Source organism: Alexandromys fortis, unplaced genomic scaffold, assembly GCF_014885135.2.
Source record: "Alexandromys fortis isolate MF-2015 unplaced genomic scaffold, M_Fortis_MF-2015_v1.1 scaffold_198, whole genome shotgun sequence".
NCBI classification, from domain to species: Eukaryota; Metazoa; Chordata; class Mammalia; order Rodentia; family Cricetidae; genus Alexandromys; species Alexandromys fortis.
The window spans coordinates 301,269-367,988 of NW_026068111.1; the positions used below are offsets into that span (position 1 = coordinate 301,269).

The window sequence follows — 66,720 nt, forward strand, 5'->3', positions numbered from 1 at the left end:
GATGGGGAGGTGGAGCAGCCAGCAGCAGGCATGGCAGCAGAAGCAGAAAGCTGAGAGCTCACTTCTTCAAGTGCAAGCGTTAAGCAGAGAGAACAAACTGGAAATCATGTGAGTCTTTAAACCACCAAAGTCCACGTCCAGTGGTATATGTTCCCCAACAAGGCCATACCTCCTAAACACCTCCCCCCCAACAGTGCCGCCAGCTGGGGACTAAGTGCTGAAATACATGTGCCTCTGGGAGACATCCCCATTCATTCAGCAAGGGCTAACATAGCTGGGAAGTATTGTTAAGTCTGCCCATTCGATATTTTTTCATTCCTTGCCAATTTCAATCGTAGATGTGATGAATGTTAGTTGTTTTCTCTCTCATGCCCTGCCTGTTCCCACTGAAGCCATTCTTTAATTTCAACAAGTTCTCCTCGTGTCTCCTATTTGTCTGTGACACAGTGAGTTCATTAGATTCACTGACACGAGTGTGGGAGCATGGGCAACCATCAGTGACTACACTACCGAAGAAACTGTATCCCCCACCCCCACTCTGCGCAACCACCGCTGCGTTGAGTCCATGAGGGTGTCTTCCTGTCCAGAAGACATCTCTGGCTACACATCTCTCTGTATTCTGTGCCTAACACTTTTTTACCTGCCCCTTCTGCAACATTTCCTGAGCTTTGAAGGAGGTGATCCAGCTGTCCTGGGACAAGACTTAGTTTTCTACTATCTTTTATTCTCAGCGTTCTGGACAGTGATTAACCCCTTCCCATTGCAAAAGAAGGCTTCCCGGATGAAGACTGGGGATCCCCATAATCTCAGAAAGAGACCTAGAGGTTGGGACTGAAGTGTTGGTGGTAACCCACCTCAATAGTAAACAGGAACTGGGAATTCCCTGTCCTTTTGATTTTTTTTCTGTTTTGAAGATTTATTTAGTCTGTATGTGTGTGCCATGTACTTGCTGGTGACTGTGGAGGCCAGCAGAGGGTGCTGGGTACTCCTGGAACTAGGGTGGTTGTGGGCTGCCCAGTGTGGTTGCTGGGACCCGAGCTCTAGTCCTCTGAAAAATAAGCAAGAGCTCTTAACTGTTCAGCTATCTGCCAAGCCCCTCTCTCCCCGGCCCACTTTTAATCTTTTAAGTGTACGTGACATCCATAGATGATGGTTAAACACGGGGTTGATTTTTAAAAGTAAGATTTATTTTTATTTTATGTATATGGGTGTTTTGCCTACATGTATTTTATTTTACCATGTGCATGAGGTTCAAAGAGGTAACAAGAAGGTGTCGGATTCTCTGGAACTGGAGTTACAGAAGGTTGAGAAGCCACATGGATGCTGGGAAAAGAACTCAGGTCCTCAGGAAAAGCAGCAGTGCTCTTAACTGCCAGTCCACCTCCCCCGCCCCTGATTTAGCTTTCTTTCCTCCCTCTGACATGTCCAACTTGATCACTAGGCCCTTTGGTAGACCATGGAACACCATTCCCAGCCTGCAGTTCACTATTCTGCATTAACAGGTTGGCACCAGTGTCCTGCTGAAGAAATGACCTCTTTCAAGGTTACACTGACACACCTTAGAGACTTTGCACAGCCTGGGAGAGAACATGTGTGTGCATGTGCATGCATGTGTACTTGTGTGTGTGTGTGTGTGTGTGTGTGCAGTCTGTGTGTACATGTGCTCATAGAGGTCCGCAGAGGGCACTGGATCCCCTAGAGGATGCTTTTCCAACCATTGATTACCCACACTTCTTAAATTTTTTTAAAATTTATTTTTTTATAACAATCTTTTCTCATTTTCATATCAATTCCAGTTCCCTCTCCTTCCCCTCATCCCACTCCCCCCATCTTCCATCAACCCCACCCATCCATCCACTCCACTTTGAGGCAGGACCAAGGCCCTCTCCCCAGTATCTAGGGCTCCAAAGAGAATGGGCTCCAAAAAGCCAGTTCAAGCACTAGGGATAAATCCTGGTCCCACTGTCAGTGGCCCCACAGTCTGTCCAAGCCACACAACTGTCATCCACATTCAGGGGCCTAGTTTGGGTCTATGCAGGTCCCCCCCCCCCCATCAGTCCGGAGTCAGTGGTATCCCACTAGGCTCATGTCAGCTGTCTCTGTGGGTTTTCCCATCATGATCTTGACCCCTTTGCTCATATTGCTCCTCCCTCTCTTGGACTGGACTCTGGGAGCTCAACCCAGTGCTAGCTGTGGAATTCTGCATCTGCTTCCATCAGTTGCTGGATGAAGTTTCTATGACAATTAGAGTAGTCATCAATCTGATTATAGGGGAAGATCAGTTCAGGCACGCTCTCCACTATTGCTTAGGGGCTTAGCTGGGGTCATCCTGTGGATTCCTGGAAATTTCCCTAGTGCTAGGTTTCTTGCTAGCCTTGCTAGCCCCATAATGGCTCCCTCAAGATATCTCTTTCCTTGCTCTCCGTCTCTGTCCTTTCCCCTCTCGGCCATCCCATTCCCTCATGTTCTCCTTCCCACTCCCTTCTCCTCTCCCCACCCTAACTTTTTTTTAAGACAGGGTTTCACTATGGAGCCCTGGCTGGCCTAGAACTCTCTATGTAGAGCAGGCTGGCCTCAGACTCATAGGATGTATTTTATACACAATCTTCAACAACTATACCCCTGACCCTGGATGTGCCGAGACTGCCCTCTTGTCCAGGCTGGGGGAACCTTGCCCACTCGCAGGGCAGCTTTTTGTGGATTGGACACATTGGTTTTCCCCCAACCCATCTCATCTTCAGATGCAACTTGAAGCTGCTGTCCCATCAGTACCACCCCCATTCTTTCCTGGCGCCTGTCACAAAGAAAAAAAATCAATTTCTAGACGGGACTTGAGAGCTGATTCGGTGGTTAAGAGCATGTACTGCCTTCCAGAGGACCTGATCTTAATTCCCAGAATCCATGTTAGATGGCTCACACCTGCCTGTTATTCCAACTCTAGGGAGTCCTTCCAGTACCTGTGGGTGTGCCTGTCTATCTTCACGCGTGCGCGCGCGCACGCACACGCGCACGCACGCGCGCGCGCACACACACACACACACACACACACACACACACACACACACACACACAATTCTCAGAATACTGGCGTTTCCTGCTTAGCATTTGCAGACTCACCGCGGGGCTGCCCCAGGTTGGCGCAGATGTTGGTGTTTTTAACTGTACAGTGCTACTGGAACTGCACAGGCCCTGACATCTATGTAGAACACGTTGGTCTCAAATTCGTAAGGGATCTCTCTACTTCTTCCATCTGAGTGCTGGGCTTAAAGGCACAATCTGCCACATATGGCTTATTTTTGGATTAAGATGATTAATTTTATTTCCATGTCTCTTTGCACATGTGTGCAGGTGCCTGTAAAGAGGGCACCAGATCCCCTGGAGGGATCCTAACAGGCAGGTAGGTGCTGGGATCCGAACTCAGGGCCACTGGAAGATCTGTGCAGGCTCTTAACCAGCCTTCCCTCCAGCCCTACTTTGGAATCTTGAGACAGGGTCTTGCTACATAGCTCAGACTGGCCTTGAATTTTTGATCCTTCTGCCTCAGATTCCTGTGTCGGGGGAACCACAGGGTGTGTGCCCCAACTCCTGCCTCCAATGGCTTCTTCTGCCTATCTTTTTGTAGTCTTAGCTGCAGGGGAGCTGAAACAAGCCCAGTTTAAGATTTCAATCACACTCCGCTCTACTCTCTCACAAGCCTGAAATAAACTCTTCTAACACCTTTTGTGATTGGATACGCTGAATTTAAATAGGGCTGCAGCTATAAACAAAAAGAGCAAGCTGTGGATTGATGTGTCTATTTCAGTGAGCCGCAGCCATGTTATTTCTGAACATGGAGCCTAAAATTAATAAAATGACAAGTAGAAAAAGCCCCAAGTTTGGAGATGTGTCCTGCAGTGATGTCTTTAAATAACACTAGCAGGTGTTTATAAAAGACCTGGAAAAAAATGAGTAACGTGCTTTTTTATTTGTTTTTATTTAGAGACAAGTTTGCATTGTAGCCTGGGCTAGTCCCTGCTCACAATGTGGTGGAGGCTGGGATTGAACTCCTGATCCTCTCGCCTTCACCTCCCAAGTGATGGGGCAATAGCTGTGCACCACCATGTCCAGTGTTTGTTTATTTTGGCAAGGACTTTTCCAAGTCACTGTGTACACGCTTAATGGGTAAGAATTTTATTTAGATTTTTGTGACTTGGGCTTTGAACCTGGGTTTTCCATATACTACACAGGAGCTCTGCCATCTCAACAGCCCTTTTATTATTAGTTTTCCTTATTTATTTTTATTCTGAGGATGGCACCTAGGGCCTTATGCATGCCACACGCATTGTCTACCGCCGAGCTACACCCCATCTGTAGTACTAATTTAAAACTGTTTGTTACTCATGTCAATGATATGGATATTTATAAGTACTTCATTTTAATGAAGGACAGAGCTGAGGAATAATGCTCGTATCAGAATCGAAATGAAGATGTCTAGTTCTGCTCTACGTCAGTGGTCTGTCAGCTCGGATTCCCTGGTTTTCACTGAAATAGTTGGGCCTGAGCTCACAAGGATTCCTCACTTTCTGATCCATGTAAATGAGACTATGTAATCTACGTAAGAGTTCATGTCCCTGAATGTTACCATAGAGGTACCCGTCGTATACTCAATTCTGCAAGCTATTATAGAATGGTACCTTTATTGTATGTATTCAGCAACCCACAAAAAGACCACATCTGATGACCTCATTATATAGCATGGCATTTCATTATTTTATAATAGATGTCTAAAGTCATACATTTTAATTTGAAGATCTATTGTAATCTTTAGTAAGGTAAATAGTTCAAAGTGATTACCTGTTATTGAAAAACACTCATTAAGCTGGTATAATTTCACCTATAATGTATGGATCAAGAGATAAAACCTAGATATTCAATGTATTAAGTATTAAGGAGAATGGGCCTACAGCCTTTAACACAGCATACAAACTGGAATCTGTGGCTCATGCTGAAGCCCGAGAGCTACACCCATTTTACTTAAACTTTTGCTTAGTGATGACTATAAACACACTGGTCAGGGCTGGAGAGCTGGCTCGGAGGTTAAGGATGTCCCCTGCTCTTCCAGGGTGTCCTGTGCTGCTCACGACTGCCTGCACCTCCAGCTCTAGGAAACCTAATGCCCTCTTCTGGCCTCTGCGGGCACTGCATCCACATGTCAGACACACTTAAATAAAAAACAAATCCTTAAACTAGGGAGGCAGAAGCAGGCGGATCTCTGTGAGTTCAAGACCAGCCTGGTCTACAAGAGCTAGTTCCAGGACAGGCCCCCAAAACCAAAAATAAATAAATAAATAAATAAAAAAAACACAAACCTTCCAACACCAGACTTGTCTGATGCTCTGTTGAGCTGGAAATTTCCTCATTTGACATTCAGGCTGGCTGACTGGAAAGAAACTGACTTTTCCTTAGCCCTTTCACGGCAGCATCAAGGCCCTCAGCACTGCTGGATCTGATGCTTTGTTGCAGTGTAGCTCAGACTCCAGCCAGGGGTTAGCCTGCCCCAGTGACTTCACCGAGCTCACTTTGCACCACCATGACAAAGGGAGGCTCTGTGACCACGTCACTACTGAACGACCCACAGTACTGGGGGTGAAGTCTGAGGGTACACAGACATGGTAAGGCTGACAGGAGGAACCCCAGAGCAGTGTGTCTGATATATATATTTATTCAGCTATTTAAACAAGTGGTTTGGCTTTACATACCTATCACCTGAAGGTGATTATAGAGCTTTGGAAAAGGTAGATAACGACGATGACAGAGGGGCCAGATAGTTTAGTGGGTGAAGGCATGTGCTGTTGTGGCCTGGCGACCTGAGTCTGATCCCAGGAAACCATGTAAAGGTGGAAGGACAGAACCCACTCCTTCTGACCTGCACGGATATGCTGTGGCACACACAGGCCCCACTCACAGGGCAGCTGCAGACTCTTTATTACTGTAGAGCCCAGATTTCAACACTGTTTCAGTCTAGAGCTCTGTGGCTTTATCACTAAATATGTGGGTCACACAATCTACCACCCAAACACAAACACTAGCAGTTAATAAAAATGTTCAAAACAGAAAGGACGATGTGGCCGAGATCCAAACCTTTGTGAAAGCAAGTGTCAAGCTGGATTTGAAATGGAGGCCAGTTTGCCAGCCTCTCATCTATACCAGCACTAGCCACGGGAAACAATGCAAATCATACACGTCATTTAGAAATCTCCAGTAGCCACATTAACATGGTTGTGGTTTGGATCTAAGTGGCCGCAGAAGTGCATGTGTTAGGTTTGGCTGTGAGCGTTTGGGAACTCATTCTATCATTAGGGCTCCAACCAGCTTGGCCATGCATTCACCACTGGATGCTACTATGGGGAGTTGAGGACTGCCTGGAGGAGGCAGCTTCTGGCTGTGCCCTGGGAAGTCTATCTTGTTGCCTTCTTGTCTCTACCCTCTGCTTCCTGGCAATCGTAAGCTGTGCAGTCTGGTTCACAGGTTCCCGCATGGTATCCTGCCTCACTGCAGTGTGACAGCAAGAGACAGACGACCTCAGAGAGCAGCCTCTGAACCCCTGGGTCAAGGTACCCCTTATAAGCTTTTTGTTTTGTTCTTTTTGTTTTTAAAAACCCTGGCTGTCTTGGAACTCTCTCTGTAGAGCAGGCTGGTCTCAAGGTATCTGCCTACTTCTGCTTCCTGCTGGGATGAAAGGTGTCCCCCCCCCCCACCCCAGTTGTTGTCTTTTTTAAAGGTGTCAGCTATAGCAACGAAAAGCTAACACAGTAAAAATGACTAACACATTTTATTTAACCTAATATAGCCCAACTATTTTAACAGTCAATATATAAAACTATTGAGATACTGTACATTTTTAAAATTAAATCTTTGCAACTGTTGGTTTTTACACTTGTGCGGAGTCCCATCTCTCGTTTTCAGTTGTTATGTGACTACGGCTGTCATGTGGTACTTGTGATCCTGATCTTGGTCCCCGTGCTGTGATTTCTACAACTATCTGTCAAGGCAGTGTTGAGATTTGGTCCTTGAAAAGTAGAAGACAGGACCAAGGCACCCTACAGAGCACAGGACAAGAGGTTCTAGCTACCAAGGAGATAATTTGGTTTTAGTCACTTCTAGCTGGGAAGGCCTGGGATTCTAGGGCACAAACTGTGCTGTAGTTAAGTGAAGCATCCCTGGCCTCTTTAATGAAACTCATGTCAAATGATTATTTGGTGATAGACCACAAAAGGATCAAAGTATGAGCCCAAACTTGTAACCACTGGCCTTCAGCGGAGTTCTAATTAGAGTAAGGGAGCTAGCACCCACACATCAGCACTGAAAGCATCTCTGTGCTGATGCCAAAGGTTTACAAGGAAGAGGACCCAGAGCCTTGAAATGATGCCTGTGAAACGTAGTGACTACGAGCAGGTAATAGCTTGGCGAGTTAACAGAGCCCACTAATGAGCCCAAGCAGTTCTTGGGGAGCTTTCAATGATTTAAGCACAAGTTTCTAAATTAATAAACTCAAGACAAGAACGGACATGTGCTGTTAATGAAACTTAGAAACGAGTGTTTTTAACAAAAAAATTTATTACCAAAATACAATATTTAAGTCAATACATGACAAACTCCTGTAAAGCAAAATAAATTATTCTAATTTTGCACAGTACTTCTGAAGGTAAAGAGATGCCTGGCGGCTTGCTGCACTCTTCTGCACAGGTGGCCTGTTCTACCACAAACAACTCTAGAGTTTTGGCTTTAAGGCTTGCAGCTCGATGTGCAACATAAAATGACCAAGTGCCAATCATCCAGTTTTAATGACACATTTGTTTGAATCATTTGTTGCTTTTTTACACGGTATTCTAGAAGTTTCTCTACTTTGGCTACAGAAGCAAAGCATAGTGTTACACAATACTTATTTCTTTAAAAAAATACACATCTTTACGCCCATGAATGTCAAACTCAAGTTTCTATTAAATATATTTATAGACTATTATTTTGAGCACCTTGCTGTACAATTAAAAAAAAAAGATTAACTGTGAAACTGGGAAACAGAGATGCCTGCTCGTCTCTGTCTAGCCAAGTATGCTGGGGAGGTGTGATGTAAACATGATGCTCACATTTGGTTTGTGAGGACAAAAACAGAATAGGTACAAAGTCACCAATGGTTCCCTCAAAACAGGACTGAAAGGTCCAGGGCGAAAGCTTCAGGTGGTATCGCTGCTCCATGTGGTCTAGTCACAGATAAACTGAATAAGCATATGGCTGACAGGCCAGTGGGGGCAGCTGCCAGGTTCCTATGGTCACAGCAAGGGGTAAGATGAGAAAGTCCTAAAATAATATGATCACAACCATCACCCCTGCATCTCCTGTTTACTTAGTCTGTAAGTGTCTTTAAAGCAATATTCCCCATTCAGTCGCAGAACCACAGCTGGTCAAGGCAGAAGACAGACAGACACAGGGTTCCCAGGCCAAAGAGCACAGAAATAGCCAGCACATTCCTGTGGCCAGTGACTCTGTGTCTCCCCATTGATGACAACCGCACATGCACACTTCTGTTATTATGAAACTTGCTTCTTGGTAGACTGGGTCAAGACTGGCAGCAGCAGGTTAGTACTGTGTGCAGTATACCAGGTACTCTGTCCCTTGTCCAGGCCAGAGAGCTCATAGCAATAGATGACAGTGTGGGGGCTTTGGCTTTGAGCCTTTGGGATAATTTCCCCCATGGGGTAGGGGAAATGCTAAACTCATGCTCACAATTGCGTGACGACCGGGATGTGCCATTTGAAGAGCCACACTGCTGGGATGGTGGAATGTTTGGGGTGATTACTATTTTTTAAGCAATTGTAGAAAATTAAAGCCACAGGAAACTCACTGAAGGCTAATACTATTTAGACTAACAGCACAATGGAAAATTGATCTGTTAGGGTGTGCAACAGCAATGGGTGATAAAAATGGAAACATGGAAATTATTTGCATTTGGCATTAAATATAAATATGAAAACACTTATTTAAATCCAGAGTGAATTTAGGGGAATCTAATTAGTATCACCAAATTCATTTTCTTATTAAAATCCATGTATTGGAAATGAATTAACTTTCACAAATAAATTAAGCTTACCTCAGCCAAGTATGGTGGGATTTGTCTTTAATTCCAGCACTTGGGAAGCCGAGGCAAGTGGATCTCTGAGTTCTGGTCTACATAGTGAATTCCAAATCAGCCAAGGTTACACAGAAAGACCCTATTTTTAAAAAAAAAAAANATTTAAAAAAAAAAAAAAGAAAAAAGAAAAAAGAAAAAAGAAATAAAAAAGGCTATCGAAAATCAAATCAGAGTGGTAATGTTTTAGCCAATTTTCTCTAGTGTCATCAAAATGAGTGGGGGAAAAAGATAAAACGAATCAGAAAGTGTTTCCAATACCAGGCCTCATGCAACAGCTCCCAGTGCCAGATGAAAACTAGGAACTCATTTCCTGGACACTTGAACTTTAGGAACAAAAGCTGTAAATCTTGTCAACCCTTTTCTTTCGGGAGCTGACCCTCGACGCTGGGTGTGTAAAGAACACCGACATTACAGCAATGCAGAATCTCCTTTAATGGAACAGGACCTAAGAGACTGGAACTACAAACACTGCAACACCCTGTTCGCCTCACCCTGAAATTATGACACAAAACATGAGGTCACGTCTGCATGATGGAGACTTTAGCACGAACGGACTCTGAGTTTTCAGTATGTCTTGCATGCTAACAAATGGACTCTTAGAAACACACGAGCCACTTGCCAGATGGTGTTTCTGACAAGACATTGCTTTTGTTGGTTTTCTGTGGCTAGACTGTGAGCCACACCCTCAAGTCTCCAAAATTCTGTTTTTTAGAGTGTATCACTATGTACCACATGCAGACCTGGTACCTGATGAGGGCCAGAGGGTACCAGATAACCCGGAACTAGAATTACAGATGGTTGTGAACTACCATATGGTTACAGAGAATCAAACCCGGATCCTGTAGAACAGCCAGTGCTCTTAACTGCTGAGCCAAGTCTCGAGTCCTTTTTGAAATTATTACTTAACTTTTCAATTTAAATTTTGTTCAGTTTTTTTTTTTTTTTTGAGACAGGGTCTCACTTTGATGCCTTGGCTATCCTGGAACTTGCTATGTAAACCAGGTTAGCCTCAAACTCAGAAGTCCACCTGTGTCTTATTGAAATAGTCTGAAGTCATACTGTATTGTTCTCTGAAATTTAACTACACTAATAAACTTTAAGAAGGGAAAAGCTCAACAGCTGTACTAGTTTTGAGGCATCTGACTTTCAGCTCTTATTCTCCAAGTGACCTCCTTTCTAACCCCATGAGGCCAAGAACTGCTAGCCCAGGCTGGCCTCCAGCCTGCAATCACACCCAGCCTCCCCACAGGTCATTATCCTGGAGCTCAGGTTATTTTTATGGTCGGGTGATTCAATACCATCTTTGTCCTCAGTTGCTGGAGGAGGCTGTCAGGTAACTGTCGCTGCTGGTGGAGGAGGAGTGCGCTCAGTGTTCACACTGCATAGAACCTCTGCCAAGGCACCCATTTCTGTGAACATGAGATTTGGTTGAATCTTGTGGGGAGTCACTGTAAATTTGAAACAATAATTAGCTTCTCAAATGTGATCTGGAATCCCTCTTTTTTAGGGAGTAAAGGACCATACCCTACACTGAGTCCTTGATAAATTCTTACCAACAAGGAAAATGATTTATGAAGCTCATTCCACAGCCTGCTGCCCACTGGAGATAGAAACCACCCTCTCCCTGCTGCCCATTCCATAGCGCTCTGCCCAGTGGAGACCACCCTTTCCCTACCAGAGTTCCGGCCACTATAGAGCTGGCCATTAGGCTCTGCAAGGCCTTCTCAACTCATCTGCTTGCAGATTCTGAACTATGGTAAGCTTTTAATAATAAACACTTGACACTAAGAAGGGGTGAGAGAGGCTCACACAGGGTCACAGCTCTATATCCTCACACCACATGCTCCCCTGTGTCTAGTGAGCTGGAGACAGCACTGAGGTTAACCTGCAGTCCAGAGGGTCCCTCCCACATGCTCCCAGCTAGTTGGCGTTGAGGGCTGTGCTATGGTCCTTGTTCAGGATGATGCTGACAATCTCCCCCTCATGTTCTTTCATGTGATCCAGGAGGCTCTCCTTGCTGGTCGACTCGAAGCCACAGATGCAACAGCAGAAGAGCAGCACACAGTACTCAGTGCCTGGTGTAGCCAGGGTGCAGCTCCTTCCTGAGATGTCAGAGCTACTGCCCGTGGGGCTCAGTTTCTGAAGCTCGCTGGCATCTATGACTTGGCTGGGCAGCTGGGAAGTCAGCTCTGAGGATGACACCGAGTCTTCTGCACTGCCTGTGGTAGGATCAGCTCTCTCTCCACTGCTGGGTTTCCCAGGGGATTTCCCCACAACTCTTATAAAAAACGGAACACAGCAAACTTTCAGTGGGATGTGCTACAGGCTAGGAGATGGACCCCTAGCCATACTTTGTGGCTAGCAATCAAGTGAGGGATGGGATGGTGTACCTGCTGCTTTGTGAGATCGCATCGTTGATGGCCTTGTTAACTTGCTCGTAGTTGTAGTTCTGGTCACTTGCGTGCTTCCACATGTGTGACTTCAAAGAAGGGGGGTGGCTGCACACGTACCCACACAAGGAGCACCTGGAAGACAAGGGGCCAGAGAAATCACAACCATCTCATAGCACTATTGAAAATTCATGATGGTTTTAGGTGAGAGCTACCTTTCCTGGATAAATATGTCTCTTCACAGCAAATGGGGATCATGGCAGAAAACCACAACTGAACACATTTATATCACAGTTTCTGCATCTATGGCCCAGGGAACATCACCAAAGAGAGGGAGAAAAGATTGTTAAGAGCCAGAATATCAGGAAGTCTGCAGTGAAACAGTCTCTCCTAGAAATAACTGTATAAACAAGACTGGAACAAAGGCAATTATCAATGGTCTTGTTAATGTTGAAGGGGACTACTCCACAGCACCCCACGCCTAGACAAAGGACTACAGGCAACTAAAGGCTGCTGAGAGGCTCCCAGGGATGAGTGAGCCTCCTTAAACTGGTTGTCCAATGCAGCGTGGTCAGGCCTAAGCATACATACACAAACAACAAAACAGGCGCAGTAAGTTGTATTTATATATATGAGTGAATATATATACATGTAACAATGATTATCAAAGAAAAGGGGCTATCAACTTGAATAATGGAGGACATAAGAGAAGTGTGAGGGAGGAGAGAAAGTGATATTATACCATTTAAATAAAAAGCGTAAATAAAAAAATAAGTCTTTAGAAACTCACAATGGTTCTAACTGTAAGCCCCTACGTGTTCTCAGCTGAGCCACCACTCACAGAACTTAAATTTTCACTGGTTTTAAGGCACACATTGACTTTACAGGGGTACTAAAAAGGAGTGTAAACAATAAGAAAAAAATCAAGGGAACTGAACTCAGGTTGCCAGGCTTGGCTGCAAGTGCCTTTACCCACTGAGCCATCTCACTGGTCCTGAACACTACTTCTTAACTACCAATCCTCCCACAAAATGTTTAATTTTCATATTCAGTTGAAGAAATGTTTTATTTGGAAACTCATCATGGGAAAGTGGTATGAATGTAATTCACAAAATGATAAACATGGCATGTAACCGCTGTTGAAGAAGAGTAACATCCCACCTGGAGGGAGCAGTGTCTCCCAGACGTTAAGCCTGTCCTCCCCCAGAGGAGACATCGGTTTTCTGATGTTTTCATCGTATCACTTGCTTTATTCCTTGTGTGACATCCATGCACTCCTCCATCCTACCTTCTGCACCACCGTGGCCCACTTCTTTGCCCTTTGCTATCTCTGAGATTCATCCACACGACTGTGCGGAGCTTATTTAGTTTACAGGGTGCCTGCTTCTACTCTGATTTTCTGTGGTTCTTAATTTCTTTGGGAGAAACTACAGATATAAAACTTCTAAGGTAGATGTTAACCTGTACCCAGAGCTATAATCAGCCGTTCTGAGTATTTTCTGACTAAAATTATGTATTTCAATGGGGTGTAACATTTTACCCCAGGGAAATTATTCTACCAACACTGTAGAGCTGCTTTTGTTGTTATATGACATGACATAACAGACACCTAAACAATACATTAATAAAAAACATCAAACAAACATAATATTTATTTTTTTATTAGTTATGTATACAATATTCTGTCTGTGTGTATGCCTGCAGGCCAGAAGAGGGCACCAGACCTCATTACAGATGGTTGTGAGCCACCACGTAGTTGCCAGGAATTGAACTCAGTACCTCTGGAAGAGCAAGCAATGCTCTTAACCACTGAGCCATCTCTCCAGACCTCACCTACCATTCTTACAAGGCATCTATTTCCACCTGCAATTCATGAGAACAAAAAAGGAGAAAACTGTACCTCTACACCTAAGACACAGGACCTCTATGTGGGTCATCTTCTTGGCATCCCTCATCTTTCCTGGAACGTGGAGCATAGCACTTAAAAGACCTTTTTCTTTTTTTTGCAATTTACTTATTTTTATTTTATATGTATGGATATTTTGCCTGCACATATGTGTGTGCACCAAGTGTGTACCTGGTGCCTGTGGAGGTCAGACGAGATCCTCACACCTCCTGGAACAGGAGATATAGACAGTTCTGTGGTGATGGGAATCAAACTTGTCCTCTGTGAGAACAGTCAGTGCTCTTAACCACTGAGCTCTCTCTCCAGCCTTGGGCAGAGAACTTGGACAGCACTTTCAGCATTTATAGTGTCAGGAATGATGACACTTTTTTAGATTAAAAGGTATGTAGGGAGCAAATCACATTATTTTAGATATAAACATACAAATTACTTTTGGAGGTCTGTGAAGAACAAACATATGGAAAGAGTTTGGGGGAGCTGGGCATGGTGGCTCATGTCTTTAATCCCAGAACTCAGGAGGGAGAGGCAGGTGGATCTCTAATGAGCTCGAGGCCAGCCTGGTCTACAGAGCTAATTCCAGGACAGCCAGAGCTACACAGAAAGAAAAAAAAAAACCTGTCTCAGAAAACAAAACAAATAAAACAAAAGAACAATGATAACAAAGATTTTTCGAATAAAACTTTATGCGAAATCTTATAAGCAGAAACGCTCCTTGGTAACTCACAGAGAGCACTTTATTTGCTCAGCTGTACCTGAAGCATCAAAAGCATCCTCTGCTTTCTCAATCTCTGTATAAAGTTCTCCACCCTCTCTACTGAGCAGACACATCTGTAAACTCTTCTAATCTGGCTCATCACTATACTTTACTATGAAGACAGTGAAGGCTGTTCTGTTCCATAATGAAGCCAGGATTTCAGGAACCCTTTCCTAACCACAACAAGTGGCTATTAAGACAGGAGTTCTGGGTGAGGATGATAGGGACAAACTGAAGAGGTTGAACAAGAAACAATGCCCACTTGATTAGAGGAGGACCTTAGCTTCAGGAAGGAGACCTGAATGCCATCCACACATTCTTCTAAGAATGTGTTTGTTTCCTTAGCAGAATCTTTGCATTTTCCATAGCTTTAAAGAAAGGAGGAGGAGGAAGAGAAGGGAAAGGGAGGGAGGAGGGAGAGGAGTAGAAGAAGCAGAAGCAAAAGCAGAAGAAGCAGAAGAGGAGGAGGAGGTGGAGGAGGAGTGGCAAGATGGCTCAGTGTGCTTGCTGAACCCCTGGGACCCACATAAAGTTGGAGGGAAAAAGTCAATTTCACAAAATTGTCCTGATATCTACATGCACACTGACACATGTTCCCACACACAAACTTCTCACTCACACATTCATAATCAATTTTAAATTGAGAATGAATCACAGTTAAGGTTTATTTTTACATTTATTTATTTGAGAGAGAGACAGAGAGGGTGAGAGAGAAATGAGGGAGAGGATTAAGAGGGAGAGAGAGGGAGAAAGGGAGGGAAGGAGGGAGGGTGAGAGAATGTAAATATGCAAGCATGTATGTGTGTGCTATGGCACAGGTGTAAAGAACATCTTGTGGGAGCTGGTTCTCTCCTCCCACATGTGGGTTCTGGGGTCATCAGGATTTGCCCACTGTCATGTCTCTAGTGTGAGCTGCCTCTGCTGACAGCAATGCTTTGGGTAGGAGTAGGAGCACAGACGAGGGGCTCAACGGTTCCAACATGGCTCAAGTTCTTGTAAGCTCTCTGCTTCCTGGTCCACTGAGGTATGAAGAGGCCAACTCCTGTTTCTGTCTTTGTGGTTGAAAGCTGCTCCTATCACCATGGATTCTACCATGCCATCATGCCACCAAATGAGAGCCAGATGGAACTTCTTCCCTAAGTTGGTTCTACCTGGTGTTTCATTTCAGCAAATAGGGAAGTAATGTCACATCACCACCCTGATGTAACTTTCATGATCACATGCTCTGCTGAGTCAGATTGTGAAGCACTGACCCTATTTTAATCTGAACACAATCCCTAAGTTCCCAGAGAAGGGAGAAAGAATGTGTTTACAACAGAGACTAATAGAGCACATCTACTCATCACAGAGGAGGGCGGCAACAGCCTACCTCCATCAGGGACAACATCCCTTGGGAGCAAAGGGTGGAAGTACCCAGGTAGCAGCAGCCTAGGCACATCTGCCCTGGCTTCAGTTGCCACCAATCTATTCTGTTCCTTTAGAGGAGCTGCCTATTGCTGCTGGTAACAGAGCCACGAGCACTTCAACTACGCCTATCTGTCCAGGCAAAATCATCCCCATGACATGAGAAGACAAGCAAACATTCTAACAGTCAGCTGCTGACAACCTGTCAATAAGCCACTGTTGGCTTGTCACCCTGGAATGACAGAACCAACCACTTTCTAAGCTGATAATAATGCCCCGCCCATAACTGCACAAAACATTTTTTCTTGATGCAAGAAAACAATGTTGTCATCAAAGAACGCCAAAGAGGAGACTTAGTGCTTCTCATGTCTTGACTAAAAAACAGGCCAGAATTATTCTACAGGCTTTTCATCACTGCCTCATCATTAGCAAGGCAGTTAATACAGTTCCAGAACCTCAGAGAAGGCAGGTGCTGGTTGGAATAACTACTTCCCTGGTCTGGGCCTTTCCTTGGTTAGGCTCCAAAGTCTGGGGTAACAAAACAGCTGCTGTGAGAGGGCCAGATGAAAACAGGAGAAGCTGAATGTCTTATGAAATATTAGGGCCACTGAGTATGTTTTTAATACACTAAACATTTCAATAGAAATACTGCAACCAAGTTTGTATTATCACACAAAATTCATTTTCTATGCATTTGTTGTTGTTTTTTAGGTAAAAAACCTGCATAGCTCTGGTTGTTCTGGAACTGATTATATAGACCAGACTGGTTTTGAACTCACAGAGATTGGCCTGTCTCTGCCTTCTGTGTGCTGGGATTAAAGGAACACACCACCATGCTAGTCTCTCTTTTTGTTGGATTTATTTATTTTGTTTTATGTGCATGGATGCACCAGTGCATGCTTGGTGTCCACAGAAGTCAGAAGAGGGCCTATGACTCCCTAACAGTTGTGAATCACCATGTATGTGCTGGGGGTGAACCCAGGTCCTTGCGTGAGTGGCCAATGCTCTTAACTGCTGATTCAACTCCCCAGCCCTCATTTTCTATGCTTTAAGAAATAACACCTGGCAAGGCGGTGGTTGGTGGTGCATGACTTTAATCCCAGCACTTGGAAGGCAGAGGCAAGCAGATCTCTGTGAGTTCTAGGATAGCCAAGGAAAGCTATACAGGGAAACCCTGTCTTGAGAAATCAAAGAAAGAAAAAGAAAAGACCTAGAAAAATGGCGATTCAAGTTATGCAATAAGCCTGAGAACCTTTAAAGGTTCCCATCACCGTGGGAAAAAGTTCCTTCAGCTTGTCCCTTCAAACTACCATCACACACACCATTGTTCAGATTAAATTATCAGGTAAATGGTGTTCTTTAAAACTAACCCACATCTCTAAAATGTGAGTTCTCCACTAGGCTAATAGCACTGACTTATGACTCAACATCTATAGATGAAAAGTACATACAAGTCTAACTGTGGTGGTGGTGATGGAATGTGGCTTTCAAGTCATAGAAGACAGTGTGGTCAGCCCTCCACAACCACAGGTGGAAGACATCTGTATTAAATCTACACATGCTCTACCTGTTATCCCCTAAATAATACTCACTCAGCCAGCACTGACACTGTATTAGAAATAATCTATAGTTGATTGACACACACAGGAGCATGTGCATAGGCTGTGTGGAAACACTGTGTCATTTGTTATAAGGGACATGATCTGTAGACTTGGGCACCTGTGGACGTGTTCCAGCTGCGGAGCAGCCAACACAGTGCCAGCTATAAACTGGTTAGGAAGCCTTGGACAAAGGACCCCAGCTGTCTGCTCCTCTCCAGTCTTAACCCTTCCCTGCAGAAGTCCCAGACCTGTCATGTGGAATGTGTCCTTTCCACATTTCTGACCCAGAGTCCCTGAGCACAGGGAAGTGTCTGCTGTCTCACACTAGTGATGTGGTGTGGCCTGGCATGCTGCCTCCAGGGCACAGCACAGGCAGGCAGGTCCACAGGAGCAAGGGTTCAAGCTCTACTTCAAGGACAGATGGGAGAAAGGCACTTCATGTACCCCAGCCTGTTTGCCTGCCTACGACAGATGACAGGAATATGATCCTAGATAAATGAGCACTCATTTAGTACATGGCATGGCCCAGGGTTCTCTAACACACCACTTATCACTGCTAACACTGCCCACAGCCACTGTTATTCCCACTGCCAGAAACCTAGAAGGTTTGGTTTTGTTTTCTTCCCACTGTTGTTCATGGGCTCAGTTATTTATGCTAGTTATTATGCCATATTTACTTCTACAGCATTACTTCTTGGATTCCTGAGAAAAAGCAAAACCACTTTCAGAGTTAAATACATAAAAGTCCCAGATACAAATGAACAAATCTGTCCACAAGAAAACTAGAAATTTCTGTACATCAGATAACAGGGAAGCCCCTGCACAGGACATCAGCAGTGCACAAGCAAAGAACTTTCATGCAGAATAAAGATGAACTCCTGCATACCAGCGACTGTCCATGCTAAACACAGTGCCTCCACCTTAGGTCCAGAAACCCTATTCCTATGTATCAACCAACCAGAAATGGGCTTGTTTCCTATGTGCACCCCAAACAAGTGAAGGAATATTCAAGATGGAATTTTTTATAACAAGGGAGAAAACCTAGTGGCAATCCAAATGTGTATCACTAATAGAATGAGTAAATAATTGCTTCTGGTAGCTCCAGGGATCAAACACAGGGTTTTGTGCACATAGGCAAGTAACCTGCCTCTGAGCTACACCTCCAGCTATGTATTATGGTCTTATAATAGAATGTAATATAGAGATGTAATTTATTAACATCCAAACACACAATAATGAGTAAAAAGGCATAAACGTCTATGCACCATATGGTTCTGTTTCTATTAAGTTCAAAACACACAAAAGTAATTTATGATGCTACCAGTCAAGATGGTGCACGTGAGAAAGGGGTGGGGTACTTAATGACAGGAAGGCAAGAAGGTGTGCTGTCAAAAGCTGAAGAATTTGTGATTACTTACAAGTGTGAATTTGGGATTTATGTAATTTCCAGGATGTATGATAGTTTTAATCAACAAGTCGATTTAAGACATTTAGAAGGGGAGGGGAAGGAAGGAGGGAGAGGGAGAGGAGAGAAAATGGGTGGGGACAGAGAGATAAAAACCTAACCAAAGGAGTCAGAGATGGACACAGTTAAACACATTGGCTGATCTCCCACAAACACTGAGTTCAATTCTCAACACTTAAGTAACAGCTCAAAACCTTCTTTATTTTCAGCCCCAGGGAATCTGACTAACTGTTCTGGCCCCCACAGGCACTGAATACATGTGATGCACAGGCATACACGTAGGCAAAACACCTATACACATCACAAAAAAGGAAGAAAGAAAGGAAAGGAAGAAAAGAAGGAAAGAAAGGAGAAAGGAAGGAAGTAAAGAAGGAAGGGGAACCTAACAATCAAACTTGACCTTGTAAGGTTACTAATTCGAGCAAACTAAAGTTTATAGGAAAATCCAGCAATATTTTTGGACAGGACAGTATATAATTTATCATGTATATTTGACCAGTTCTTTAAAAAGGCACAGAAATACTAACATGCATTTTTCAATAAAAATTATATAGCAAACCAGAGCCATTTTATAAATGAGCACAACTGAGACATATCAGGAACTATGAGAGAGGCTTTACTGAGCATCTACTGTATGTTAGTCAGGGGCTCAGAATTTAGCCCAAACCCTGTTAAGTTGGAGGGGTCAGACTGAAGACCAGGATTAATGCTGACTCAGGCAGAGCACTCACACATAACAGGGTACCTGCCAGATCACACAGATAGGCTGGGATTGATTGGAACCACAACAGAGAAAATCAAAAAGCAAACAAGGAAGATGTTGCCACTGTAGAAAAGCTTTAACACCAGAGGCTGCTCAAATACATGAGGAGCTTCCTGCGCATTGTACAAAGACCAACTAATGTACAAAAAGGCATTCTTGATCTATGAGAATTTACTATGTTTTTCTTAAGAGAGAAAACGAAGTATTAATCAGAAATGTGCACAAGGTGGTGATGTGGGATTCCTCTCTGTATGCTGTGATATGTTTTATCACCATTGGTTAATCAAGAAGCTACTTTGGCCTACAGCAGGGCAGAATATAGTAAAGCAGGAAACTCAAGCAAAGATAGAGGAGAAAAAAGGCAGAGTCAGGGAAATGCTATGTAGCTACTGAAGGAGAAAGAAGCCAGAACCTTATTGGTAGGGTACAACCTCATGGTGATAAACAGATTAATAGAAATGGGTTAATTTAAAATGTAACAGCTAGATAGAAATATGCCTGAGCCATCAGCCAAGCAATGTTGTAATTAATATAGTTTTTGTGTGATTTATTTGGGTCTGTGTGGCTGGGAAATGAAAGCTCAGTCTCCATTTACAAAATGAAGCCCAAATACTGACCATAAGATGCCAGGCAATAAAAGGGAACCAGATTGGTTATGAAGTAATCAGAAAGGACTGCTATGGTCCTTGGGTAAAACTACACACCAAGAAGGTTGTACTTCCCAGCTCAGCAACTCACAGAACTATACCAATGGAAACAAAGTCCTGGCAGAGTATTCTGGTGTAGGAGGTCCTTCTGTATTTGTATTGCTTTCATTGGTTGAATAAAGAAGCTGCCTTGGCCTTTTGATAGGGCAGACCTTAGGTGGGCGGAGTAGACAGAACAGAATGCTGAGAAGAAGGCAATGTGGCAGAAGCCATGATTCTTCTGCCTGAGACGGACATAAGCTAGACTCTTCCCTGGTAAGCCATGACCCGTGGTGCTATACAGATTACTAGATATGGGTTAAAGCAAGATGTGAGAGTTAGCCAATAAGAGGCTAGAGATAATGGGCCAGGCAGCAATTTAATGAATACAATTTCTATGTGGTTATTTTGGGGGCGGGGGGAGGGCTAAGCTAGCCGGGTAGAAGGATGCAGCCCACAGCCTCTTCCTACAACAGTATTCGAGTACATAAACCCATGCAGCAGGACAGGGCATGCACTGAAACAAAGAATTGATGGTTCAAAAGACAGTGGCAAGACCAGAAAGCAAGACTAGGATAGCTGTGACTCTCCTCAAGATGCCAACAGCAGATAATTGTGAGCCTAATCTACTTAGGTGAAACCTTTGCTAAAGAATAGAGCAGAAGTGGCTCAGACTCAGCATTTTGGAATATTGATGTATGTATAATGAGATTCAAATCTAAGCGAACCCACCCATGTTTCATATACACCTTATATGCACATTGAGGGTACTTTTGTACAGTATTTTTTGAGTTCCCATTTTGACTAAGATGTGTAGTATATGAATAATTCTTGTTCCATCATGCTGTTACTCAGTTGAATTGGAGGTCTTGCCCAGTCCTGTGGGTCAGAGCCTATAGCCTGTGTCTGAGACTGTCAGTTTACCACGAACCCTGTGATGGTGAAGATGCCTTTTCTGTTAGGAACACAGCTCACAAACCTTGCAAAGCACCTGGGATATAACATTTGCAATATATTTCTCAAAAAGTGACTGTATGATCTAATTCTAGACCTGAGACATTTCCTGCCCAAATCATGTGTATTTGGTTCACCTACTATTAGAGAATAAAGGCACTGAGATTTAAAGGGAAAGCTTTCTGATGTCAGGAAAGCCAGGCCTATCTCTACCAGGTTGTCATAGGTGTTTCCCTGTGTGATCATGGGTAACCACATGTTCACCCCAAATACCACTCTTCACTTAGAATGTACAGCACTCGAGTGACTATCAGTAATGGATGGCCGTCATGTTTTGGTAAAAATCCTTTACTTTAAAAATAGAGGTATTTTCTATGCAAAGCTGAGTGTCTCCCAGAGCTCCAACACCAGCAGATGCCTGCAGGCCTGAGGATAACAACACACACACACACACACACACACACACACATTGCATGAGAGCACAAGCACACTACATTTTAGAACCACATTAAAAATTAATAACAGCCGTGTTAACCATTGAGCCCAGTCCAAGAACTACATTGTATGAGATAACAGTGTATCAGGTTTTCATTTGCTCTCAGTCTTTTAAGCTGGGTCACTGAATGTTGAACAACGAACAACATGGCAGCAGTAAAGTGTTTTTGAATACACAACAATCAAATATTAATTCTAACATGTAAGGACTTTGAGCTGTTTCTGGCGGCACTTGCCTGTGCTACACTATGCAGCTTAACCAGTCTTCTCTCTGAACACTCCACATGTACACACTGTCTTGAGTAGACGAGGAAGTCAGGAAGTGCCAATGGGTACTCCCTCATGCACCTCAGCTGAGACCCTGAGACTATGAGATGTTCTGAATTGCAGGGCTTTCTACTGTACCCGCAAAACTTTCTGCTAGACACACACAGTTTAGATACAGAAAACAAACTTAATTTTTCTTTTTGAGACATGGTTTCATATAGCATATGCTGGCCTCAAACTCCACATGGAGCTGAGAATGACCTTGAACTTCTGATCCACTTGACTCTAACTTCCAAGAACTGCCACTCTGTCGATGCCACCACACCCAGTTTATGCAACACTAAGGATTGATGACAGGACTTCATGCTTCCAAGGCAAGTACTCTACAAACTGAGCTACATTCCCAGTGCCAGCATAAAATTATCAAATCCATTTATCTTTAGATTATGCTTCACCAGAAAGATTTTTAAGAATTGTTGCTTGAAATACTGACTTGAATTAACATTAAGAAAAAAAAAAAAGAAAAAGAAAAAGGAAGTCCTTCAATGAATTTTGGCTTTGGATCAAGACAGAATTTCTAAAAGCTCCTAAAATGGCCCCAAACATACTTCTGCTACTTTGTATTAGGTATTATATGAAGTAATGTTCTCAGCTTTGACGATTATAAAATCAAAATATTGTTCAACTCCAAAAAATGCTGAAGATGATCTATGTCCTTCAGTTTCCATTGCTCAACCAGGGTGCAATTCTTTATGTCGAATAAATAAGAACATGTATCTCATTAATATTGCTTCTGTCTTTAATAAATGGTAAAATATACAAATACCAAACATCGTTTAACATAAGTTTCCCTGTGATTATCAGTAAATATCTGATTTGTATACCTATTTTATATACCTACATACCTGGAGCTGTGTAAAAATTTCTCAGTGAAGGGGTCATGAGTAGAAAAAGTTAAAACCAGTGTTTAGATTAATGGAGCAGCCTGTTCAGACTCATCAGTATCACGCCTAAAATCTAGAAACAGTTAAATTGTGGAAAAAGCTGTTTTGCTAAGGGTTTGTTAAACTTTCATGAGAACAATGCCTGGTGTGGCTCTGTGATGGGTGGACAAACTCTGAAAACGCTCACACCTTTACTCTAAGTAGCGTTTTACTGTGAGGGTAAAGTTTATTAAACAGCGGTAACTGCTTAGCAGCTGATTCTGTCTAGCCAAGAATACTTTATTTTCTCTAAATGCACATTAGCCAGAATTAGCCTTTGTAATAAAACTTATCAGCCGGGCTGTGGTGGCACACGCCTTTAATCCCAGCACTCGGGAGGCAGAGGCAGGCGGAACTCTGGGAGTTCGAGGCCAGCCTGGTCTACAAGAGCTAGTTCCAGGACGGGCACCAAAGCTACAGAGAAACCCTGTCTCAAAAAACCAAAAAAACAAAACAAAACAAAAAAAACTTATCAAACGACACTGTTCAAGCCACAGTAGCTTAATTTTCAGAAACAAAACTTTTCCAGCGATGTTGACGACCTTCATGCTTTACAACCTTTTGCTGTGATACACAAGTATCTAATCCTTACTTCATGGTAATGGGCTCTAAGAACTGGAAACTGCTATAATTTTTACTCAAGTGAAATGAGAGCATAAAACTGGTGGACATAGATACCTTCCAATAAACCCAACTGCCCCCAAATATCTTCTGAACTAAGACTCATGATTAATGTGTCTTAACAAACTAAAATGAGATTTAAGAAACCAGTTTGTAACTGTTTCTAAGGTTTTTTTAATTTTTTTAAAATTTTTTTTGATTTTAGAGACAGGGTTTCTTTGTAGCTTTGGAGTCTGTCCTGGAACTAGCTCTTTTAGAGCAGGCCTCGAACTCACAAAGATCCACCTGCTTCTGCCTTCCGAGTGCTGGGATTAAAGGATGCACCACCACCGCCCGGCTCCAAAACTATTTCTAAAATAATCATCATTATCATCATCATCATCATCATCATCATCATCATCATCATCATCATCATCATATTATTGCTTTAATATAAGCATTAGAATTCTAGAGTCATCACTTACCTGTATGGCTTATCTGAGTTATGGATTCGTCTGTGGTTTCGGACACCGACATATGTAGTACTTGTGTAATCGCACACATCGCACTTATACTGCTTCTGGGTTGAAGACTTGCTCCCTTCAAGGAGAGAGGGTTAGAGACATGACTTGGTAAGACTCACATGGCAGTATTTACTAACGATTAATTACAATACAACCTACCAACATTTTAATCAAGGCTCTCCCACAGTACAACTGTCAAGCGTTAAGCAGCTCCCCAGACTCTCCTGCACCCAGGTCATCAGCAGGCATGAGAGGAACACCATCTGATCTGCAAACATGGGCAGGTAGGCTGCTTCTGTGTAACCATGTTCCAAGTTCTACAGTAGAATGAACTTGCTCCCGGGGCTGTGCTGACTGTCTAGCAGCTAAATTAACCAAGACAGACTGGGAATTTGAAAGATGTTATTCTAATCAATAACTGGCACCAAGTCTTAAAGAAACATTTATTTGTCAACAGGTTAAAATAATAAAGTATTAGGGCTGGACAGATGGCTCAGAGGTTAAGAGCACTGCCTGCTCTTCCAAAGGTCCTGAGTTCAATTCCCAGCAACCACATGGTGGCTCACAACCATCTGTAATGGGGTCTGGTGAGTCTGGTGCCCTCTTCTGGCCTGCAGGCATACACACAGACAGAATATTGTATACATAATAAATAAATAAAAAATATTAAAAAAATAAAATAAAATAATAAAGTATTATAAAGTGTGGCCAGAGCCTGGAGAGATGGCTCAGTTAAAAGCACTGGCTGGTTTTGCAAGGGACTCAGACTTAGTTCCAATCACCTACTTGGTGGTTCATCCATGACCTGAGTCCTAGGGGATTTTTTTTTTCTTTTTTGTCTGTATAGGCACTGAATTCATGCAGTACACATACATATATGCAGCAAAACAGTGATTCACATAAAGCAAAAATAAGGTGTGGTCACAAATCATACATAGCAAGCTACTTACAGAAAATCTAAAGATTTTACCCTGTGGGTTTACTCAGCTTACTGCTAAATATCAGCCTTCAACTAAACTGAGGAGGAAAACAGCTGCCAATTTTGAAGCACTCTATAATTCAGCAGTCACACCTAATAGGCTGACAAATTTTGGGGGACAAAGGCTATAAATCCACAGCTCCCTCACATGTGGCAAACTTGGATCCTATTACTCGCTCATTCTGCAAATGAGCAGCTCACACACAACATAAGCCACAGACTCCATCGTAAACACTGTCTGCCGTGTTTACAGGTGCCCAGCACATCTTCACTCGGCGTTACTTTTAGACAGCAGGGAAGCATGGAAGCTCAAGGATCAGGGAGAGTGCGAAGAGTGTGTGCTCTTGACAAGAAGCGAGCCATGAAGTGAGCCTAGGTGGGAAGGAGTGCACACAGCATCAAAGTAAAATCACAGAAGAAAAGAAAACCCACGCTACAATTTCAACAAAGAAAATTCTTAAGTTAAATTTAAGCTTTCTAAAATTGAAATTTTCTTTGGCTAATAACTACTGCCAGGCAGAACAAAATGTCCCAATTTCCTGGTATAAATCTATAACATTAATACACTAATCATAATTACAATCTAAGTATTACTCTTAATTGGTAGGTTAAAAACTTGGACTTGATTATAAATGGCATTGTTCCAAATATAGTTTTAAAAAAAAGACCTGAAAAAAATGAAGTGTGAAATATTGGATAATGGCTTTTTGTGAGAAATATTACAGATCAATGACAACTAATAAAACTGACAGATGGAAAAGCCTAATATAGCACAGAATGAGAGTCCGTGCTACTTTAAGCAAATGTTTCCAATAGAATCAAGACTGGATTTAAAGTTTAACAATTTGGGCCTAATTTCTGCTCTGCCACTAGTCTGAGAATGAGCAAACCATGTCACCTCTTGAGGCCTCATTTATCTTTTTGACAATGGGAAGAAGTGGACCTTCCCAAATGGCTTGAATAAGTCTTGTACTCTTTCTGTACATGTCTAGGCACAGTTTCTGCAATGTTGGCATTAAAATCCAGGGTACACAAATGACAGGTCTCTAAGAAAGGACAACTTAAACTTCATAAAGAGACACTGTCTGTAAGTCTGGAATTGCCAGGCCAGGACATTTGCTGATGTCATTCCTACTTGTTCAGTTCTGATTTCCTCAAGGGCACTGATGCCCTTCACTGCACTCCCAGCACCTGGCAAGACAGCCTGCTCAGGATAGGCAGGGCATGCTTTTGCCTGACCAAATGTCTGCAGCACTGTTACATCAGGTCTTTGTATGGAAAGCATACTGAGTCCGTATTATACAACAGCAAAGACTGGGGGTGACAGTCATGTACCTTCCTCTCATCTTGTTTAATAAGCTTACAGAATAATCAAGAGAACTGTAGCAAAGCATGAATCACAAACTGAATTAATCAATTCCCCATCCAGGAGAGTATGCAGGAAGAGATCAGCTATGCCGCTACACTACTATGACAGAATAGCAAATGTAGCTATGTGGGGGTTAAAACTAAAAACATGGGGTGAAGCTTGGTTCAAGACTGCTTGCTCAGCACCACAAAAATAAATAACAAATAAAAAAACAAAACTCCCAAACCAAACCTCAAGATGATAATGGCATACAATTTTAAATCTATGCATCTTTAATCCCAGAAGCAAGCATATTAAGTCACAGATAAAAATGCAGATCAGGGTAAGGTGCATACAATGACTTTGGAGTGGCCACGCTGAAGTCGTCATTGAATCTGGGTAGTTTTAAGCCCTTGCTTTTGCTGATGCTGCTGGAAAGATAGTACCAGCACTGGAGTCAACTGCAGGTGGCGCTACTGAGTCACATGTACTTTATTCCCTCATTAGGATTTACGGGCCAATCATGTCTAATGCTTAATGTCTCCTTTAGAAGGGATATGGAAACATAATGAATTAAAATAAAAAGAGGCATTTAGGGCTATTCTCTAGAACGGAAACGAAACTGTTTTCGCTCAGCCATCCACCTCGAAAGCAGATGCCATGTCATAAACTCCTTTTGTTCAGGATGGTTTTACGGGGATGGCATCTGTTTGACAAGGGGATTGTGGTGCTAGGGTGGTGTCAAAATCAGTTCCTTCAGAAACATTCTGGAATCAGTTATGCTTTCTGGGGTATAATTTAATGAGACATTATGGTAAAACATTTTGCTCTGCAGTTGTTTCTAACTTTAATTCTTAGGAAATCTAAAAAGGAAAGTCACCCCAATATGTTTTATTTCCCATAAACACTATGTACCACACTGGAGACATTTAAAGCACATCAATTTACACGAACCAATGCCAGTAAGCACAGCTTATTACACTCTATCCCTCATTCTCTGGATGTGGCATTCGCCTTTTCATGGAACTCTAATTAAATCTTTTGATTCTAATATTCCTATTACCAGATACTCAGCCGACTAGCACCTAACTAGTACATAAAAAGTTCCTGTTTGTGTTTAAATAATGCAGATGAAGTCTTGGCAGTCATACTCAGAGAAGAGTAAGAGCACAGCAGGAAGCCTCAGTTAAAGTTTGAGGTGGGGGCTGCCATCTGCAAAAGCTTTGCCTCAGCAGGTCATCTGGTGCTGGAGAAGAGGTGTAGGCTTGTTTTCCTGCTGTGGCTTCTCTGGCTCACTCATCCAACCTTCTAAGGGTCTCTGCTGTAGCCTGGCTCTTACAGACCCCTACAAATTTTAACCAGAACATCTATCTACTTGCCTGACTGCAGTCCTTGCACATTTAGTACTTCTGCCCCAGAACTAGATGTAAGTTACTCTGGTCGCTTCTCAGAATGTCCTGAGGAACAAAGGGAAGACTCATTCCCATTCCCAGCACAGAAACAGAATATACTCTGTTCCACGTTTACCTCATAAGCTTGTCAGTGCAGCCTGCATTTAACAAGACACGTGAGGATGATGGTGTGTGTGTAAGCATGATCAAAGTACATTCTAGGCATTTACAAAAACGTCCCAATGAAAACCATCATCCTCTACAGTTAATAAATGCTAATGAAAATGCAAATACCTTCCTGAACACACTTTCCATCAGTGGCATCACGGGAAATTCTTGGCTCGTTTGAAGCTACTGACAAGGTGTTGGGCAGAAAGTGCTGTTCTCTCTCATGATTCCTCAGTTGGCTCTTAAAAAAAAAAAAGCAAGAAAATTAACCCATAACACCCAGCAAATACACCTTTATGGTTACCAGGTGGCTATGCAAGGGGTTGACTGCTTTTGGGACCTTTGGCTTTGGCTGAGAACCTATTACCAACTGGATTTTAGGGCTCTTTCTTTCTTTCTTTCTTTCTTTCTTTCTTTCTTTCTTTCTTTCTTTCTTTCAAAGCAACTTTTTCTTTAAAAAAAAAAAAAAAATCACCGGCCTTCCTGCGGAGTTTCCTCCCTCGTTCTCTCTTTGCTACCAGACCTCTGCCATCATGGGTCGCATGCATGCTCCCGGGAAGGGCCTATCCCAGTCGGCGTTGCCCTACTGCTGCAGCGTCCCCACGTCAGAAGCTGACGTCTGATGACGTGAAGGAACAGATTTACAAACTGGCCAAGAAAGGCCTCCCTCCCTCCCAGATAGGTGTGATCCTGAGGGACTCGCACGGTGTGGCCCAGGTCTGTTTTGTGACTGGTAATAAAATCTTGAGAATCCTTAAATCCAAAGGCCTTGCCCCTGATCTCCCTGAGGATCTCTACCATTTGATTAAGAAGGTAGTCGCTGTCCGAAAGCATCTTGAGAGGAACAGAAAGGATAAGGATGCTAAATTCCGCCTGATTCTGATAGAGAGCAGAATTCACAGGCTGGCTCGTTACTATAAGACAAAGCGGGTCCTCCCACCCAACTGGAAATATGAGTCATCCACAGCCTCTGCTTTAGTGGCGTAAATTCCCTTGTATACACAAGCAATAAAGTCACTTTGAATAAAAAAAAAATCACCACCTGGACCCCATCTATTTGCTCAGTTGCAGCCAAGTCCTTACTAATTTACTACTTGATTTTTAAAAAGTTAATATTTTAAAGTCAGGTCTACAAAAAACCATTTGGCACATGTGAAATCATAGAAAGACAGACACTAGGTGATTGCAATCTCATCAATTGCAAAAAGTCCGTCTCTTTTCATGTTCTCTGAACAGAGCTGTCTTCAAGGGCTGGAGACTAAGGAGCAGACGGTGAGGGGATAACTTGACATGAATGCCTGCAAAGAGAAAGCTTCCCGGCAACCACAGGCCTTGTTAACATCTACCTTCTGACACCAGTTAGATGTGCCCAAGCTAGAAGGACAGTGGCAGCAAAGAAATTCCTGCTATTTCTGGAACTTGCTACCAGGGCCTCTCTGAATGTGCTATTTGGAATTTCATGAGTCCAATTAATCCAAGTTTCAATGAAGCAACTTTTGTTCCTTTTTAAAAAAATTCACCACCTGGACCCCACCTATAGGTAATCTGTGAGACAGAGCCTATGACCCAGTTGGCCCATAAAGATTCGTTTTCAATCCCTGGCACACTGAAGGAGATCTAAGTCATGATCCCAGGATTGGCTGAAGGCTGAAGGTACCTTTCACAAAGGGTAATTAATAAGTAGCATTTTATACTGCCTGCTGGCTCAATACATAAGATAAACATCTGCCTTGAATACCCATTCAATGGCCACGTGTGGGGGAATAACCCTGTAATCTCAGCAGACAGGAGGAAGCCTGAAAAAGACTGCAAGTTCAAGTGCTGCCTGGGACATTCAGCAAGACTTTCACAAAACCAAGGACTGGGGATGTACTTCTGCAGCAGAGTGCATGCCTAGAGGGTGTGAAGCTCTGGCCTGATCCCCAGCAGGTCCCTCAGCTGTCCAGCAACAACAAACATGGCTGCCTCCCAGTAAGTCTCATTGCCCGCTTCCCTTCTGCAGTGACACAAATCACTTTCTGCTGGCTGTGTGGCAGCTGATATTGCCCCTTATGCCAAATGCATGCCTGTCAGTCTACTCTACATTCCTTTAGGTGAAAACCAGCACCTAAAATACACACACACGTGAAAACATGATGAAAGCAACAGGTGCTGAGGTTCCAAAGGAGGTGGGCAGCAGACTAAGTGCGAGTTCTGGATAGCCAACTGTGGAGACTCAGCTTTCAGACCCACCTTCAATGCTAATTTGTTGAAGTTATCTCTGGGCAAATTATCAAATGTCCCTGGAACTCATTTTCCTGATATACAAAATGAAGTGGCTGGACTACATCTACAAAGTCCCTGCCAACCCTCATGCCCGCCGCTCACCTTGTAATGGAAAGACATTTTGCACTGCTTACACTGGTGGATTCTGGTTTTACAGTGGTTGATCATGTGGCTTTCCAAGTCTTTGCTGTTCTCAGCTATGTGCTCACAGATAGGACACTGGTAAGGCTGCCTCTGCCGATGGACACGTAGGTGCTGCTTGATGTAGCCCCTGTTGCCACTTGAGTAGTGGCACAGGCGGCAGCGGTAGGGCCGCTCGGCATCTGGGATGTATTCCACCACGTTGGACCCTAACAAACTCCCATCACTGTTGGGCTGACACTGGGCATTGTCCTGCAACTCTTTCAAAATGTCGTCATCTGACGCATTCTGGTCTGTCCTTTCTCTCAGTTTTTCTATTACAGTAAGAAGGGACATGCTGATGCCTGTCTTAACTTGCCCATCTGACAATTCCTGCCTTCCCTCTGGGAGTGCTACTACAGTGGAACTGCTTTGGTTAAAACTTGCCAATCCATCTGAAGAGTTCTTAAGAGGAGACATGATTTTTTTTGAGTATGCTGTCAATGGACCACTGACCTGCCTTTGTCCAGTATCTGGATCTAAAAGGTTTATGTCCCCATAGTGCCCAAGGCTGGCTCTCGTTAGTTCGGCAGCTCTTATTGGCATGGTGACAAGGGCTTCTGCAGCTAAGGAGTGCAGCCTGAGAGACTCAGAATTCGTCCTTCTCCGTCCTGGTGGGGCATTCTCATCAGCAGCCAGGCCCTTACTTAGCTCACTGTCTTTCTTCTCTGCGCTGCCCCAGCCGATGATCAAGCCCCCAATATCAACAGTACATTTATCAGCATGGTAGATGTCTCCTGCACCTCCACACCCAGTCTGGGCATTGGCAGAGCTCAGGCTCTTCCCCTCTTCCATTTCGGTATTCATTAGGAAATGTTTTGGCGGGAGGGTTTCTTCTGCACTTGGCAAACGTTCCACAATGACATTCACGTGCCCTTTTTTGTTTGGGCTGCTGCTAATGATTTTCTGTGCTGATGAGAGCAAACTATCAGCAAACAGGTTCTCCTCAGAATCAGACATCATCTCCAACATCTCCTCCTCATTAGAGTCAAGGGTGACTGACTGGCTCAGGTGTACTCCTTCCTCTGTGCTCTCCTCTAAAGGAGATGAAGAAGACAGTGGTTCGGAGCTGCAAATCTGTACTTGTACAGATGGCCCATTGTGGATGCTCAGTTCGCTGTCCCCAATAGCAATGAAGACTGCATCGACCCCACCAGGTGCAGCGGACACCGAAGAAGCGAGAAGGCCAAGGGGTTCATTTTCATTCTCAAAGATTGGATAGGAGCAGTTAACTTCCCCTGCATGTTTCCAAGCATGTGTCTTCAACATCCGCTGCTGGCCGCAGGTGTAACTACAAAACAAGCACCGGTACATGCCATACTGCTCGTACGCATACCACTTCCTCTTGCCCATCTCTGCCGCGGCTGCACTTTGGACAGCATGGGTCTGTGGACTACCCATGCTCACTGGGATGTCCACCATGGTTTCATTCTTTCTTTCTGTGACTCCCAGGCAGGAGGAGCTGGACTGGGCTTGGCTACTGGCACTGTTTTCATGTTCATTCACTACATGAGCTTCGAGTTCCTCCTGGCTTCTGGAGGTGACGTGGCACTCTGAGCACATTAGCATCACATCGTTCTGCTGCCCGTGCTGTTTGATGTGCTCTTTCAACACAGAGAAGGATGAGGACAGGAACTTACAAAGGCTACACTGGTAGGACATAGCCTTCCCATCAATGGAGGCAAGAGAGTCTGCAGTGGAATTTGCTTGTGACATCTCGGATTTCCTAATCTTAGCAGCAGGGGACTTGGTTGTTTTAGCTGGAATCTCACAATGCTCTAGGGTTTCAAGACAGCGTGGTGTGACACTAGGGCGTGGGCGCTTTTTCCCAATCAGAAGACATTTTTGAGACTTTTCATGCCCCACTATCTTGCTTAACTTCTGGATGACATGGACCAAAGGATCTGCTTTGGCTTTTCTTTGTTCGTCAACTTCCGAGGCAGGACTGAGGACTCCTTCAGCAGTTAACACAGCCTCCTGTTCTTCAATCTCTGGCACCAACATGGCAATGCTGGTTCTTTCTTCCATATCTAGAGACAGTGCACAGCAGAGAGCACAGGTTATAGGATAATCACACGCATATAATGCAGAAAACCAACGTCACCTCTGGTGTCTAATTGAAATGCTTAAATATCCTCTAAGTTGGGAGTCCCCATCAATGCACCTGACTGTCCCCATACCAGACTTAAACAGTTCAGAATTCCACTTTGAAATGTAATCTCCTAGAGCAGTGGTTCTCAACCTTCCTAATGCTGCAATCTTTTAACAGTTCCTCATGTTGTGGTGATCTCCCAAGCATAAAATTATTTTTGTTGCTACTTCATAATTGTAATTTTGCTACTGTCATGATTTTGTAAATATTCTTGTAGATAGAGGTTTGCCAAAGGGGCCATGACCCACAGGCAAAGAAGTACTGTCCTAGAGACAGTTGAAGGAGACCTCGAGTTCCTTGGGAATAAGTTTATCCTGCATCCCCGCACTGCTCTGTCTCTCCCCTAAAATTCTAGAACTAGGGAGACACGGATTCTTTGTTTAAAGAAACAGCCATCCCCAGGGCCTTCGGAGTCACTGCAAGCTACTGGGAAGCATCGGTTGGTGAAGCCAACATGATTTGATACAACTCTGGATAAACTATTTCTTATGCCAAATTTTAACTGTAGATAAGAAAATCACACTTCTCTGCTCAAATCTTTGAAATTCTGAAAATATATTCATTTTAATCTACTAGAAAGGCCACTGAATTTTGGGAAGTACTACGCAAATGAAACTAAATAAGAGCAATGATCCACTTCCCCCTTTTCCTTCGACTTATGGTACACCAGATAAACCACAAACTATGCTGTGGCTTTTTAGAGGTCACATCAGTGGTCAACTGTTCCTCATTCCCAGACATATTTCTCCTTCCTGAACAGGGAAGGGGGTCAGAGAAGGAAAATGCTGCCACTCCAGTTCCGGGTCAGTTCTAGAAAGGTCAGTTAAAGGGTTATGGTAGGCTTGAATAATGCAGCAAGGCCTGGAACTTTGTAAGCACAACATACCCCGAAATCACCCTCCTTCTAGGCCTCTGAATATTCTTTATTCTGGCAGCCTCTCACTTCAGACATTTCCTTTGACTTAAAGTGAGATTATTTTGTTGACTTGGATCACATTTTTAAGTTTAGGCTCTTTTCCAGCAACAAGTTTTGTTTTTCCACATTTTAGGTACATTCTGGAACCTTACTCACAACATTCAATAAATGCCAGCAAGATTTTCAGTGCCACAAGCTATAGACCACAAACTAGGCACCATTCTTAAACTCCAGGAACAGGCTTCACACTCTTTTCGTCATACAGCTGTATCCTGCATATAAGGGCCCTTTAGCTCTAAGCCAGGATCACACCTCACCCATCAGACAGACTCCTCAGTGCTCCCCACCTGAACCTTGGGTCTGCTCCTCCCAGTTTTTGGCCACATTGTATGGCCTTTCCTCTATCTCCCACTCTTTCTTTCTTTCTTTCTCTTTCTTTTTTTTAATATATCCCACTCTTTCCAACATAAGCATTCTTTTCCATGCTGGATAAAAACACAAGTGTTTTATTTTAAAAGCTAACATCAGCTTTTCTTCTTCTAGGGTTGGCCTATAACAGCCACCTAATGGAGGGGCATATTCCAGAGCTGTAACATAGCCATTCCAGCTCTGAAAATACCCCTTCGGAACATTTGTGTCTTTTTGTTATCCTCAGAAAGAACAAGTCTTTTTAGATTACTACACCAAACTTCCAGCCGCTACAGAAGAGACTGATAAAGGACAATGCAGTTGTTCTTCAGGAAAAAACAAAAAACCCCTTCTGTGGTTTCTGCAAAACATCTCACTGTCTTAAGATTCCAGTTTTAGGGACTGGAGAGAGATGGCTCAATGGAGAAAGTGCTTGCTGCATGCATGAGGGCCTGAGTCTGGATTCCCAGTACCCATGTAAAAGCTGGGTACTGGACAGGGTGGCACACACCTATAATCCCAGAGCTGTTACAAGAAACCTTGTTTCAGCAGGGTGGGGGTAGGAGGATGATATGGAAATCAAGAGAGGAAGACACTTGACACTGACCTCTGACCTCCACTCAAGTAGGTATTATGCATAGACCACCCCAAACAAAACAAGAATCCAGTGATTTTGGTTAAAGGGAGCTGTGACTCTTCATGTGCATGCTGATTTCCCAAGGGGCCACAACTGAGGGATTCTTGGTGTCATTCAGTTCAACTGTTAAAGGTATATTAGTTACATAATAAAAGTAACAAAATCCGCACACATTTCCAGTTTCAGGGTCTGATCCAACTCTGTACTACTGTAAAGCCAAGGTCTCCCTTCCCAAGTGTGTAACAGTCATACAGGCTAACTGATAACCAAGAAAACAGTTGACGTTTGCTCCGACCTCACACCCAGTGTGAGGGGACTCCTGATTTCTCCCTTCTACTGAATGATCCAATAGGAGACAGAGCAGTGCAAATTGTTTCCAATGGATAGTTAGTTCAGTGTGTTCCTTAGAAAGTGAAATCAAGAGGAGGAGTTCATCAAAGCTCAAGAAAAAGACTAATACAAAAGAATTTGACACAGCACTCACTTTTAAAGCTGTGTGTGCTCAGGCATTAAGAGCTAATGGCAACTTGCAGCAGATGCTCCAATTTCCCCAGAACGTTTATGTAAGTATCTCATTTTAGAGGCTGCATACATTTCGGGATAAGTACAGTAAGGCAGCTATCAAACTGATATGACAACATAAAACGCATCAAGAAACACCAGAAAAAGCCAGTTTATGTCTGCAGGCAAAACCAACAAGCAAGCAGAAACTCATTAAAAGAAAAGTCTGTTAAATAAAAGGTCACAAACAGCCCCGAGTAAAGTACACAGGAGAGGAGGTCACTAAAACCAACTCTTCAATTTCCGTAATTTTTTCTTAGACCATTCATGCAGTCCATGCGTATTATACACATAGTACATGTAAATATGTAGATATTTATTTGTATATTATATATGTCAACTAAGTTAAACTTCATTTGACTTAAGAGAAGAGTCAGCATACAGCCCCAAATCACAGCATGTGACTCAAATCACAGCACAGAACACAATGGATCATCTGAACACCACCCTTGGACTTAAGAGACAGATGTAAACAATTCAAAGAAATGATCACGGGGGATGGAAGTAGGCTGGGACTAGGGAGATGTGATAGGGTAAGTCAACAGATTCTGTCAGTGAAGGTGGGATGATTACCTGTTCATTAAACTCTTTGTACTCGTCCAAATGCCTAAAGGTTTTCATTACAGAAACAACCAAAAAATCAAAACACAACCCTGCCCAGAAAAAAGCAAAACCACAATCATGTGCAAGGTTCAAAGCAACTAGGTAGGACAGCAGCATTTACGCCCACTCAGTTACTCACAGATGGATAAAGACCAAGCACCGACTTTCCAATACTGTAGTAATAGCAAGGCTAAGCACACAATGGCCAAGTCCTGAGAGACTGACAGGCTCCGCTGGGGAGAGAACAGGCAGTTTCTTGAAGAGGAAGGATATCCACCAGATCCCAGCATCTAGGAGCATGGCACATATTGCTCTCTGTGCCCTCCTTTCTATGGGACTTTCTATCCCAGGAGGGATTTTATCACTATGCTCCCTGGTCCTCTGCCTGGGTGGGTACTGCCAATGGAGAGACATGAGGATCAGAAGCACAGTCAATGTCCTGGTTCCCTACTTCGAGGTCACCCTGGATTGGCTGCTTCTTAACAGAAGGCCAGTTCTTCCCAGCCAGCTGCTCTCCACAAATCTGGTTCTAGGTTTGGTACTGCCTTTCTCCTGATGCTGCTGCTTCCATTAACTCTACCATTCCTGTGGCCTGCCTAGAGGAGCCCAATACCCAGATTAATATTATCTTTGGAAATATAAATACGGCTTCCCTGAGTTACCCTGATGTGAGTTTGCTGTTGTCTGTTCTCTACTGTTAACAACAGGGTAAGAATAACAAGAAAGGCTGAGAGATGAGGAAGCATGCTCTAACACGAACATCTTCTTACAAGTAGGAAGAAGCACTCTCCCTGAGGCAGGGACCTGAGGAAGGTTCACTAGGACCCAAGTCTAGAGACAGCCAAGTGGGAGCTTTTTCCTTTGGAATCACTAGCTACACCATTAGATCAAAAGATCATGTCAGGCAAGTAAACAAACTACTCTCCCAAAGCAGAGAAGCTCTACAGTCTTCCCATCAAGCCTCTGGGATCTGACCTTGACAACAGTAATCCACAGGAAAAAGCTGGTAATTAGTGTCTTTCCCAAGAAAAGTGAACAAATCCAGTTGTCTTTATTTTCTTATAATTTGCTATTTGCTGTATTTGTGTATCTAATTAGTTCCTTTTAGTTATAGCAGTATGATTACAATTCATGTGGGCTTGGAGGAAGGCTGTAATTCTGGTATATGTGAAGACAGAACAAGATGAAGTAAAGAACAGTCTCTTTTACACTAAGGATCTTTTTTTCTCCAGCTAGGCAAATAAACAAACAAAAACCCCAAGCTCGAAACAATAGAAGTGATGGCCAACGAACCTCACAGTCTTTCAGATTCTCAGATATTTAAAATACCTCTTTGACATTTGTTTCAACCAAAAGAAGGTAGGGTCCCTCCCTCCTCTGAAGTGCCCTCAGCTGTGTGACTCTGGGCAAGTTACTGTTTTAGAGTTTTCTGATGTTAAATGTGACAGTAAAGCCGGGTAACTGTTAGAGCACGGAATGACAAACTATCTGTTAAAAGTAACCTAAAGGCTACTTATACTTTAGACCTCCCTAATGTTGGCTATACTTTATTTAAATTTTTTCAGCTCAATGGAATAATAGCTACTAAGAGAAAACCAAAGTATAACTACAAGGACATGGGTTTCATAGTCTTGAGTTTCTGAGCTGGCACCTAGCCTGAGACAATATTCTGCTTAGCTGCTACAACTAATACACAGGCCCGATAAACATCAAGCAGTAGTCAGCTCAGTGTAACTTATGAAACACCCAAGGCCAAGCACAGTGTTGGAGACCACTGTCTTTGAGCTGAGAACTCAAGGTCGGGCCTTCATCCATTTCCTGTAACATTCTGAAAATTCCTGGTACCCAGCCCCTGCTTTGGAGCTGGGTATATAAAGCAACACACTTGAGACTCACAGATGGGAGGCTGAGGGACTGGAAACCATGCCAATTTCCATTCTCAAGGTGAACAAGGCACCCACTCGGGGAAGGGAAACAGCTCCCTGTACTAGATCCCCAGAATTCTTTGGGTCTAGTTATGAAGATGACACGGTTTATAAATAAGGCAACTCAGGGAGGTGGAAGTGACTTACCCAAGGTTACATGGCTGTTAGTGGCAGAGCCAGTGTATTTCCAATCAATTCCTGAAATTAAGGCGGTCTCCTGGCTCAATCTTCACAATCCAGCTGCGGTCAGGAAGGAAAGTAAACAGAATCAAGCAATTCTCTTTCTTTGTGAAACAAAGAACTTATTTTGGCGGTGAAGAAACTTCCAATACTTAACATTGAAAGGAAATTTCAGAAGGCTGTTCATGCAATGTAATTACGTGAGACCAATTTACATAATTCACTTAACAAGTAGAGGATTCTGCAGAAGCTAAAACGAATGAGTCTGGAAACTCTTGTGTATTTTAAGCCTCCTCCGCCCCCCCCCCCACCTTGGAAGTAATTTACTCCGCAAACTAGTGGTTTTACTGACATAATTTTCTAACCAATACGCAATAATAAATGACATATTGCTATTGTAACTTTAACCGAAATTACAGCCTAAGGCGTGATTATGTAAACTAGTCAAACACAGTGGGCAGAAGGGTAGCATGACCAGAGATGACGGAGTGGCTTGACCTATATATCTGCCAGTGCAGTTTCCTGCCCTGGTCCTCCATTTCTTTGCTACCGTTTCCGATAGCTGCTTTAAGTTAAAGTATGCTTCTTCGGTTCGAAGTAGAAAGTAACTTAGCAATTATAGTTAAGTAAAATTAGTTCACTGCTAGGGCGTCCTCTTAATTTCCAGCGAGTTGCCGGGGTAAAGAAAAGGGCCGGGCCGTTTCTTTTAATCAATAAAGCAATCCATACACTGAATCAGACTTCAGTACAGTGGAAAGTACAAATTCAGAAAACGTGATAAATCCAGTAATTGCCTTGAGCGATGCAGACTGATAGCAAATTCCAGTCCACTGCAGGAACCTAAAAAGGCCGCCCTGGGGTTGGGGGGCTGCCTGGGCCTAATTAATCACCCAGGCCTCGCACTCCAAACAAACGATCGGGATTGCCCCTGGTCTGGAAGGGTGGACGTTCTCCCCAGCGGTCTCAGCGCTCTCTGGGAATATCATCCCAGAGGATGTGTGAGTGTGGGAGGCCAAGATTTCTATCTTTTGCACTCGTTTTTTTCCTATATCACGCAGTGGGCAAAGGGCCGGGGATTACAGAAATTTAAGCTCCATCCAGGCTGGGCGAAGCGGTTTCACGTCTCAGGAAGCAAAAGCCGCCTCAGCGGGGCCTGAGGAGCAGCGGGCCCCCACCCCCAGGGCCCGGCGGGCCCGGGGGGTCTCCACAGGCCCGGCAGAGGGACGACAGTGCACACGGGGCCCCGGCGCTCCGGTACGTGGCAGCGCCGCGGGCGTCACCGGCGAGGAGGAAGCGGGCGTCACCGGCGAGGCCGCACATGGCCCGCGGCGCTCAAGCGGAGGGGCGGCCCGGGGCTCGGTACCTGCGGTCAGGCGGCGGGCTGCTGCTTCTGCGAGCCTCCTTTGGCCGGCCGGGACCCTGCCGTGCCCTCGCCCTCGTCCTCGCCCGCCTCGCTCCTGACTCTTTTCCCTCTCTTTTCCCCGACTTGCCCCCTCCTCGGCCGTGGCTCCAAGATGGCGGCGCCGAGACGGATCACGTGAGTGGCGGGCGGGTCAGGTGAGCCGGGAGGCGCGCGGCTGGAGGCGGGGCCACGGAGGGGGCAGAGCCGTCACCGGCCACGCCCTCCAGCGGCCCGGGTGTATTCCTGTCAGCCCTAGCGTAGGTGGGTAGTGTAGAACTCAATGAACATGCACTTTGGCCTCAGCCTGCTGGGGCATTCTTCATCCCCTCATCTACGCCATCTTTCTTTTCACCCTGTGTGTGTGAATCTGGTTGGACTATTCTTTTAAAACAATGTATGGGGGCTGGAGAGATGGCTCAGTGGTTAAGAGCTCCTGTAGAGGACCTGGGTTTGGTTCCCAACACCCATACGATGGCTAAGAACTATGTCTGACTCCAGTTCCAGGGGACCTGAAGCTCTTACTGTCTTCTGACCTGTACAGACACCAGACACATACATGGTACGGACAGACATGTAGGTAAACCATTCAGGCACACAAAATAAAGCTAAATATTTTTAATTATTATTTACATATTTATTTGTGTTTGTGGAGTCTTTTGCTAGCCAGAGGACAACTTTTGGGAGTCTGTTCTTTCCTTCCATAATATGGGTCCTGAGATCAAACTCAGGCCTTCTGGCTTGGCAGCTCAAGCACCTTTGCCACTGAACCATATATCCTGCCCTGAGTACCGAGGATCGAACCCAGGGCCTTGCACACACTAGGTAAGGGCTCTGATCTGTATCTCCTATCCCTCCTCTTCTTTGAGTTTTTGAGACAGATGGTTTGGTCTGGCTTCTTATTCCTTATGTAGCCCAGGCAGATCTTGAAGTTGTGATCCTCCTGCCTCAGTCCTCCAGGGTAGCCAGGAGTGTAGCTGTGCCCCCACCGTGTCAGGCTCTGCTTGGAACTATTGTCTTTGAGGCTGTGTGTTTGGAAAATGTAGAGGTCCTAACTGTGTGCTGTTCAGGCGTCTGGCAGCACCGGCACTGGGGACTCTTTGCTTGAAAATACTTTTCCTTTTTAAAAAAAAAGTTTAAAATGAGAAAAATTGCATATATTTATTTGGGTGTGAGTGTCCCACAGCCTGTGTGTGGAGGTCAGGAGTTGACTTCTTCTACCGTATAGGTTCCGAGGATTAAACTCAGGTTGTCAGGCTTGGCTGAAAGTTCCTTCACTTGCTGAGCCATCTTGAGATTCTTGAAAGATTTTCAGGGGTTGTGGGAGCTTAAGTGAGCTTGTGAGCCGTTCGGTTTGCTGTTGGGATCTGTTTCATGAAGTCCGCACTGTGCTGTAACAAGCCCTCGTGGGCCCCGTGCTGACATCGTGAGATGCAAAGGGGGCGAAGCTTCCAAGCCTGGAATAAGCAGGCAGTTAGGGGACAGCAGGAGCGACAGAGCCAGGAGGGTCTGCACTCAGTGGGCGGGCGTGCACACGAGGCAGGCAGTTGGAGAGAATTCTGGGGATGGTCTCAGCGGGACTTGAGAGGTGAGGTATTTTTGGGGTGTTTCCTCATATATTTAGAAACCCTGTCAAGCATTTTGGCTTCTGAGTCATCAAATTCTGAGTTACCAAATGAGAGGAAGACCCAAAATATGTGCAAAAAATGTGTCCTGGTGTTGTTGGTTGTTTCCACTCTTTACTCTTTGTGGGGGCCGCCACCGAGCTCCCAAATAAATACACGTACAGAGGCTTACTATTACTTATAAATGCCCAGTCTTAGCTTGGCTTGTTGCTAGTCAGCTTTTCTTAAATTATCCCATCTATCTTTTGCCTCTGGCCCTTTTCTTTTTCCTACTTCTGTTTATCTTACTTTCGCTCTTACTCCATGGCTGGCTGTGTAACTGAGTGGCTGGCTCTCTCTCTTTTCAATCCTTGAGCTCTTGCTCCTCCTCCTTTCTCCCAATTTTTCCTTCTATTTATTCTCTCTGCCTGCCACCCCCCCCCATCCCTTCTCCTGCCTTGCTATTGGCCGTTCAGCTCTTTATTAGACCAATCCGGTGTTTTAAGTAGGCAAAGTAATAAGAGTTTCACAGAGTTAAACAAATGCAACATAAAAGAACGCAGCACATCTTTGTATCATTAACCAAATGTTTCACAGCATAAACAAATATAACACATCTTAAAATAGTAGTCTAGAACATACTAGAGTTTAGGTGTGGCTGCCATCGTATTTACTGGATCTCTGGATAAAAATTCTCCAGCGGGGTTTGCAGAGATGGTTGAATGGTTAAGAGTACCTTCTACTCTTCTAGAAGACCTCTTGGTTCTCAGCACCCAGGCCAGGCACAGTCACCTGCATCCCCTGCATCCCCTGCATCCCCTGCATCCCCTACTCCAGGGCAATCTGGCACCTATAGATTCCATGGGCAACCTGCACTCACTTGCACATACTTCTCCCCAAACATGCATTCAAAATAATAAAAGCAAATCTTTGGGAACAGGTTGCCAGCCTTCGAGGGTTGGAAAACCAAAGAAGTTAGAATTCTGTCTGTTGCTTCCCAGTCTCCTTCACCATTTGGACCAAATAGTGAAAAAGCAAAAAATAAATGGCTGAGTATATGGGGAGCACGGTGGCAGGTTATCAGCACGGAAGGGTAGAAGGAGGAAAAAAATGGGGTCAGCCCCATATAGGGAAGCATGAAAGGGGGAAACAAGTGACAAATAAGAAAATGTCACCCCCTCCTTTCTTTCCTCTCTGCTCCCCACCTCTTCCCCTACCTCTCTACCTTTCCCTTCCCTCCCTCTCCCCCTTCTCCATCTCTTCCTCTATCACTTCCCTTCCCCTTTGCTCCCCTCCCTACTTCCCTTTTCCTTCCCTGGTGTTATTGACAAACAAACAAACAAAAAAAGAAAAACACCCCCCCAAACTCCTCAAGGTTGTAAGTGCCGATGTCTATTGTGATATCCGTGGATCTGAAAGTTGATACAAAAGAAATCAAGGATTTCATGGGTCAAGGGACAGAGCAAAACCATGTTAGAGAAGTGGACTGTGGCTGAGGATCGGAGGTGGTGCTTGCTTAGTGCACACAAGGTCCTGGGGTCCGAATCCAGTGCCAGGCCCACATGCGTCCCAATCCCAAACACAGAAAGTACCACCCAGAGGAAACAGAAGACTTCTGAGGAAAGTGAGATGAGCCGATGCAGGTTTTGTCTGAAGTTCTGGCCGTTGTTCCTGAGATCCACTGCTTGCCATTGTCGGTCTTCAGCACAGTTAAATCAAATTTCCTGGCCTAGTGGCTTGAGGGTGTGGTCTGTGACTGATGTGGGCTGATGAGGTGTGTGAAGAGTGAGTCACCCCAATATTGGAACTTCAAGCTGCCAGTGCAATGCCTTCTATGGTCTTCTTTTCCATTGGTTTGGTGACTGGCAGTTTTTGAGATAGATGGGGGATACCCGGTCAGTCTTTATCACAGGGTGACAGTGGGCCTAACTGATTCATTGCACACAGATCTGAGGGTCACCATTCCCTGAGCTCTGGGAGCTTTGTTACTGCAGTATGCCTAGCGAAGACCAAGGTATCATGGAAGCAACTGGAAGAGGCACTGGAATAAACCATTCCAGGTGGAAAGGAATGTTAATAAAATAATCAGGAAATAACGCTGAGACTCACACCTTCTTGGGGGTAGGTGGGTAGAATTAGGAGAGAAGGTTTGATTGTTGGCTTGTTTATTCATTTGTTTTTGATTACTTAACACATGTGGAGTCATCCGGGATGAGGAGCTAATAATGGAGAGAATGTCTCTGTTAGATTGGCCTGTGGGGGCATTTTCTTGGTCGATGATCAATGGGGAGGGCCCGGCTCATTGTGAGCAGTGCCATACCAGGGCGGGTGGTCCTGGGTTCTATAAGAAAGCAGGCTGAGCAATCAGTTGGGAGCAAGCCAGGAAGCAGTGTTCCTCTGTGGTCTCTGATTCAGTTCCTGCCCTTGCTTCTCTAATGATATACTGTAACGGACCGACCAAATCAACCCTACTCTCCCCAAGCTGGCTTTGGTCAATGCTTTATCATAGGAATGAAACCAACTAGTACAAAGGAATGAAATGCGGAATCTGAAAAATGCAGACAACTTCAAAAACCCTGTGACACAAAACTTTAGCAATTGCATACATACATGTATATATATACACACACATATATGTACACGTACCCGTGTAAATATCTAAACACACACCCACCCTCCCACCCCCCACTTTTGTAGTGCTGGGGCTGGAATCCAAGGCTTCATTCCTGATATCCAAGTGTTCTGCCACTAACTACGTTCTTAAATCCCCTTTCATGTTTTATTTTGAGATTGGGTCTCACAGAATTACCCGTGCTAGCCTTGAACTCTTGTCTGTAACCCAGGCTGACCTGGGATTTTCCATTCTCCTGTGTCTATTTCTGAGGAGCTTATATTAAAGGCCTGCATTGCCCGTTCTGCCTAATACGACTTTTTCTAAAAAACAAAACAAAAAACCAAACAACAACAACAACAACAACAACAACATAAAAACCTCTACAGAAAGATTGCAGCAAATGTTTCGTAGGGTTGAAGGAATGCAAAGATCCAGGCATCATTCCACTGAGCTTGCGGACATCTCAATAAACTCCCAGCACCTTGCACCTCCCCCAGAATGTTTTTTTTTTTTTAATCATGATTTAATTAACCAGCCGTAGCAAGATTTCATGTTCCAGATAGGGAACTTGCTTAGTCAATTATCTAGTACTTGTTCAACGGGATCTGATTCTGTTCTCGGATGAGCGATGACCCTGATAACCAAGTCCCTGTCTCCACACACCTCATTATTCTACTTTGGGGTCCTTAATTAGCTGATAAGGTTAAAGGTTTCACTCCTGCAAGTATCATGGGTCTGTATCTTCTAAAGTGACCGTAAAGTCTGATACAATTTAAACCAGCCCACTATTAAAATTTGGGGACGCAAAAGACAGTGTAATACATGGCAAGTTGGTAACTGGCCAGAAGCTGAATGAGACACTCGAGCAGTTAGACCCTGAGGGAGTCTTGTTTCTGGATGGGTGAGATGGCCCAAAGGTGCCTGTTGCCTAGGCTGCTGACCTGAATAACATGGTAGAAGGGCCTAGAACCCATACCTGAATATTGTTCTTTAACCTCTACATGTATGCCATGATGTGTGTGACTACATGCATGAACAAGCACATACACATGCAATAAATAAATGCAAGTCTTTCAAGCGATGGTATGTCTGAAGAACATCTTGTCTTTGGTAAAATAAATTTAGATTAGCTTTCCCGTAGAAGGATTAGCCGTGTAAGTCTTCTGAACAGAACAGGGAATTGAATGAGGCAAGAGGACTGTGTAAGAAATACAGTAATTAAGAATCTTTTATTATCTATCTATCTATCTATCTATCTATCTATCTATCTATCTATCTATCTACCTATCTATCTATCTGAGTTAGTGTCTGGCCTGGACCTGCAGATTGCATCGGCTTCTCAGTTGCTGAAAACACAGGCATTTGCCACCACATCTGACTGTGGTAATATATGTTTTTTTATATTGTAATCTTAAAATAAATATATTGTTTCAGAAAAAATGGAAGATTGGGCATAAAGTGATGTCTCATGTTTAAGAGTATTTGTTGTTCTTCTAGAGAACCCAGGTTTGGTTCCCGGCACCAACATGGTGGCTCACAAGTGCCTATAACTGTAGTCCCAGGGGACTGGATGCTCTCTTTGGCCTCTGAGAGTTCCTGGCATGTATGAGGTACTCTTACATACAGGTAAAATTCATAGTATACAATAAAAATTAATCTTTAAAAATTATTTTTAAAAAGAAAAGATCATTGTAATCTCAGCTAATCAGGAGGCAGAAGCAGGAGGATTATGATGAGTTCAAAGTCAGCCTATCTCAAACAGTAAAAGGACGCTTGAGATTGTAACTAGGGGTAGAGCCCTTGCCTGTCATACGTAATCCCCATACCAGACACAGAAAAGAAGGAGAGCGTGGGACAGGCAGCAGTTGGCATGGAGGGCAAAGGACACTGTCTGGTGTCAGCAATTCCCTTCTGACTTTGTGAGCAGGTGGGCTCCGTCTTTCTGACATTTTCACCTCTCGTAAAAGCAGAAGTTCAATTTATCCTTCCTCTAAGCTGTGGATGTATAGTCTGTGGAGGTATAGAGTTTAATTACAGGAGGTCCTCTGGGTTCAAAATGGAGCTTCATCATGAAGAGTAATGGCAAGTCTTGACTTTATTAATGAATGAAAAGTTTGCTCGATGTAAGTCAGAAGGAATGTACGATTAAAAGGCATGATATATTATCATATATCTAGCTGTCAGTAATAAATTAACATTAGTTCTAGATTCTGTACACTTTGCATCCTGAATATATACCTAGAAATACTTCATAATTATAGTTCAGGTCTTGAGAACCATCGTAAATTATCCACCTGTCATTCATTCTCCACAAGAGCCGCCGACCCCGGGACTAAAGCAGTATATCGGCATCTGAAATCGCTGGTGCTGGAGGCAGGAAGCTAGCTCAGTGGGTTAAAAGTGTTTTCTGTGCAAGTGCAAGGACCCGAGTTTGAATCCCCAGAACCCATGAAAAGCTGGCCACCTAGTGTGAGTGTCTGCGGTTCCCAGCACTCCTAGGAGAGGGTGGGAGGCAGAAACAGGAGACCCTCCAGAATGTCACGGGCCCATGAGGGACCCTGTCTCGGATGAGATGGAAGGCAGCAGCCAACACCTAAGGTGTCCTCTGACATCTGTACCTGTGCCATGGCACAAGTGTGTCCACATTAATGCTGACACACATAAGACACATCCACATGGTACACATCCACATGGTACACGTACACATGGTACACGTACACATAAGACACATACACATGGTACACGTACACATGGTACACGTACACATGGAACACATACACAATGCACAAAACCACAAATAAATAAGAGGCATAGAATCTCTATGGTTGTGAGGCCCTTCTGTCCGTACCTCCTTTTTTTCTCCTTTGAGGCAGGATGCTGCCCCAGCTGACCTTAACCATTGACCCTCTTGCCTCACTCTCCTGGGTTGCCTTGGAATGACAGGTGCAAGTCAGCAAGCCTGGCTTTAATCTTTTCTTAAAAGAATTATTTTTATTTTATGTGTATGAGTGTTTTGCCTGCTTATATGTCTGTGTACCATCTGCATTCCTGCCTGGTGCCTGCAGAGGCCAGAAGAGGGAGTCTGCTCCCCTGAACTGGGAACAAGAGATGTTTGTGGACCATCAGGTAGGTGCTGGGATCCGAACCTGGGTCCTCTGCAAGAACACTCCTCAGCCAGTGCTCTTAACCACTGAGCCATCTCTCCAGCCCCTTAACTTGTTTCCTCTGAGGTTCTAAATGAAGTGGAAGAATGTGCAGCCATCATCCACGGTCAGGAAGAAGAGGAGAACGGCCAGAGAGGCCTATTGTGACAGCTGGTGTTTGCTTTTGCGGATGTGGATCTGGCTTAAGTTTCAGCTCAGCTGCTTCCATCCTGACTCACTTAGAAAAATTTCCCCGGGGAACGCAGTCATAATAAGCAGAGAGCTTGTGCCATTGAGGCTGAGGGGGAACTTAGTCTAGAGCGCTCCTTGCCTAGAGGATCTGTCTCTAGGATCTGTGCAGAAGGACATGAATTTAGGGTGAGGATGGCCTCACTGGACAATGTCCTGGGTTCTATTCCTAGCACTGAGAAGAAGAAGAAGAAGAAGAAGAAGAAGAAGAGGAAGAGGAAGAGGAAGAGGAAGAGGAAGAGGAAGAGGAAGAGGAAGAGGAAGAAGAAAAAGAAAAAGTTACTTTGTAGTGATACGCACCCCTGTAAGTCCTCCAGTACCAGGGTGGTGATGTAGAAGAAGGATGAGTTCGAGGCAAAAAGAAGAAAAGAAAAGAAAAGAAAGGAAGAAAGAAAAGAAAAAAGAAAAAGAAAAAAAAAATCTGTGGTAGTGACATCTAGTGGCTTATCTTGGATATGCAGTTTTGCCACCAGGCACTCCAGTGGGAAGTGAGCCATTTCCCTTGTCCAGCTAGCCCAATGCACAGGCATGACCTTGGGGTCCTTGAATCAGTCCAGGAGTTTGGTTTCTGGCAGCAGTTCCCTGAACGCACGAGGCTGTGTGGTGGGGTCCAGGAAACCTCAGCAGGGGGCAGCTTTTGAGGCCAACAGGAGGCTCCAAGCAGGCGAGTCTGGATGTGCTGTAGACTTGGGCTGCAGCAATAAGAGGCAGGGCAGGGCAGCCCGCTGGAGCAGGGAGCAAGCCTCAGCCAGACTGTCTCTCTGCCTCAGTGCAGACTGGTTATTGGCAATTTTTAAGCAATTTTCAGTCGTCTCTGTCAATAAAGCCACTCTCTTCTCTGCAAGGGGAATGGAAATGAGATTTTGAGGTCTCCAAAAGGACTGTCTCCTCTTGCCACTTTATCTGACTAGGAAGCCAGGTAGGAGCCCAGCTGAGAGCGGGCGGGAGCTCTTGGCTAGGCCCCCAGCCCTGGTGACATGTAATAGCATCCGCTTCCTTCCGAGGAGGGTTGTAATACGACACTGCCGACTTCTTCCCGAAGAAGAAGTGCTTTCCTCAAAGCCGGGACCTTTATTGATGAGCGCGGCAGAGGAAGGAAATGAAAAGCGGGAGATGAAGAAAGACACTAACAGGAGAGGTAACTGCCTATCATGCCAAGGAAGTCTAGCTGAGGGGTAATCCTGGACTTCAAAATATGTCATTTGTTATTTTGACAGCTCTTCTTGACGTGATAGACTAGGAGGAGCCAGCGGCGGTGGAGGCAGCAGCAGCAGCAGCTGCCAGCATAGCGTTCCGATTCTTGCTTCTTCCAGTGACTAAGAAAGCTGGTGTGGAGGTGGATGCCAGTATTCCTGGCTCTTAGGGGGAGCTGAAGTGGAGGACTGTAAACTCAAGGCCAGCCTGGGCTACATAGTGAGACCCAGTCTTACAGTAAAGAAGACATCACCAAATGGATAACCAGGCCAGGCGGTGCAGGCCTGTAATCCCAGGTACTCGGAAGGCTGAGGCAAGAGGATGGCAAGTTCAAGGCTAACCTGGACAACGTAGTGAGACTTTCGTCTCAAAAATTCAAAACAAAACAAAACAAAATAGTGGGAGAAGGGAGTAGGTTAGGGATATAGTTCTGTAGTGGAATGCTTGCTTAGCCTTTGGGAGGCTTCAGGTTCAATCTCCAGTATTGAAAACAAACCAAACCAGAGTCACAACAACAACAACAACACACATGCACACACACACATGCACACGCACACAGACACACACACACACACACACACATGCTAAACAAATAACCAGAGATAGCAAGGAATCTTTAGGAGCTCAGCTTTTATTTCTTCATATACCACGAAAAAGCAAGCCTGGGGAACATTGGGGAAAGGAGGAGAAAGGCATGTAGTGCCAGAGAAAGCCCAGGGCACAGTTTCCATGCCCTTTCTGGCTTATCATAAGTGATGGCACAGGTAGGAGGCCCTGCTGCCGTGCATCCTGAGCTGAGTGTAGCATGTTCAGCACCAGGCGCGTGGGTGGCCTTAGGCAGTTGTGAAGAGGTGACCAGGCTCCTGTGAGATTCATCTGGCTGATCTGCTGTTTTCTTTCAGCTCCTGTCACAGAGTCACAAGGGATGACCTTGTGATTAGCTCTTGGTAGCAAGAAGCTTCAAAAATAGGCCATCATCCCAGGGACTGGTGAGATGGCTCAGCTGTTAGGGGCCCTTGCTGTTCTTAGAGAGGACCCGGGATAAATTCTCAGCACCCACAGGGTGGTTCACAATTGTCTATGGCCCCAGCCCCATGGGATTCCATGCTTTCTTCTGGCCTCGGTGGACACGGCATGCACACGGTGCACAGAAATGCAGAAGTACACCCATACACATGAAGTAGAATTAAAAACCTGTTGTGAAGGCAACAGGCCGGCGTGAATACAGAATTGTGTGATGTGATGCAGAACAACTACCCGGATGCTAGAGGGTCCTCTGAGTGGCACGCAGGACTCGATATGGGGATAATGAGGCAACTGGAAAGGCATCTTGGAGTTGAGGCCCAACCAGGTAGAAACCATCTCAGGGGGGCTTTGCAGGAGGTGGATGCTCCATGCCTGGGGCTCTGCCAAGCTTTTTCCCACATTTGTGTGTGAGCTGGTTCGTCATTAGTCACAGGTGCCGTTGCTGCCTCAGCATCTGTCCGCTCTGGTGGGATTGAGCTCCCCCTGGGCTCCAGGAGCCTGCCAGCCTTGTTCATTGATATTCCCTCTGGCCGAGGACAGTCAGCATTTGAAGGAGGCGGTGGTTTCGCTCAGCAGACGTGGATTGGCTAGAGGAGGCCACTTGACAGCCGCCTTTCTGATCTGGGTGTGATGGAGAAGGTCTGTGATACTAGCCATTGGGGGAGTGAGGCAGGAGGATTACAGAGTTTGAGACCAGCCCAGCCTAGGCTACATAGTTCTCAGTGAACTAATACCAGCCTCAAAGGAAGTTTTCGGGGTGAGGGTTGGCTTAGGAGAGAGAACAAAGCCGTCAGTCAGTTAGGGACTTAGAGGTCCGTCTTAGTGATGGCTTGAGAGTCCTAAGAGCCCACTGTGGACTGGGTTCTGCTCTAGTGTCAGAACCTTCTAGCATCTGCTAGCTGTGAGCCCCAGTGTATTACTCAACCCCTCTGTGCCTTATGTTATAGTATGGGGACTGTGATACTCAGTGTTGTTAAAAAGTTTAAAGGGGGTTGGAGAGATGGCTCAGCAATTAAGAGCACTGGCTGTTTTCCCAGAGGAATGGGATTCAATTCCCAGCACCCACATGGTAGCTCACACCTGTCTATAACTCCAGTTCATGGGATCCAACACCCTCTCCTGGCCTCCTTGGCTATAAGCACATGGTGCACGTCCATATATGAGGGTAAAAACACATACACCCTAAAACAGTTTAAAGGACATAATTTATATGAGATACTGATGTGATTGATGGATGGAAAGCCAATCAATAAATAGTATATTTGTAAAAGATTCAGAGAAGGGTGACCCGGAGTGAAGGGGCACCATGAAGGAGACCAAGCACTTTCTTTGATGGCCGATTGGGAATAGGGAGTGGAGCTGAGCGTTGGTCAGCCCCGCTGCTCCTTTGGTGTGCCCTGCTCAGGAAGCTTTAGTGGGTAGTACACACCAGTGTCAGACAGATGCAGACCTAAGTGGACACACAGAGGAGGAGAAGTGGGTGGGGTCACCCAGCCACTCTGTCCTCAGCTTAGCATTGTGGTGAGAGCTTCAGAGCCAGGTCACATATGACCACGTAGGGCCCGGCCTATTGTTCCTATGGATGGATTTTGTTGGCAACCGAGTTGCACCCTAACACCCTGCGACTTAGATGCATTTGGTTAAGAAGTCCGGAAGCCTTTGGACTGACGCTGACGTGTTGAAAGCGAATAGAATTTACATGATTTAAGTGGCTTCCCCAGATCCACGCTGCTTTCTCTTCAGATTTAAATGTTCGAAGGCTCCAGATTTGATATTTCATCAGCAACAATGACATCTAGGGGTTGGTTTCTCCAGGTTTCATCCAAGATGTCTGTTCTCTGTTTGGGAAAGTGAGGACACCAACACATCTACGATGCGTAGAATGTCAGCTCAGAGCACATGAACTTGGTCGGTAGCCACGGTGACACTCAGGGATCAATGAAAGGCAAGTGGCAGTGGCCTCAGCTGTCACCTAAGAACACGGCTCCCTCTCTGCAGTGACAGCATGCCCCACATTGCTTACTGTTCTTATTTCCCTTTGACCTGTAAGTCAGCCACATGGCACACTTTGTATTCTGTTTGATCCAAGTCCATTCTGCCAGATGGAAGGACCTATCTTCCCTGTGTGGAAGGGGGCCAAGCCCCTTGGCTTCTAGTCTCTCTCTCTCTCTCTCTCTCTCTCTCTCTCTCTCTCTCTCTCTCTCTCTCTCTCTCTCCATTCTTTGAGGAGCCTGTGGAACATGTTTTGGAAGTTCATATTAGTCTCTTCTTCTTTTGTTGTTATTTGCAATGCTGGGCCTTGAACCCAGGGCCTTGTGCTTGCTAGTTGAGCACTCCACCACTAAGCCATACTTCTAGCCTATTGCTTTTTAAGAATCAGATTCTTTTAATGGGAGTAAGATCAATCTCTCCATTGTGTGGCATTGACCATTAGCTTCATTATCAGTCTTTGGTTTATTGTCTGTAAGTCAGTCAGCTAATAGCATCTATTGAGCACCTTCTGGGTACACTGTGTGTGTGTGTGTGTGTGTGTGTGTGTGTGTGCGCGCGCGCACGCCCCCGCGCGTGTGCATCATGTGAGTAAGGAAGGCTTGGAAGCATACACACATAGGCCCAGTCCATGAAAAAATATACAATTTATTTAAATTGTTCCAAACACGGGCTGGAGAGATGGCTCAATGGTGAAAAGCACTGACTGCTCCTTCAGAGGATCTGGGTTCAGTTTCTGGCACCCACATGGTGACTCATGACTGTATGCAACTCCCATTCTAGGGATCTTACTCCCTCTTCTGACCTCTGTGTATACCATGTAATACACATGTGGTACACAAGTAGGCAAAATACTAATACACATAAAAGGAAAATAAATAAAATTGCAAAAAACTTTAAAAAGTGTTTCAAACATGCATGTTAATAAGACATAAAATATTCATGAAAGCATCTGCGAGTATGCTGGGGAAATGCACAAATACTCAGATGCCGTTTAAGGTTCCTCCCAGCAGGAATATTTTGTGATCTCTGTGCAGATTAAAATTAGCACCCTGCTAAACTGATGCCTCGTAATATTAGCATCAGCACAAGAAACACAGCTACCCCATTGTCTTTCTGTGTATTAGTTGAAGAGGATAATGTAAAGTAGAGTCCAGTTCCTTGAGTGACTGAATTGATGTTTGGTGCTAATGTGCTTTGAGGTTCATTTCCCACTCATTTGTAAGCCCTGCAGTTAGAGGTGGGTGGCTAAGCCTGGCCTAAGTAGGCCAGGATGTGTTCCCTGAATGCTATCTCCTCTGATTTCCACTGATTTTATTTTATGTGTATATGTGTATGTCTTGTGTGGGTATGTGCATGTGTGAGTGCAGGTGCCTGTGGAAGCCAGAAGAGGGCGACAGATACTCACCTGGAGCTGGAGTTGCATGCAACTGTGAGCTGCCTGATGTGGGTGCTAGGAAATGACCTGTAGTCCTCTGGAAGAACTGGAAGAGCTCTTAAATTATGAACCATCTCCATCCCTCTTTTCTGATTATTTTAAGAGGACTATGGAATGTTTTTCATTTTAATCCTTGCTGTTGATCCTTTCTTTGTGATTTCCTTAGTCTATTTTCTAGTTTCCCACTATGGCAAATAGAATGCACAGATCTGACACCCAGCAAGCTGTTGATTTAACCTATGGGATAAGTGTGTTAGTCTATGATAAGCTTTTTTATTACTGTCACAAATGCCTGAGATCAGCTCAAGGTTTGCTTACTTGGTCACCTGACCCTGTTGCTTTGGTCCTGTAGTCAAACAGGACACTGTGGCAGGAGCATGTGTCAGGGCAGAACTGTTGGCCTTGTGGTGACTGAGAAGTGGAGAGAAACAAGAAGGGAGACTTGGGGGGCTAATACCTGAAGAGGACATGCTGTCACCCCATTTCTTACCATTGCATTCCTCTCCAGCTATGAAGGTTCCACTGCTTCCCCATGTGTGGGCTTTTGGAGGACAGCAATGACAGCTATAGTCCTTCAATCTGAGAATCTCCAAATGGCATCCTTTGAGATCCAGCATAATGTCTCTGGTGTTGCTCCAGTCTTAACTCCATCATGTCTGCCTACGGTGGTTTGAAAGAAAATGGCTTCTATTGGGAGTGGCACTATTAGGAGGTGTGACCTTGTTGGAGGAAGTGTGTCGCTGTGGGGGTGGGGTTTGAGTTCTTCTACGTTCAGGATACATTCAGTGTGGCACACAGTTGCTTCCACTGCCTTTGGATCAAGATGTAGAGCAGCTCCTTCTCCAGCATGTCTGCCTGCATGCTGCCATGATGATGATGGAAGAAACCTCTGAAATCATAAGCCAGCCCCCAGTTAAATGCTTTTCTTTATAAGAGTTGCTATGATCCAGGAGAGCAGGCACGACACCTTGCCTGAGTAACACAACAGAGTTGACCCTGTTGGTGGGGGTGCAGGTGAGCCAGGCCTGTGGGTGTGAGAGCAGGAGAGCTCCCCTGCCCCCCCTCCCTGGCCTTGAACTTGTAGTCCTTCTACCTCGGGACCTCTTGAGTGCTGAGATGACAGGTGTGTGCCACCATGCGTGACTTTCAACAAATACTTATTCATGAGTGTTTGTGTGTGTGCACGCGTGTGTGAAATTAGGCACGTGCATGCCACCGTGTGTATTGTATAGGCTAGAGGACAACTCTCTGGGATTGGTTCACTTCTACCTTGTGGGATGCAGGGATTGAACCCAGGCCATCATGCCTGCATGCTAACACTTCTACCCACTGAGCCATCTCATTGGCCCTTAATAACTATTTTTTGAGTGTGGACTGTGTGGTGGGTGTTGTGTCTGGCACTCATAGTTCAACAGTAGAAAGAGCAGAGCGAATGTCTGCTCTCATGAACCTAAGAGTCTTACCAGGGACATAGGAAGAGGCCAGAGAGCAGACAGACCAATGCACCGTACACCTTCAGTGCTAAGAAGAAATAGAAAGAAGGTACAAGAAGGCTGGATGTGCTGATACAAGCCTTTAAGCACTTGGAAGGCAGAGGCAGGCAAATTTCTGTGAGTCTGGGGACAGCCTGGTCTACATAGTGAGTTCCAGAACAGCCAGGCTACATAGAAAGACCCAGTAGAGCTACAGGAGAGGGTATTCAGGGGAGACCACCTTGAGGTAAACTGGAAGTATGAAACCCAGAGATGAGTTTCCAGGCTTGGGATGCTTGGGATGAGCAAAGTTGATGGGACCCAGAGGGTGGGGAGTGGATAGGACCGCTTTTGCCTTCTCTTTGTGAGGGGTCACGTAGGGACTGCATGCAATTCTTAAGCTCCTGCCCCAGCACCAGGTTCTTGCTGTCTTTTTCAGGTGGTACCATCTCAAGTGATGCCCCTTTCTCTCTTCTCTCCTCCATCTCTGCCCAACTCCCCAGTCCCCCGGGACTGGGAATCTGGAGCAAACTGTGAGACCAGAGGAGAGCCCAGGAGCAAATGGGATTTTAAAGTTGTTAGGGCATTTTGGCATTCCGTCCCCCAAGATGAGCAAAGTGTCTTGTCTGGTAATTGCAATTAATGGCCCTGCTATTCAAGCATATCCGTCAATAAATCTCCTCTAATAACCGATTGGGCACAGTCGTTGCTATAGTTATGTTTCTAAATTGAGCCCAGGGTAGTTGGCCACGGCACTGACCTTATTGGGGTCAGGGCTGCTTCCTGACTGTGTGACTCCATATCCCAGGAATTAAAGCCACCCTCCAAGTGGCTGGCTTCCAGCCAGATGAGAGGCAGTCTGAGCTCCTCTGCTTGTCTGCCTGGAGATTTCCTGTAAACGTCTTAAATGTGGAATAAAAATCTTTGAAACCCTGGCACACCAATGATGTAGTAGAAGGACCGTCCGGTCCACTTTGCCACAGTGCTGGGATGCGGTGGGCAGGGAGATGTCACATCGGGTTGGTGACAGCCAATTCCAATCATGGCAGATGTCAGGTCAGAGACTTGGTCACCAAGCCAGCTGCTCACCATAAAGTTTCCTCAGTTCTTCCCCTATAGAGACTCCCCCCCCCCCCCACCACCACAGGCACTCACTGTCTTTAGGAGTCCTTTTACCTCTAGCTCCCCCTTTCTGCTCTCCCATGCTCACCATGCTTGCTTGCTGTGCTCAGGGGTCAGCTCTCTGAGGCTCAAGCCATGGCTTTGGAGACCGACTCCGCCCCTTCTCCACCTCTGTTGACAAACCTTACATCTTCCGCAGGACTCAGATTTCAGAACCAGGTCTGGACCACCGGCTCAGGTGGGGGATATTTTTAGATGTCTCCACTCGTATGTTGGGGATCACAGAGTATTAGGAAGAAAGAGAAGGGTGGATGTGGAGGCAAAAATGCTTTTGAAATAGTCTCTTAATTCGTGTGCATTTTGAAAAGAAAGGAAGGAAGAAGGGAAGTAAAGAGGAGAGAAAGAAGGAGAAAGAGAAGGAAGGAAAGGAGAAAGGAAATAAAGAGGGAGGAAGGGAATTTATTTTCAGTCTTTGGCTGGGCACAGGCTTGATTTAAACTTTGGAAAATGTCTTCATTGCGCTGTTCTCCTGTTCTTTCATTGTTTATCTCAGAATTTATGTCCTAGGGTGAGAGCTGTCTGTCAGGTGTGTCCAGGACCACTGGAGCAACTAGCCTCTACCTGGATTCAGCCTTGCTGTCTTGGCCCAGTTTCCGCACCACCTTCGCTTCTGGAAGTTTCCTTTCTGTGGCTCTCACAGAACACTCTGAACAAGAGCAGCTTAGGTGAGGGGAGATTTTATTTCAGCTTACGGGATCCGGTCCATCACAGGGTGAAGCCGAGTGAGACTGCAAACAGGGATTCGAAGGCGGACAGTCTTGCTGGTCCACACAGCATCATCTCCAGCCAAGTATCTCATTTCACGAAGACATACACAAGGGACCACAGAAGAGGCTGTTTGCTGACTTTCACAGGTTCGTGCTTAGCTAGCTCTCTGGCTAGGGCATGATGCTGAGCCCAGATTAATTAAAAATCAAGACATGCTCCAACAGACATGCACACGGGTTTACCTAATCTGGGTAACGCTTCAATTGAGACTCTCTTCTCAGGGGACCCTAAGCCGCATCAAGTCGACAATTAAAGCTATCTAGGACATAGGGTGTGGCAGGTTAATCTTCTCTGGAGGGTGTAAGAAAAGTAATAGATGGGAGAAAAACCTGCCATGGCACCCCGTAAGGCAAAGCAAATGCTTTATTTGCTCGCTTCTAACTTTAAAAGTTATTTGTTAACTATTTTATGTGTATGTGTGTGTTTGTCTGAGTATCATATGCATGCAGGTGCCTAAGGAGGCCAGAAGAGGGCATCAGATCCTCTGGGCTGAGTTATAGGTGATTGTTAACTGCCCAGTGTTGGTGCTGGGAGCCAACCTCGGGTCAGTAAGGCCCTTGCCTGCTAGGCCTTCCTTAGGTTCATTTTTCTTTTTAATAGTTTGTGTGTGTGTGTGTGTTTGTACATGAGTGCGCAGTGCCCTTATCATCCAGAAGAAAGCATCAGATTCCCCCTGGAGCTGGAGTTGCAGAAGGTTACCTGGTCTAGGTGCTGGGAACCAAATTTGGGTCCTTTGCGAGAGCAAAATGTGCTCTTAACCACTTAGTCATCTCTCCAGCCTCTGCATCTAGCTTTTCCAATAACCTCCAAAGGTAGAGAAAATAATGCTTGTTTTTAAAGCGGGTGAAATTTGTAAAAACCCACTGGGTTAGTGCTGGGATGACTTCGAGTTGTAGCATTTTAAATTAGTAACGAAACAGAATCAATCCGTGCGTGCATGGGAGAGCTGGGTAGCAGAAATGTATGTGCTTGTGAAATGCTGCTTCCCCGCAACTTACGAAAGTGTTCAGATGGGCGTTTGGCGGGCTTTGGGTTAGTACAAAATACCGACCGCAACTTTGCCTTCACTTGGTGATATACCAAGGAAGGGAGTTATAGAAGGATCAATGATAATAAAAATAAAATAACAAGAAAAGAGGAAAGGAAACCCAGTCAAGGCATGAAGCCAGGAGCTTGGCCTCACTCCTCCCTCTTCTCGTCCTTGGTGATGGCCTTGGCTCCTCCGCAGAGATCTCCAACGCAGACATCCAGTTAGTTTGCTGTGACCCCGGGGTTCATTTGAGAGAGCGTGTGTACTAGTTCCCTTTGTGTCACTGCGACCAAAATGCCTAATGGGAACCAGGGACAAAGACTCATTTGGGCTCATGGTTTCGGAGCATTCTGCTCGAGGTTGCCTGGTTCCTTGCACCTGAACAGGACACTATGGCTGGGGGAGCTTGTGGTGGAGGATAGCTGTTCTAATCGGGGCTGACAGGAAGAGGAGAGGGAGGGGGAAGGGGAAAGGGGGAGGAAGGGGAGGACAGGAAGAAGCTGGGGGAAGGGAGAGGAAGAGGGAGAGGAGAAGGATAAATATACCTTCCAAGGGCCTGCTCTCCTCCAGCCAGGCCCCACCTCCTATCCAGAACCTCCCAAAATAGCACTGCCAGCTAGGGACCAAAACTTAAAAAATGTGGGAGACATTTCAGAATCCGTGCATAACGCCGCGAGTCCCAAGTTTGTGGCATTTCATTTCTCTAGATTTCTCAACCTCCCCGGTGGGTGCGTCCTCCTGCAATGCTGGCCGCCTGTTCGCTCAATGGGAGGATAAGTTCATGGTTGTGGCTTCTTAAGGAAGAAGCGACGCGCAGACAACTCCGCAGACTACTTTGAGTTCCAGTAGAGGGCGGATGGCAGATGGGGCTGTTAATCTTCATGCCGTTCCTTCACACTCTTTGTACGTCCAGGGTGCACGAAGTGTGTACCTGGCAAGCGCGGCCATGGACTGGCACCAGGAGCAGGAGGGCTGGCGCTGAGCCTCCTGGTGGAGATGGAGGCTCCTCAGAGGCAGGCGGAGCACACGGACTCAGAGAAGTTGAAATGCGAGTGGATGACTAGAAGGGAAATGGATGGCGAATCAGAGGAGATGGGGGGAAGTAGGGAGACTGGGAGGGAACGTGGGTTCAGGCTGGTTCGGAACACAGTGCTTCCAGAAGACTCCACTCCTGGCCGGCAGGCTTTCCTACTCTTGGTCCCTAGGACTCGCCTCCCTTTCCCCACTTCCAAGCCTCCTTTGTCTTTCCTTCACAGCTATTGACTTCCATGATGAATTGCACTCCAGTGCAGTTTTCTAAAGGTTTTATTTTTATTTACACATTTTCAGTCATTAATAAGCATACCCAGGATAAAATTCAAGACAGAAATGGACACCCAGTGACACAGAGGTCCCCCTTATGCTCACTACCGGGCCCCTCTACAAAGGAACCATTGCTAATGAGTTATTGTATTTTTTTCAGAGACTCTTTGTAAATACATACACGCTACACATGCGCACTGTTTTACACATTCTCCCCGCCCCCGCCTTACGCAGCCATATGATTTGGGAAATGGTGCCATATTGGTACGCACAGAGCTGCCTTGCTGACTGCAAAGTCGGTACAGAATCCCATTTAAGGCTTCATCATCCTTTACAAGTCTTGTGTTGAAGGACTCTTACTTGGTTGTCAGTCCCTTGCTGTGGTGAGTTACCCTGTACAATGCACTGGAAGAATACATTGCTAGAACACGGGGTTCCTGGTTAGACGGTGTATGTGTTTTAAAATTTGGAAAAATCATATGGACACATTTCCTTTATATCTGATTTCCTTTTTTTTTTTTTTCCTGATTTACAGTTCCATCTTGCCACACCAGAGTTATCCAAAGTTGATTTCTGATAGCCTGTTAACAAAACTTCAGACTTGCAGCTGGAAAGATGGCTCAGGGGCTTAGAGCTAGTTCACACGGCTCTGGCAGAGGGCTTGAGTATGGTTCCCAGCATTCTTGTTAGGTGGCTCACAACCACCTGGAACTCCAGCTCGGGGAATCCAACGCCCCCTCTTGTGACCTCTGAAGGCATCTGCCCTCGTTGCACACGCCCACACAAACACAAGTAAAGCCTAAATTTAAAAAACAAAATCAAATAACTTGGGTTTCTATGAGAGAGTTAGTGCTTTGCTACTACTTCCTTTGCTGGTATGAAGGCTACTTCAGAAAAATACAAACGGGGAAGTGTCAAACGCCTAGAGGTCACCAACAGAGAAAGACTGGAGATAAGGAAAGAGCCAAGGAGGCTTTGTAAAAAAAGAAGCACGCTTACATACCATTTATTTTAAAGAAGCCGCTGCATCTGGATTGAGCCACCCCAACGTGGCGACTGTGCACAGAGGACTATTCTGTTTGCTGTCCCGATGTTTCTTTGCACAGACTGTGGCCCAACAGCTCTTTTCTTCCTGGTCCTGGCATTCACAGTGCACACTGGCACTTCTGGAATGTGTTTTCGCTGGAAACTGCATAGAAAACCCAGGGTTTCATTGCAAATAAAAGTTTAGATTTACCGCGACGTGCCTGCAAGGCGGTCTTTCCATCCATAAAGTCCTTGGTTGCTTATGTGTGTGAGTGTGCGCAGGTTGCACTCATTTCCAGGGAGTGACCTTGAGGTGGCAGCAGCATCACACTCAATTCTGCCAGTGCTCCGAGTCCATTACAAAGTGAAAGTAAAAATCGCAATAGATCAGAATAACACTGATTGTTATAATTTTATTATCCGAGCATTAAGTCAATAAAACTTATCTAAAACATCGTTTGCATTGTATACGGTTTTTACTAGTTGCCCAGCATGTCCTAAAAGCACGTTTAAAGCAACGGGATGAAGAAATCAGTGATAAATTGTGTGCAAGCTGGGACCTGTCTCAAGCTGTAGTAAAACTCGATCTTTTTGCTTTGTAAAATGTTCCTTTTGAAGACGTTAACGTACCCATCATGCCTCACGTCTGCCCTGCTGCATTTCATGTCCTGTTGTCTGCTTACATGGCTTCGTATCGTCCGAGCCGTTGTTATTTGTGGTTTTGCATAGGAAGGGTCGTCTCCTATGTGCCATCCCTTCAGGAGGGAAGAAGGCGATTTTTTTTCAAGGGAGAGATATTGAAATGCACTTATGAGAGGAGCCGGAGAAATTTATTGAGAAATGGCTGTGGTAGAAGCACACGAACGCAAACCTCCCTACTAGCATATTTGTCACGGGGAGGGGTGTCCAAGCGACAGGGGAGACAGGGTGTTAGGTGGCACCGTTCTGCTTGCGTCAGGCACAGTCCTGATCACCACGCATCTGTGTCTTCTCAATTGCTGTCAGATTATCACAGAATCGCTGTATAATTTCTTAAGACACAAGACACTACAGTCTTTACACCCATATTTTCCCACTTTTCCTCTTTAATCTTAAGAAGAGGTTGCTGACATGTCATTTACGGGATGTTGGAAAGGTAAATTCAGACTGTGTTATACTGGTTTTGGTTTTTGTTTGTTCGTTTGTTTCGTTGTCTCTCTGTAGTTCAGACTGGCTTTGAACTCTCCAGTGGCAGGATTCCAGGCATGTGCCACCATGGCAAGCTCAATATGGCGTTTTAAAAACTCCAGCGTGAGGTGCTCTGCTGGGGCGTACAGACACTGGACAAGATTTGGACTAGCAATCAGATGGTTGCGGTTCTGTTGACTGAGGGCCTTTTTCTCCTTAAGCTTAGCATTGCTTTGTATGTACAGTATGTTGGGACTGGTGTACGCATGCAATCGTGTGTGTGTGTGTGTGTGTGTGTGTGTGTGTGTGACTTCCTGAGTTTATGTGCACCACTTGTGTCATGTACATGCAGGATGGCAGGGAGGCCAGAAGGTTAAAGTACCCTAGAAATATCCACCCCGCACCAAGTGTGCCTGACCAGCCTCGTAGGGGACCAGCCTGACCAGCTTAGTTAACACATGATACAACCAAGGCACAGAGAGCCTGCTTGCACTATGGCTCAACCCCAGAGTCTGCCGTGTAAAAAGCGCTTGATAAGTGTTTTCTGTAACCACCGCTTTGACTGATGGCCTTTTCCTCCCGGGAAATTGCTATAGATAGATATGTCATAGGCGATCCAAACCAGAATTCAATTAGATGCTCACATTTTATCTGAGCGCAATTGATACAGAGATGGGAATAATGTAGGGTTAAATGTAAATAATTGAGAAGTGCCTTTTGGTCACAGTAGCCAGCACTGCGAATCTCCAATAAGCTGGTTATTAGATGAAATACTTACTCCACTCTTGCACAGAAGTATTGATTTAATTTGGGTGACAGTGTCAATTTGAGGGACTTGATTGACTATGGTGGGAAGTATTTGAGTAAAATGGTCTAACAAGACACGTTCTTAGCCTTGCACTAACAACAGCATGTATGTATGTGTATGTGTGTGTGTGTGTGTGTCTCAGAGTTGACCTGCGTTATGGCTGCGATGTCCTGTGCAAAAGGTCCTGAGAGAGAAACAGAGTGTCAGGCAGACAGTGGGGTTGAGAGCAGCTAAGCTATCAGTTTCTTGTTCCCAGAAATTCGCTCAAAGGAGTTATGGTGGGAAGACACAGGGATAGATATCTAAACAGGGAAGGGGGGGCGTTGTCCAGGGTCCCTATGCTGCTCATGTTTTTTTTTTTCTAATTTTTAAAAAATTTTATGTGTATGGGCGTTTTGTCTGACCATAAGTCTGTGTATTATATACATGCCTGGTACCCAAGGAGGTCAGAAGAGAGCATTGCAGCCCCTGAAACTAGAGTTACAGACGATTGTGAATTACCATGTGGGTGCTGGGAACTGAACCTCGGTCCTCTGCAAGAGCAGTCAGTGCTCTTAACTAATGAACCATCTCTCCTACCCACCAAAATTAAACTTTAAAAGTTATTTTCAATTGTGTATATATGTGTGTGTCTATGTGTGGGTATGTGCACATGCCTGAAGAGGCCAGAGGAGTCAGATCTCCCTGGAGCTGGAGTTATAGGTGGTTGTGAGCCACCTGATGTGGGTGCTGGGAATTGAACTCAGATCCTCTGAAAGAGCAAACAGTGCTCTTAATCACTGAGCCATATCTCCAGCCCAAGGCTCATGTTTTGAACACAGGGAGGCTGTGGTACTTTTAGAGGTAGGACCTAATTGGTGGTGATTGGGAGGAAGGGAGCTTTAAAGGCTGTAGCCTGACCATTTTACACCTCTCTCTATGGTCTGTTATGAAGTGAGTGGTCTCTGCCATGTGAGAGTCTGTTCCCTCCATAATGGACTGAAATCCCCCTGAAACCACGAGCCCAAATACACTTTCCCTCTCTCACACTTTTTTTTTTCAGGTGTTTTGGTCACAGTGATACACAATAACAAATATAATTAATAAAAGACACAGTCTTCAAAAATTGGTTGCATTTGTCCTGATTTTAAGAGAATAGACGATAAAAATACATTTGAAAATTCCTCGTTCTCTGGGCTTCAATTTTTCAATCAGCACACATTGGCTTAAAACCAATGAGCTCTGCAGCTTCTGGTCTCAGCCCAGGGGACCATGGTGCCTGGAGGGTTGACTGCATCCTGAGCAGACACTGTTGGGATCAATCGCCAGTGTTGAGTCGAATCAAGTGCTCAGTGCTTTCTCGTGTGCACTTCCAGAACTTTCTTGACAGTATTCCACTGCTCAGGGTCATCTTTCTGTCTTTGAAAGTAGCTGAAACGGACCATGCAGCTTGTCAGAAAATCAATAGACAGCCGAGCTTCTGAAGCTCTGAAATACACACACACACACACACACACACACACGGCATGTGTGTTAAAGATCATAACCCCTCAAACACATGCTCCTTAGAGTGTGGGCACATTCATTTGCACGACCTCTCTAGGCTAAGAAAGCCTTTCTCTTTCCCTGTGAGTCAGAGGCATTTGTTGCTGTCCGGCGAGCCCTGGATAATTGTCATTTCGGTTTCACATACTGATGGAGAGCAGCTTTCATTGTCTTGTCTCAGCAGCCTGGGGGGCCGTCAGATCTGTGTGGCTCTCAATGGAGTAGATGCTGAGGAAGATGGGAGATTTTAGTTCTGTAGTGATACATCCTCTCTGCCTGACTCCTGACCTTATGGGAAGGGTTTGAAACAGCCACTGTTGCCCCTGGACCTCCTTGGGGTGAGGGTTTCCAGTCATCTATGCTACACCATCCAATGCTTCCAATGTCAAGGCTAACAAGACCTCTTCCTTTCTCTTTAGGGTTTTTCTTGTTTCTGTCCCTGTGTACTCCAGGCTAGCTGGCTCCTGAGTGTCTAGGTAATTCCTTTTCCACTTCCCATCCTCCCTCAGGCACCCTGGGGTTACAGTTCCGCTGTGTCCTGTTTTGCTTAGAATCTGGGCAGCAAACTCAGGTCTTCAGGCCGGTGCAGCAAGAACTTTTCCCCACTAGCCATCTCTTCGGCCCCAGGCGGACTTGGGTGTGGGTATTAACCATTATAGTGAATGAGATTAGAGTCTTTGTTAGCTACTTTTGCTCCTGCTGTGATCTGGGCAAAGTCATGGGGGTGGTGGTTATGGTGGCTCACAGTTTCCAGTGTTTCAGTCCATAGTCACTTGGTCCCATAGTCTTAAGCAGTGTATCTTGGTGGCAGGGATGCTTGTCAGAACGGCTTATCTGATAGTGGAGAGGAAGCAGAGGAAAAAGGACACAGAAAAGGATTGGGGGGACATACAGCCATAAGAATACACCTGCATTGACCTACATCTTCAAACCCAACCCCCACCTCCTGTGCTACACCACCTCCCAGTATTTCCATTGTCTTATAAGCCCTTATTGGATAATCCCCTAGAGTAGGTCAGAGCCCTCATGGTCTCATTGTCTCTGCAAATGACACATTGCCTCACCCAGAGGTGGGCTTCATGAACCCCTGAGGCATTCTCTACTCTGATCAAGCTGACAATCACAGTTACTTACGGCAGAGGACTTGACTTCTGAGTTCTTACCCCCCAGAGCTCATTAGCTCTGGACTAAAGTGTCTTGCTTCCTAGGTGATAGGGTAATTATAAACTACGGTTTAAACAAAAGAGAGTTCAAATGGAAATACGGTGCCTGGCTGGATGATGCCTCTCCCAGAAGACATGAGGTATTGAATGAAACATAGCGTGCAGGGCATGGGATATCTCCATAGAAGACACTGGTCAGGGAGGCAAAATAACAGGGGGGTCTCCAAAATAACACAGGCTCTCACCATTGCCCTTCAGTACCCACTGCAACCATGCGGTAAGACCCTGTTGCTGGGCTCAAAATTTCAAAACAACAACCTGACTGTACTCTTCTTTTTCCCCCTCCTTCCCTCTCTCTCTCTCTCTCCTTCCCTCTCTCTCTCTCCTTACATCTTGATAGGTTTGTTATGTAAGCCCAGGGTGACCTTAAACTTGTGATCCTCCTGCCTCAGCCTCTTGACAGATCATCAGAATTACAGGTGTGTACCATGATGCCCACCTCTGAACCCACTCTCATTATGCTCACTGACACCACCACCACCACCACCACCATCTTCTTCTACTTCTTCTTTTTTTCCTTTAAGGAAAGCAAAATACCATGCAGGATTCTGGCTGCCCACCCAGAAGACTTACCCACCAGGTTAACAGGCTTTAGAGTTTGATTCAAAACAAATTGCCAAGCTGGCACCAAACGGTGTGAAATCCAACAGGCGGGCAACTGTGTCTCATTAGGCAGAGGCCACGCACACAGCAACCCAAAGCACTTGGAACTAGGCGGTGTGATTCCTTCGCAGGAGGCGAGGAAGCGCTGTTTGTGTTAGGCAGCCAGTAGCTTCGCACTAATCTGTTTGCAGTTTCTCTTCCTCAGCACCCTTGCCTCTTCGAGAAATCTTCTCCCTCCCCAGCACCATCAGTTTGCTTTAGCCGACTCCCTTCCAGCACACACAGTGGGGGCTTCACCAAGGACACTCTCTTCTCCCTTCCGTTTGTTTCGAGACCCACGGGGTTGAGTTTGAAGTTTGGATCCCCAATCCAACAGTTAGGTTAAGGCCTTGTCTAACCTTTGCAGATAAGAAATGAAAAAAAAAATTGTTTTGGCAGAGAAAGGGCCTGCCTTTGCTTGAATTTTCACCAAGTTGATGTTTACATTTATGCTAACATTTCTTTCTAACCTCTGCTTGGCATTTGTTCTGCTGAAGAAGTAGGTTAAAAAAATCATCATATGCAAACAAAATCTAAAATATTTCTCGTGTTGTAGAGCCAAGTGCTAACCACCACTCACATCTCGTATGAGCTGGCTCCTAAACGTCTAAAAACAAAAGCACCGGAACCACTGGAAATACCTGAAAATACCTTAAAAAGGGGGCTTATTTCTTTATTTCCATTCCATGTATATGAGTATTGTACATGCATGTGTGTGTGTGTGTGTGTGTGTGTGTGTGTGTGTGTGTAGTGCCTGAGGAGGCCAGAAGAGGTCGTCAGACTCTCTGGAATCAGAGTTATACATGATTTTGAGCTGTCATCTGGGTGCTGGGAAGTGGACCTGCATCCTCTGCAAGAGTAGTCAGTGCTTTTAATCTTTGAGCAGCCTCCAGACCCTAAGAAAGGCTGATGGTTAACCTTGACACTCAGAACTTGTCTCCAGCAAGTTGCACAAGATCCCCCCAAACACCACAAATTCCTGAATTTGTTTTCTTTTTCCAAATCTATTTTAGATGCTTTCTCCTCACAGGCATGGTCCCCATCTCCCAGACTATAGGAACGGCCATTCTAACCTTGCCAGTACTTCCTCATAATTCAAACCTGTTCTTTTCCTCCTAGGATTTACATTTCTTTTAAGACAAGGTCTCACTAGATAGCCCTCTATAGACCAGGCTGGCCTTGAACTTATAGAGATCTGCCTGCCTCTGCCTCCTGAGTGCTGGGGATTAAAAAAGTGAATCAGCATGCCTTTGCAATTAAAAAAAAGTTTTTTTAAATTTCATGTGTACGAGTGTTTTGTCTCATACATGGACATAGTGCACATATCCTGGTGCCTGTGGAGGTCAGAAGAAGGCCCCTGGAACTGGAATTACAGATGATTGTGAGACACTTGATATGAGGACTTGAACCCAGGTCCTCTGCAAGAACAGGAAGGGCTCGTTACCTCTGAGTCATCTCTCCAGCCCACATTTACCACTTTTTGAAGTCTTGTTATTTTGTATGTTTACAACATGATTTCCCACCTCTCCTTTCTTAGCTGTGTGTCCCAGAATGGACTGCTCTGAGCAGAGTAGGGATGCAGCTGATGTGGAATTCTCCTCTGTATGCTATGAATACTATTGGTTAATAAAGGAACTGCTTTGGGCCTATAGCAGAGCTATAGAAGAACAGAGCAAGGTGGGGAAAACTAAACTGAATGCTGGGAGAAGGAAGGCAAAGTCAAAGAGAAGCCATGGAGCTGCTGGAGACAGATGGGCTGAAACTTTAGCCTGTAAGCCACAGCCACATGGCCATACACAGATTAATAGAAATAGGTTAAATTAATATGTAAGAGTTCACCAATAAGGAGACTAGAGCTAATGGGCCAAGCAGTGATTTACTTAATACAGTTTCTGTGTGATTATTTTGGGGCTTAGGGGCCGGGAACCAACAAGAAGCCCCCCGCTCCCCCTCCTTACTATATGCAGCACCAGGACAGATGGATGGCCATGAATGAGCCCCCTGCCACCACCAGGCTTCCCCACCCTGCCCCTCAGGGAGCCACGGTGTCCTCTGTCGGTGATGTCTTTCTCTGCACAGTCTCTCGACTTAGTCTCTGTTCACTTGAGAGTCTTTGCCTGCACAGACCTTCCGGCTTCCCTGTCTGTGGCTTTATTTTGAACAGCCGTGGAGTTGTACATCTTGTTGCTCTGTCATGGAAGTCATTCTGCACAAAGCCATCTGTGATTGTTCCCCAATATCAGAGG

The 66,720-nt window shown here is 45.0% G+C and overlaps 1 protein-coding gene and 1 pseudogene across 3 annotated transcripts; one reads left to right on the top strand and one right to left on the bottom strand.

The window, feature by feature from the left end:
* Positions 1-9,280: 9,280 nt before the first annotated feature.
* On the bottom strand, positions 9,281-39,196 carry Znf507 (zinc finger protein 507). Of its 3 annotated transcripts, XM_050124495.1 has the most exons (8): positions 39,038-39,196; positions 37,642-37,734; positions 30,215-32,322; positions 27,974-28,088; positions 23,923-24,037; positions 11,560-11,694; positions 11,055-11,447; positions 9,281-10,617 (listed from the first exon to the last, which is right to left on the bottom strand). In XM_050124495.1, the coding sequence occupies exons 3-7, from the start codon at positions 32,318-32,320 to the stop codon at positions 11,090-11,092; spliced, it is 2,829 nt and encodes a 942-aa protein (XP_049980452.1). In that variant the 5' UTR covers positions 32,321-32,322; positions 37,642-37,734; positions 39,038-39,196; the 3' UTR covers positions 9,281-10,617; positions 11,055-11,089. The 3 variants fall into 3 exon arrangements, with proteins under 3 accessions (XP_049980452.1, XP_049980453.1, XP_049980451.1); XM_050124496.1 differs by having other exon boundaries at positions 9,281-11,447; positions 30,749-32,322; XM_050124494.1 differs by having other exon boundaries at positions 9,281-11,447.
* LOC126489904 (40S ribosomal protein S13-like) lies at positions 28,108-30,200 on the top strand (annotated as a pseudogene).
* Positions 39,197-66,720: the final 27,524 nt, after the last annotated feature.

What these genes read in the sequence shown, in the direction of transcription:
- Znf507 (XM_050124495.1), bottom strand. Translation starts at nt 32,320, where the DNA reads ATGGAAGAAAGAACCAGCATTGCCATGTTGGTGCCAGAGATTGAAGAA. An exon ending in TGGAAAGTGTGTTCAGGAAG is followed by an intron (nt 24,038 to 27,973) that starts GTATTTGCATTT and finishes CTCTCCTTGAAG; the next exon opens with GGAGCAAGTCTTCAACCCAG. An exon ending in GCGATCTCACAAAGCAGCAG is followed by an intron (nt 11,448 to 11,559) that starts GTACACCATCCC and finishes GTTTTTTATAAG; the next exon opens with AGTTGTGGGGAAATCCCCTG.